This window comes from Tetrao urogallus (assembly GCF_951394365.1).
Source record: "Tetrao urogallus genome assembly, chromosome: 5".
Taxonomy (NCBI): domain Eukaryota; kingdom Metazoa; phylum Chordata; class Aves; order Galliformes; family Phasianidae; genus Tetrao; species Tetrao urogallus.
This window is the reverse complement of record NC_136818.1, coordinates 36,685,631-36,757,719: the sequence shown is the minus strand read 5'-3', so window position 1 is coordinate 36,757,719 and position 72,089 is coordinate 36,685,631. Positions and strand designations below refer to the sequence as shown.

Sequence of the window (72,089 nt, the reverse complement as noted above, 5' to 3'; positions counted from 1 at the left end):
TTTGCTTTCTTGCTTTTTACATTTGATTTCTTAATATGTGTAACTCCATTGCTATCTTATTCACTCCAGAATTTACCAAGATTATAATTTATCAATATTGATGAGCTTAGGAAAAGCAGACATGCAAAACAGAGGGAGCCAACAAACAGGAGGGGAATCAACTCTTTGAAAAGGTTGATAACTGCAGGACAAGGGGAAATGGTTTGAAGTCAAGGGAGGGGAGATTTAGGTTGGATGTCATGGAGAAGTTCTTTACTATGAGAGTGGTGAGGTGCTGGAACAGGCTGCCCAGGTTGTGGATGCCCCGTCCCTGGAGGTGTTCAAGGCCAGGTTGGATGGGGCCCTGGGCAGCCTGGTCTGGTATTAAACGTGGAGGTTGGTGGCCCTGCATGTGGCAGGGAGGTTGGAGATTCATGATCCTTGAGGTCCCCTCCAACCCTGGCCATTCTGTGATTCTGTGAGATTTCATTGAATTCCAGCCCGTTATTCTGCTACATTTGGATGGAGTTATTAGAAACAGTCTGAGTTATTTTTTCTATTTTGTCACTAACTTATGTTTTCATAGATTGGGTTAAAAGAAATCCCAAACACACTAGATAAATTTCCATAATAATGTCAGTACTGGAAAGATATTTTTGGATTCTGAGATTATTAGTCAACATTTCAGTAACAAACTGTGGTGAAAATGTTTCTCCAGCCTGATTTAGAATAATTTTTATTTATACAAAGTGATATAACTTCCATACCTATAAATCAAGCTGAAAGAATATTTTTTTACTCGTGTCAGGAGCCTCAAAATTCCTTCTGACTCAGAGGAAATGTTAGACATTTGTATTCCTTGGGGCATTCAGGCTATGTGCATACCAACTAAGCTGGAATTAAAAATAAGCTATATCAGACTTAAATGAAATATATGCTAATTTGTTTTAACAGTTAGATACCGAGGGAAACATATTTTAAAAGAAATGAAATACTGCATAGTTGGATTTTAGGCATGTACAGTATAATTTTATTTGCTACCTAGAAATGCTTTTGCATACTGTGGAAACACGGCTACTGAGGACGTGCAGAGAAAAAGGCAGTATTTTACAAAGTAGTTTTAATTAGACTGATGAAGTAGTTTAACTAGTCTGTTACATCTAAGCAGGTCTAAATCACTTAGACTAATGTGGTGTTTTGAAGCATTATGGCTGGACAGCTCTTAGAAGTAAGGGCAACAGCAGTGGCATGGTGTAAGGATTGCCCCAGAAAGGTTTTAACTCAGTTCTCACTGAACTGGTCCAGGCAAATTCTTCAACAGCACTGCCCCAGCAAAGAAATGATAACATTAAGCACATGATAAAAACATAAATATGGGAACTTTGTCTTAGGAAGTCCAAAGCAAACCTCTGAGCCAAGTACCTAAATAACAATGTGGCTGCGTGACTGATAACGGACAGTTCTTTGTTTAAATGTTATCCTGTGCATGGATTTAGAAAGCAGTAGGTAGCACTAATGTCTGAAAGCGTGTCTAATGCTCAGCACTTCATTTCAATACAGCTGGATTCTCTTTCAACCAAGTATGAAAAATACAGGATGGAAGTGCAGCTAGGCTATCACATATCTCAGCAGTGAGTTTCTGCTCATTTCTGTTTTCCTACATGTACGCAAAAGAAAAGAAGATGCAGTGATGGTGAACTGGTAAAGACCTCAGCCTGCAACCAGCAGAATTTCCTACTGAAATTATTAAATTATACATATATATACATATATAGTAATTACTAAGTTTATTTAATATGAAATTAAATATATAATTATTGAATTTATCATACAATTATTTATTATACAAAACTGTGTTTTTTGTGGACCTAATGCACAGAAATAGTAAACACACATATATGAGCACAGTCATGCAGATACTTCTGTATATGACATTTGCCCATTGTTTTCTGTCTTCATTATTTCAGAAAACAAGTTAATCAACTTTTCAAACTTGTTCTAATACATATTTCTAAGGTATTATGAAAATTGAGTTATTTATGTGGTTTACAAAAGTACAAGTTGAAAAGGCAAGAGATCCCCTCCAACCTAAGCCTCTATCACTTTATGATTTTGTTTCTATGACTCAGAGGACCCTGCCAGCCTCAGCTGTGCTGTGACTCTATGAAAACCATGTAAATGGCTTTATTTTAGCTAGGACAAATTGAGGGATAGTATTATTACTTAGTAATGAGGTAGTGTACAGCAAGTCAGCTGAAGATGAAGGAACCAGCAAGATTATGGCTGGATACTCTCAAAATACTTGCTTATTACAGGGAAAACTAGGCCTTCTACTGCTCCCTGCATTTGCCGAAACCTGAACAAACCAATGGGAACATCCATCTTTGGATAACAAGTCCCTGATCTGCAAACTGATGGAGGGTGGCACAGTAACTGTGCAAATGGCACACTAACTGTGCAAATGGCACACTCTACTCATCCAGCTCTCACACTCTTCTCCGTGTGTTCTTCACATCTATTGCCACGTCTCTGGTTTTTGGAAGTAGCAGCACAGTTCTGCACCACGTGAAGCGGATGAATGAGCTTCTAGTCCATCTCCCAGGACAATAACATCACTTTAAATCAATTTAGTATAAAATCAACTGAACAGAAAGTCCTCAAGATGAAGACACATCAAATATTAAACTGATATGGAAAGGTAGCGCACTTGATCATGGCTAGATCTTAGTCTGTAGTCTGACAGTAGGACTCTCAAGACTGTCCTTTTACTTCAGTAGTCAGAAGCTCAAGTACAAGTAATGCGTCCCCTTCTGAAGTTATTCGAAACAGCTATGAGTTTTGCATCTTAATTATGAGGCTCTAAAAGCACTGTGGCAATTTGTTAAATGTCTGAACACATGGTAGAGGTTCTCAAGTCTACCCTGAATTATCTCTAGGCTATTTTTCTTTTATATATATATAGATAGATATTAATTTAGAGTTTGCCTTCATAATAATTTTCAAATAGTATGAGTTAACAAGGTGATTCTACCACCATTTCCAGGTCAGCAGACAGTGTATGTGCTCTCCTGTGCTGCTACAAGTGTTCCTGGTCCTCTGATCTGGCAGAAAAGCGTGATGATAGGGAACAATTTGTTCCTTAATCAGTTTCACCTAGAGCTGCACCACTGAGGCTCCACAATTGTTTTCTGAGCAGGTATTTACAGTGCTGAGGATGAAGACATTATTTGCCAGGGCCTGAGAAAGGCAGTGGGAATTTAAGAATACTCTGGTCAGTCTGTGATATAATTTATCTTAATTTTGGGAAGGAAATTAAGAAGTTGAAGGAAATTTCAGTGGGAACAGTAAAGTCATTCTGTACAAAGCAGGAACAAGTCAAATCTGTGCTAATGCTGTTGATGTTTACATCATAGCTCAGAAGCTGAGAATGACTGAAAGAGGATGACTGTGCGGTTAAAGCAAGGCCGCCTGACTCAGGAAATCTGAGCTCATTTCCTGGCTTTGCTATCTCTTCAGCTTTGCGCAAGAGATTTAATCTCTCCACTTATGATTTTTTTTTCTTCCTGTACCATCGGGGAACAATTATGCTCCAAATTGTTCTAAGAATAAATCCATTAATGTGATGGGTACATTCAAGTTCAGGCAAAAAGACATACAAAAGCTTTGGCTGGTGTTTCTTATTTTTAAGAAGGCCTTTATGCTGCCTATGGGGCAGATGTACCAGAGTTCTCAGCCCATGTGTGCAAAGGTGCTGGTGGGGCTGACACTGCCAGGAAGGCTCAGCCAGGGCAGCATGCCTGACTGCTAAGGAGGAGGCTGTACCAAGTGATGCTTATCAGCAACAGGGCTTTTTTTCTTCCACAGGAGCACAGCTTGGAGTTACCGCGTGGCCCTCCTCTTCTGGGAGGGCTGCAAAGCAGGTGTACAAGGGTTAAGAAATTACGCTAAATTTCAGCCAAAACAGAGAAATGAAACTTTGAAAATCTGAAGCTCAAGCACAGAAATGCAGATGCTGAAACAAAAATCCCCAAACAGGAGAGAAGCAGAAACATGTGCCCCAAATAAAGGCATGGGTATCAACAGAGCCACTACAGTCACCGAAGCAAGCGTAAGGAGCCCCAGGGAAAGAACCGTGTAGAAGCTTTGATATTGTCTGTTGGTGGGACATCAGGCCAGGAAACGCCACCAGCAGTGCAACAAGAAGAAAGGCCTGGCCCCACCTGGCTGGCAGCACTGCTTCGGGCTCCTCATGCAGCGGGCACATCTGAGTGCTCTGTGTGCCTCCCTCAGAGCTGGGATACCTGCAGGCCTATCTGCCTACGCTGTAACACACAGCCCGTTATTCCGCCCTGCTAACGGCCACCTCAGGGCAGACGTGCAGCCCCCCCAGGAGAGAGAGCGAAGGTCAGACCGCTCACACCACCTCCTGACGGCCGCGGGGAGGGCAAGGCGCGCTCCGCCCGCCGTGACGCCGGGGTGGGGCGGGGGACGCGGAAGGGAGGCGGCAGGCATGCGCGGTGGGGCTGAGCGCTCCGCCACTGCCTCCCGGGCCAGCCGGGCGGGGCGGCGCGGGGCGGGGCGCGCGGCGGCCGCTACCTGAGCGCGCGGCGCGGGGCGGCTTGAGGAGGGGGCGGCGGCTCCGGCCTGTGCCCGGCGGTGAGTGCCGCTGCACTGCTGAGCGTCCCTCAGCCGGCGGCAGCGGGGGGTGGCGGGAGGGGGCCGCGGCATCGCCGGCCCCGCAGGCCGTGCGGCCGGAGAGAGGGGAGGGGCGCTGAGGGCTCTGCCTGCCGGCTCGGCCCCCGAGGGCACGGCCGCACCCCGGGGCACGCTGCGTGCCGGCGGGGCTCTGCTAGCCGCCAGCCCTGCCCCAGGTGTGCACGGGGCCGTGTGGGCGGCGGGCGGGCGGGCCGGCCTCGTTCGGCCCGCAGTGTCGGCTTCAGTCGGGCGTACTTGCGGGCTGCGAGGAAAGCGCTGGGATGTTATTTTCCGTGATGTCTTTCAGCTATGCTGCGGCTCAGATTTTCCTTGCACCGTCCGGAGCGCGTTAGGCGCGTCGCAGCGATTTCTGCGCTGTGACACGGCTTTGCTTTGCATCGCGCGCGGCACGGCGCCGCTGCCCGCGCTTTGACGCGCCGTGAGCCTCCGGCAGCAGCAGCACTCGGCTCGCGGCGCTCCGGCCTGCTCGGCTGCGGCTGCACCGCGCACGCTGCGCGGCAGCTCCTTGCTGTAGCGGCGCGGGGGCAGCCGGGCAGCGGTCTGAGGTGAGAACGGGAGCTGTGATACGACGGCTTGGGGAGCAATCGGTGATTACTAGGGGTGGCGATTCCCGTTCTTAGAGGGTTTGTTTCTGTTATACGTGGGCCTCTAGGCTTGGTTTAGTGCAGAACAGGAAGTTCTGCCGTTATCACGGTGTTAGAAACAGAACGAGGTGATGTCCGACGTCCCCTTTGTCGTGCTTTTGTGATGGGGAACGCTTGAGGCATTTCTTGCAAGTTGGAATATATGTTTTCTGGAGGGGTGAAGAAGTGCTTCATCATGTTAGTGTGATGCAGTGAGTATTTAATCTTGTGCAGTCGTACTGAATGGAACTGATGGCTTCTCAAGTATCTATTGGCTCACATAGCCATAAACCGTATGGGGCCATTTAGGATTCAATACTTCCAAGCTGAAGAGGTGTCACCAAGCAGATGTTATCCTAGGATCCGTGTCAACATACAGTTTGCAGCAGCTAAAATGTAAGTTTGATCTTTGCTCACAGCCAGCACCTTTCAGAATAATAGTCTCTATGTTTGGGCTCCAGAAATGGCTGAGTAGTGTCTTTAATCATAAGACTGCTTTAAAGAATAGAAATACTTGGGATTTTGGAGGTTTCTACAGTTACTTTTTGTGCATTATGACACCTCGTATTTCTGACTTTAATTATTAGTATGTATGACTATATGAAACGTGAATAATAATGACCACAACTAACAGGATGATCTCAATTAACATAGTGTTATACTAATAAGTAATCCTGTTTAATGGAACTGCTCGTGTAAAAGCTTGCTGGAGTAAAACCTACTAGTTTTGGACCTGATCATCCTTTAAGATGGATTGGTTGTTTGGAATAAACCATTTGCAAAGAAGAGTTGGCACAGGCTTTTCTCAATATAAAGCCATGGCACCTTCAGTCTTCAAATGAACTTTGCTTGTGTGCAGTTTTTGAAAGAATGCAGGTCTGTGGAAATGAAGGAGACAAAAGGGAGTGAAAGGTTACAGTTACAGATGTGGTTGTGTTGTTTTCTTTTTGCCACTATTGCAAACTGTAAACAGCAGTGCCATCCCTTAATTAGAAGCTTTCAAGAAGGATTAAATTATTTGCCAAAAGGATGCTAACAAGATGAAAATACTAATGGTGGTTGTGATAATTAGGTTTAAAATCCTGTATTGTGATTCAACTGAAGCGATACAAAGGCTTATGTAAATCTCTGTATAACTAAATGCGTGTATGTTAAAGTAAGATCGAAACAGAGTTAAACTAATCATTCCGAAGGTGAAGCTGAGCTAGTCAGTGTGGGTCTCTGTATTTCTTCCTACTTCTGGGACGCATATTGAAGCTTGCTTCTGAACTTCTATCAAGTTAGATGCAGTTTTGAGGATGTTCTGAGCATACCGTACCATTCTCAGTCTAAAGCACCTTGATTCCCAGAGCCTTAGAGATCTGGATTTAACGTTCTAGCTACTTTTCCTCTGTTCTAAAGGGGAGGACTTAGCTGGAACACTTCTGTTGGCTGTATTGTATAGTGAGACAGGACTCCTGGGACTGGGGAGTGTTTTTCTTTGATTATATGGGGAACTTGTGACACAAGGTCTCAGTGAAATGCCTTTTTCACAGTACAGTTTGTTGGGATTTTCGTGAGCTCTTAGTCTCTGTGATGATTTGAGGTAGTGATCTGCAGAGTACATTTTAATGGCTTTGATTGAAGAGGAAGTATGGTTACTGTTGGCAGTGCTTGCTCTGCTTGGAGTGCCTAGTTTTTTAGCCAGAGGAAGACAACTCTTTTACTTTTATGCGGTGGTTGAACAAGTTTGGGGTCTGGAAGAACCCTTAAATTGCAAACAATTTCTGAATTGCAAAAGAACTCCTATGTTTTAAGCTTTGTTGGCTCAGATTGCTTGTGACAGACTCAGCATAAGTTAAGTTTAACATCATGGGAGAATGTCCTGAATATCCTGGGTTCTCTTGGCTCAGAAATAACGTGTGTGGTTTGGGCTCTGTATAGATACAAAGATTCTCAATAGTCTATGAATTTGTGTGATACTTAGTTTCAATTTGTGAATCATATTAATCATAGGAACACAATAAGAAAAACTTTATATAGTAATACTATTACGTAGTTAATCAATATTTTTGATGAGTGCTTGCTCCCAGCTAATATGCATCTCACCAAGGCAAATTTGCATAGGTTTAAGCTTGGGAGGCCAAAGGTGCTGTTGTTAGTAGCAGGAGACGTGAGGAAAGGAGCAAAATCTTTCATCCTGCATAGCTTTGTCCATCAGGAAACAGATGATATTAAAAAAAAAAAAAGCACAAAACAATGCCTCAATCTCCATGTAAATCTTGCAGTTGTGAATGTGCTCTGAGATAGTTTGTATAAAAATAGCGCTGTACCACAGATGAATTGAGATGTTGAGTAAACAAAACTAATCACGTGTCCCCACGCCCTATAAATTCAAGTAAAATGTGAGTACAGGTGATCATCTCTGTGCAAATTAGTAAGCTGATATGGGAGAAATGGCTGCTTTGGTCAAGATGTCAGTATTCATGTTGAGTTACTTATGTTCTGCATGTCTGCTTCATTCAGTTTGTTAGAGAAACAGTTTTACTTTTCGGTTCTGATTGGATGAAAGTATAACAAGTATCTGCAGCTTCTTCGCATTTAAAAGCTGACCTTGATGGGTACATTCAAATCTGTGTATTGTAAAATCAGTAAGAAAATGTCCAAATACTTACAGAAGGCTGTTAGCCTGTGGTTAAAAATATGTTATTTTTTAATTCTTTAGCAGACTTGCTAAGTTGTTTGTTCTGGAATATTTTTCGGAGTTTGTTTTTGAGGTGGGGAGCTGATTTGGAGCTTCTGTCTATGATGTGATTACTACAACTGCTCAGCACTAATGAAATTCCAGCGGCGCTTTGAAAATCACTTTGGTTTAGAAATTAGCAGGTTTCAGCTGAAAGCTATGACATGCTGATGTGGCTGCAGTATTTTTGATTAAGCATGGATTTTGAAGAGAAGTCAAATAAATACGATATCAGAGAATGCAAGCAGTCTACTGTCATCTTGGAAGAACATACGAAACAAATGGATCCTCTTAACTAGTTTGTTTGGTAATAACGAGGGCAGAAGTCAGTTGCCAGGTTTTGCAATGTAGGGTTTTTTTTTTATTTATTTATTTTTACAGTAGTGTTGAACTGGAGTATGTATGAAGACTCCTGTAGTTTCAAGTAACCTGGGTAGCAGCGTAATCGTAGTCCCCTCTGCACGAGCTGTATGTTGACATATTTAAGTCTTCAGAGAAGGTATTTTGGTAGGAGAAGTGTAAAAGGATGGTTAGAGGAGGTTTGATGACCTTTCAGGACTTGCAGCCTTGGAAGAGGGACCACTTCTTGTAAAGACACAAAAATCAAGTCTCTTAAAGGAAGGACAAATATGACCCTGCCTGTTTGCAGTATCCTCCTATATGAGAAGTAAGCTCTGTCAAATTAACCTTTCTAAGAGTTAGCAGCAGTGCTCAGGAGCTCTAAAGGCAGTCATAGATGGAATAAGGTTGGAGGCTCGAGGACAGGTTGGGCAGGATTGTGGAGGAGAGATCTGCAGAGAGTTCTAAATCTAAATATATCAAATTCAACAAATCCTATGAACTGGAAATAGTTGAAGTCATATTATATGCTTGCTCTGTTCTTCTTTTTCCTGGTGCATTGTTTTGAGACTAACATGGGAGACAGTATTTTCTTATTCATGGTCTTTAAAATAAGTTTAACTGCTGGAACTGGATGGATGAGCTAGAGAATTGAAACTAGACCTCTGAATTGCTGGGATCCAAACCCAGAGAAATACAGGTGTTTGTTTACTATTTCAAGCTCTCACAGTTTGCTTTCTTTCATGAGAGGAGTTTTAAAGATTTCCTCTGTTGTTCCCATATTTAGTGGTGTTTTTTTTTTTTTGTTTTTTTTTTTAATGCAGTAGTGTCTGATTTAGGAATATGTATCTGTTTCTAAAAGTCTGTAGCCACGGTTTGATACTTTGTTTTTTTGAGGCCGTGATCTTCAGATAAAAACTAGATTAATTTAAAATAGCATTGGCAGCTAGAAGAAATGGAATTAATAGAATTTTCATCTATCTGGCTGCTGTTTTACCTTATGTAGTCTTGTTCACTTTTCATCCCTGAACCTCAGGCTTATCTCAGTCTATATATAGTGTCATTATAATGACTATAAACTGCATGTAGTCTCAAGTATCTATACATGTTACTCAGCTTAACCTCTAACAAGCGGGCTTATTTAAATACCAATAGGAGGAAGAACATGCATCAGTTGGGAGGAGGGAAAGGCTTATGTATTGATGGTAAGTAGAGCTTAGTTAGGAGGTTGAAACTGATGGGAACTGTTGACTTAAGATAGGTACATGGGCAAAGTGCTCAGGTACGGTTGATGCTGGTAGCAGTGCCTCCATCATTATTGTATAATAAATTAAAAATATATTAAGCAGTATCAGTTTGTACAATCAAATAGGGCTTTAGATTAAGACGATTCAGTGTCCTTATTTGGTGTAGTTTCATCACATAAATGAGTGAATTAGAGGAGGAGAATAGGCAAGGTGGCTGTTTCTATTTGTAATCAGTTACAGTCAAAGTTTTTACCAGCTTGTCTGTTATTAGCAGGGGGAAAGCCTTCCTCGGGTAGCATTACTAAACAAGTAGCAAAGAAGTTCAACGTGAAGCAGATTCTTCAGTTTGATACTGAGGCAATGGTGGAAAAAAATCTCTCATAGCAGAGTTGGAGGAAAGAGTGGCTGTGTTTGATTCATTGGGTGATGGGATAGTTCTGATGCAGAAGTGATGCTCCTCTTCATGAGTGTAACTTTTTGCTTAAATCAATATGCTTATTCATTAATATATGTGTTTAGGACATTAATTATTTGATGTTGGAAAAAATCACCAAGTCTTTGAGAGTAAACATTTTGCTTCTAGAACCCTTTTATTCTGGACTGTGGGCTCTGTTTGGCATTGCTCAGTCAATCTTAACTACAGAATAAAACTTGATTAGCCTTTGTGACATAATCAGTGATAATAGCTTAAATCTTTTTTGCAATTCAGTTCTTTCATTTCCACCCCCTCACCTTATAATTACCTTCCAGGGTAGAGGTCTTTCCAAATACAAAGAAGAGTTAAGACAGCATAAAAGAGTGACTTAGATGGAGGTGTGTTTTGTGGTTGCGGTGCTTGTGGGAGTGGTGCTTACATAATGGGATGGCCTAACTTTTTATAGCAGTAGGACTTTTGTCTTTAGGTTCCAGGGCATTCTATCTGTATGGCAGACAGATACAGGTGCATATCTCTTCCTAGCTTGCTTTTGTCCCTTGTGTTTATTGTCCTTGCAAATTTGGTATCAATTTGAACTGAATAATGTCATTAATGAATTGAGACAAATAAAGACCCTTTATATCTGTACATCAAAACACGTATTGTTTTCAAAATCCTTGTTGAAATGTAAGCTGCCCTGCTTAAGAAGCGTAGTCTACATGACTCACTCACCAGGGCTGAGTCTGTTGTGGAGGTTCTGTTCATGAAGTCTATTTCTCGGTATGTGACAAAGTAATCAGTGTATTTTAATTCCTTCTAGCATGAGTGTTTTTCCATTGGAGTTAGGTATATCAGTCATGAGTGACGAATGATTGAAAGAATACCTAAACTCATTGAAAACATCTGTCTGTCTAAGCCATCTGTTACATCAGTCTGTCTAAGCCATCTGTGGTTCTTACCGAAGGAGTTGCTAAGAATTTTGACAAAACAAGTTAGCTTACAATGATGTTTCACCTCTGCTGTGAGTGGGGGAGTAGAGCTTACAAAGCAGGGGAACTGATTACTCCGTGTTGACGCATCACGTAGCTGGCAGCTTCAGAGCAGTGTTGTGCCTCTGCAGCACTTGGTTCTGGTTGCTCACTGGCCCCTGCCCCTGAGAGCAGGCTGCCAGCCACCAGTGTAGAAAAAGGCTAATCTCACTGGATTTCACTTCTCAGTTATAAATGAACTGTAGTAACTTGTATTCTTCCATTCAAAAAGAACATTAAAATGGAATTGGAGTGAAATGTGTTAATTTTGGATCTGTTTCTTCTATTCTTGTTCAGACCCCAAAATGTTTTTGGGAGTAAAGCATTCTCCTTTCTCAGTTTCACCTTTAGTATTTTTGTCCTGAAGCTGCTCCTGAGCTTCTAGACCTTCTCTGCCCTTCACCTCAATAGTTATTTGTGTAAGACTGCTGAAAATCAGCACAGAATTACCTCTTTGAGAAACCCCACCAAGTTCTTCCTTTTAATTGAAACTTGATTTTTTTTTTTTCTATTTCAAGTTCTAAAGGTCATAAGACAATGCAAATCCTAGTTTGGGCTTTTTCTATTACAGTGTTTTTTTTATTTTTGAGAATGTTTAATTTCCATTTTCCTATTATGCAAAGCACAGGTGGGCAGAATAATACAAAGCAAACATTGCTGGCCAGATACCAATTAGCATCCCCTCTTCCCCTTCCCTTGAGGTGCCTGATGTTCAATGTCAATAGCATTAATAACAGAGTGAGTTGTGTGTGTGGCTCTGAGTGATGTGAATGGAGTTCTTTGATTCTGTAAGTATTCTAGTAGCTTTATCCTACAAAAGCAGAGCAGCATTTTTCTGTTTCCTTTACTCTGGTAAGATTTTATGTCGTCTAGCCATACTGAATGTTAAGAAACAGTATTCTAAGTAACAGTAACGCTTATTTCTAATGACTGCAGGAGATGCAGTCTTTAGAAATATCTTTTTGCTATATTGATTGGTGATATTGTTCAATGTTAGAAAGAAAAATAACAGTCTCTTTATGATGTCTTGTTCTCTCTTTCATCTCTGTGTTATCATCCTCTGTTTATATTCCTTGGCTTAGTGTGTTCTGACCAACTGGAGTTGAAATTCAGCTCAACAGTAGCTTGGGTTCCCAGAATGAACTTTCCATGTCATTGGAACATCAGTGTACCTCAGGATGGTGGAGGAAGAATGGAAAAGGACTTAGTTCTGAGTTCCTTAAAGTCTGGATTAAAGTCTGGAAAAGGAAATCATAGAACTTTAAGCACATAAAAAAGGCAGAAGAGCGTTAAATGTCTTGGAATTTCTTACCATGCTTTAATCGCAGTACTCTCAAGGAACCATCTGTCAGGAATGCTGATATGAATCGCCATGCAGCTTGGCGCTGTAAAGGGAGATGCTGAAAATTCATGGGTGCCCTTGTGAAGCATTGGTATTTGATTCAAGAATAGTGGTGCTTCAGGCTGAAGACAAGGGGAGGAAAGAAGGCTTGGAGGATATGCCTACAGTGCAGATAAACCTTGAAGTTTACAGAAAATGCCTTTTTCAGCAAAACTGATGGTAATCTTCAGGGTAAATAACGCTAAGGAGCATGCAATACCTTTAAATACTCAGAAGTTCAGTCTCTCTACCATCAAGACTTTTAATTGTATTCTCCTAGTTTAATCCATATGGCTTGAATGATTTTCTTAGGATTCATAGTTTTTTAATTCCTCAGACAATCCAGGCTTTATCCTGCTCAGTGCAGGTGTTTGCTGGCCAGATCTTCTGCTGGTTTCTTTCAGTCTGTTCAGCTCTCATGAGTTCCCTCAAACCTGGAAGCTGACTATTGGCTGTGCTACCCATCCTGCAGTGTTCCAAAGTAGTTCCTAAGGAAGCTTCTTTCTTTCTGTTGTGAGGGCCTCCCTGTGTTTGTTTTTTTTTTCTGACATGTCATTCAGCACCTCCCTACTTTGATAAATCAATTCATACATAGTACATATTTTTAATGTTACTTTTAAGTAAAACAGTCCTTAAGCTGACATACTTTTCACTCAGAAACTAAGGCATTGCTAAACATGTGGTCAGAAGATCTGTATTCTTTGTGTGTCCTGAATATGTATGCGTCGATATAAAGGTTGATATATTAAAACAAGTACACAGAGGTTGTTTCCATAAGCCACGCACAGTGTATGCAGTTGAAATATTCACAAAGAAAAATTCACAAACAAAACCATGTGATGTATCTAGATCCAGGAAATAATTGAAGTGCAATACAGTCTTTTTCAGATGGACAATTATTTTTTGGTTCAGAGGGCATCGTAGTTGTAATGAAAAGCCCTGAGATGTTAGGAGCAGCTATCTTGAAAGCATATCTTGAATGCATTTCACAGCATTTTGCATTTCACAGCATTTTGAAGCATTTTGGTCTTGTGTGCCTGTTTTCAACTGGACTCTGCTTTTATAAGCATGGTGCAGAAAACAGTTGTAACTGTTATTCAAGGTGGTAGATTTGGCCTGCCTCAAGATATCCATTTGTTACTTTCTATTTGCCTTTCAGTTATTAAGGGTATATTTCACTCATTTTCCATGCTGCCTGGGTGTTGGTGAACAGTTCCTCTGTTTTTTATTTTTCTTCAGCTCTGGTGTAGTGGTGTGGCTGAGGAAGCTTTTCACTAGAAGAGATAATTAGGGTTTCCGTGGATGAAATACCTTTATTTCATTTATACCTTTCTATCTGTATTGTTTTCATGGGTAGAAATCTGCTTTTATTTTCTAGGAAAAAGAATGAAGGTTCCTGGAAGTTGCCTTGCCGCGTTCTTGGTGCTTGAAATACATAGATGGATTTGGATAAACTTGTTTCAGGTCAGCTGTCACTGAGCCAAGCTAGTGAATTAAGCAGTCTCTTAATTTTTAGGCTTTCTGGAGAAGTAATAGGAGTGTAAGGTCAGGCTTGGCACATGTAATTACTAAACTTCTGACTTCTGTAACATCCAAATTATAGTGGTAGAAATGCAATTAATGCTGCTGAGCTTCGTTGTAGTTGTTCTGTCAGACTGCCCAAACCAAGTATCAAACAAAACTGACTGATCTGTACTTGGTGTTTGCCATATGTGAACACTATTGAGCATAATGTTTCTGGATGAGTAAGGAAGCTTGTGTACTGCAGCAGCTGTCAGCTTCTTGTAGGCTGCAGGAAAATGCTGCTTCTGTTATCTGAAAGTAATGAGGAGATGTTGAGGAGGGTTTCTAACACCATCCTTCCCTTTGAGCTTGTTTGTCTCTAGCATCATGAAAAACTTGTTCATGCTGGAAAGGAAGTTGCTCAAATAAAAGCATTTTAAGTTAGACACTTGATAATATCTTTATTTTTTTCTACTTAAAATTTGCAGGATTGGCAAAAGCTACATTGAAAACTGTTGGCATAGTGGTAGTTCTGTGGGATTGCTTGTCTGTCACCAATCTGCTGGCTGCATTTCATCCTGCAGCTCCTTATTTCACGCTGTTACGACAGTAAGAGGAGGTTTGGTCCCACTAGTGACTGTTTGGAACTTCAGACTGCTATTAGCTCTCTGGCATGGGCTATAGGGACAGCAGTATTCTTAAGCTGTCAAAGATGAAAATGTATATAGATTGCTCTGAAAGTAATGTCTTCCAATTATTTACGTGGAAACTACAACAGATGCAAAGAGCGCAACAGCACTATTTGATAGAGCAAATTCTCAGCTACAGAAGTCTATTTTTCTGCATGTTTACTGCCATTCACTGTGAATTTTTGCCTGTGATGAACGAGAGCCTTATAAGGATCTGCACCAACGGAGGTGACCCACTGCTGCCACTGGTGAAATGCACCATCTGCTGCCTCACTGTGCTCACATTCACTGCTTGGTCTCCATAAGTGTTCAGCCACTGTCAATGAATGTCACTGAGTGCTGTTTCTACTGCATTTTTTACTGTTCAGTGACACACCTGTGCTTCATTCTCACTTCCATGTCAGACCCTGCCATCTGTGACACAACAACATGGAGTGGAATGTTGGTGAGAAGGTTCAACCTCTACTGCCGTGCCACCAACATCCATCTCTGATGTTGTGAGCCAACATAATGAAGTAGTAGATATTACTTTCAGAGTAGCCCTTACATAAACTTTATTTGCCTCTTATGTGTAAGATTCAATCTACAATGTGTAGGGTGGAGTCTCAGATGCAAAACCAAACTTTGCAGAGACAATTATATATAGGAAACTCTTTTTGAGGCTCTTGAAGCAGAGACTATAGGTGTTATGTTAGTTGAAGCTTGTGTCAGAAGATCTTGCCTTGAGAAACATAATCCTACTTGGAAAATGCCAAGGAAAGTAAAAATGAATATCCTTTCTTATCACCAGAATCTTAAATATCCTTGAAAATAGGGATATAGCACCTTTTTCAGTTGGTTTGGAAGGTTTGTAGATCTTAATTCCTTTTCCCTGGATTATTATGTATGCCTACGCTCTTCATAATTAGTTTAACTCCTGATTAGACTTGTGGGATAAAGCATTTCCCAGGGCAAAATGTGTAAGGCTTGTTTGTTCAAATGTTAATTTAAGAAAAAATCCATAGATTGCTCAAATCTAAAAGTATGTTGAGTTTTTTAAGATATATAGGAACACAATGGAGATTGCAATGAACCTGAGTTTTGTGGAATGCAGAAAACAAACTGTAACTCGCAGGTACTGTGCTGCTTGTGAATCTTTAGTAGTAAATGTAAGTTGAAGTTGAGGAAATTTGAGAGAGAACTTGGGAAAAAAACTTCTAGATTTTGTTGCTTTCTATTTGCCTTAAAATAACATCTGCCTGAGTGTGCTGTTAAGTTTTATTTTGATGGCATTTGTACTTCAACCAAACATAAATGAGACCAATAATAGAAAATGTGACAGTAGTTATAGCTATGTAGATAATAAAACATAAGCATGTATTTGTTGTAGGCAGTATTTAATTTAATTATCTGAGGTGTTTTAAGCAATCAGTGCAGTTTTCTTGAAGATAATATTTTCTCTTTTCCCAATTAAGGGTAAATGAACAACACCCTTCTGAGAGAACTGAACAGTGTTTGAATTTAATTTGCAGCAGTTGTTGGAGGATTAAAGTAATCTCATTAACTGGCCTCATTTAAATTTTATGGTCACCTGAGAGATGGTAGACAGATGTCAAAAGGGATTTAGCCATACAGCATGAAAACAGCTTTCTAGTTTAACTTTCTTGATTTTGAAGATTTCTTTACAAGAATGGAGCTTTTTTTTTGTCACACTTGGGTACCTTTTGATGGCTCTGTGTTATGTTGCTTGCTGTGAGTCAGCGCTTCATAACATTAAGGATAATGTGCATGATGTTACTTTAAATAATTATAATGTACTTTATTGACATGTATGTGGCATTAATCTTGGAGGTTGATGTTTGATTTTGATATTTCATTTTGATAAGGTGTGCAGGGTACACTGTAGGCAGACTGCTTTTTTTGTGGGTATGGACACATGAGTGAGATGCTTTAAGTGTCTTCTCTTACCATAAAACGGTGATCATTGTGTCACCTCAGGAGTGGTGATGTCCTTTGTGAATGACTCTGTATATTTTCTTTAAATGTATAGAAAACAGATTGGCTAGGTCATACTAGGGTACAATCTGCTGACTGACTCTCAGACCAACTACCACAGTTGCACAGTACAGCAGGATTTTATCATGTGCTACGTGCTGTGCTGAGCACATCTAGAAATATATGGTGTTTTACTAGTTCATAGATTGGTTATGTGATGCTTAAATTCAGTATAAAATTAAACTGTTGCTGTGAATGAGGCTTGTATGTTTGTACAACTCAGTGTGGGTTATGTCTTCAGTGTGTGAGAATTCACTTAATGTTTGAAAACTGGGGATCTGTGTTTCTATCAGAGAATATCACAGAATGGCCTGGGTTGAAAAGGACCACAATGATCATCTGATTTCAATCCCCTGCTATGTGCAGGGTCGCCAACCAGCAGACCAGGCTGCCCAGAGCCACATCCAGCCTGGCCTTGAATGCCTCCAGGGATGGGGCACCCACAACCTCCTTGGGCAACCTGTTCCAGTGCATCACTGCCCTCTGTGTGAAAAACTTCCTCCTAATATCTAACCTAAACCTCCCCTGGCTCAGGTTAAAACCATTCCCCCCCCATCCTGTCACTGTCCACTCAAATGCATATATAGGTGTGTTCTAAATAGGTGTATGCTACCTGTTGCAGGATGTGGATCCTGACATTTTCATTGCATTAGGAGCCCTTAAGAAGCTGTGGTTTCTGAGTACGTTTCTTTAGTATCTTTTTAGTTAGACCTACTTTCAGAAGCAGAGCTCTGGGGCATCCTATTCATTTACAGAATCCTGGGGGGGGCCTGATTTAAATACCACTTTGATTTTATCTGGTGTGTTTCTTATTGAGGTCTTGCAGCTTGGGGAGTGAGTCCCTGTGAGCTAATGCTTACTGTGGTTACATAGGGTATTTCCTGTCCCTCAAGTCTAGTAATACTTGCTGTGTGTTGTTTATCGGCCTGTTTGCTGTGGTTTAAGAACTTTGGTGTTTTTCAGTCCTGCCAGTGGTTTGTGAAAAGTCAAACACAGATAATAGTTTCTGGGAATAGAGTAAGAACTAACAGAATTCTGTGGTGGTAACCTTGTCAGACCAGTGGGTGGAACTGACTGATAAATAAAATCAGGGTAGCAAAAGCAACATATTCTTTCACAGCTGTCTTCTACAACAGAAACCTCACTTTGCTAATACAGTGTTTAATGTAAGAGTAAACTTTGTGTTAATATGCAGCATTGAAACTTGGAGACTTTGCCTGTCCTTACGGTCTAAATAGGCTTCAATAATAATAATAACAGGCAAATTCTTTGTATTGTATTGCTGTGCAAAAGGTTGACACAGATATAGTTATCTGCACGAATAGTAGAATTAAAATGTGTTTAAGTGTGGAAGTATTAAAGCAAGATGGAAGCTCTCAAGCCAAGAATTGTTGAGGCAAAGATACTGGGCTTTTATTTTATGAAGCCATATTAAGTAGACAAAATGACATTGTCCTAACACATTTTTGGTGAAGATGGTAGTGGAATATTTCCAAGGGGCCAGGGAGCAAAAGTCGCACATATAAGGAAAGGAATAAATGCTGTAAATCTTCATCTCAGGACATGGGGGTAGATTTTAAGTGTTCATGCATCTCTGCACAGAAGTCAAGTTCATTCATGCCAAAAAATATTGAATTATATTTAAGAAACGTGTTAACTTGAATACTGCATACAGTTGTTAGCCTGTAATTTTGTATGGGAACAAAAAGGCAACCAAAATTGGTGACGGTTTCCATATGAAGATGAAAAATGCCTAGGGATCTTCATCCTGAATGGGAATATGGAAAAAGAAAATGCTGGGGTGAAGATGGATGATCAGTGTTGTTTTTTTGGTTTTTTTTTTATTATTATCTTGTAACATAGAAGTTGGGGAAACGAAATGAGTAACCACTTGATTATCATCAAGTGAAAGCAAAGATTTGTATCACACAGTGAATTTCTGTAACTCAGAACTCTGAGACTCTATAGTACCAGGGATACAGACGTGTCCAAAGTATTTTGACAAAATTTGTGGAGATCGAAGTTGCTGTTAAATGGAAGGCTATGAATGCAGCTTCGTGCTTGGGAAATTCTGGCATAAACAGAATTCAGGAGAATATGCTGGGGACAGGTCCATGTGGGAAGGAGGCGAAATGTACAGAGAACGTTTGCTAGAAGGCAGCTTTTGCCTCCATGTCATGCCCAGGTGACAAAGATGATTTTTTTTCTGTTTTTTTGCTGATGGTTCAGGGTGTAAATAGCTTTCTTCAGTAGAAACATTTTTCTTCAGAAGATGATCTTCAGGGCTCTGTTCTCGGGGTCAGTGCACTTGTTATTTTTACACCAGCTGCAGTTCCTACAGGCTGTGCTGGTTCTGCTGGCAGAAATCTGAATCACTTTGTTATTCTTGCTAAAAAGTTAAAACAAAAGCACCCTTAACTCTTAACTGTTTCTTTGAATCTTCTATGTGAAATGAAGAACTAGGGCAATCCCTAAAATAGCAAACAATATTTTTTCAGGTGGCTTTTAATTATATTTCTACTATTTTTGTTCATACTTGAGAATGTGTGGTGTCTGTCAGAATCTCTTTTCCTCTCGATGCTATGAGGGGTACAGTGTGAAGATTCTTGGCTAGGAAAGATAACTTTGAAAAGAATAGCTTTCGTCCAGTTTTTGGGATGTAGCTTTAGAAGTTTTAGATTGTTGACTACAGGTTTGTGCTATGTTCAATTTGTTCTTTTTTAAATATGAAGTCTTAAGTATTGAATAACTGCAGTACCGTTGGAAAAATCGTTTAGCTATTCAAATCGGTAGATTAAAAATGCACACCCTTTATAAAGCTTACCTTTAATGATATAGAGGAAGAGAAAGAATAGGCAATTTAGGCAACAAAAGCCTAGGTGGTGGGGAGTGACGACTGAATAATATATTACTGCCAAATAGCTGCTGCTCTACTATTATTTCTCTGGATATCATAAAGTGTGAGTTATTTTGTACAGTTACGATGTAGTTGAGCACATGGATATAGTAAACACAGATGCAAACGCACGTGAAATTATATTGTTTTGTGTTATTGCTGATGGTCTAATACATTCTTTCTTTTTCCTAGATTCACGCACCCTCTGAGGACCAATGTACCCAATAGCTCATGGAAGAAAAAAATCAAATCAGGACATCCTTGGTTTCCAGGCTACCAAAATATGGAACGAAAACTTTAGGAAGCGTATTACAACCGACGTCAAATGGGACAGCTGTTAATTTAGCAGGGAATAATGGTGGCAAAAATTTCAGCAAGCACAATGGCACTGTTAACATGTCTTCCTTCTCTTTCAACTGGAGAAAATCAAATAAATATCAGCTTCATGATCAAAATGAGAGAGAGACTAACTCTAAACAAAATTGTAATGACAAATTAATTGATTCTGAGAAGTATTCTCAGTCTCAAGGAGCATTGAGTAATGATATGCTCAGGGTGGGTTTGAACAATACTACTTCAGTTGGGTCAAAAACAGCAAAGCAAAACAATATGTTTGTATCTTCTACTGAGGAATCAAACCCAAAGTCTTTGCCTGGACTGTCTAGTTCAGCAAAATTCGCCAAAGGTGCCCTGTCAGGAAGGACCTCATATTCTGGACTCAGTGCTCCAAAATCACACTTAAATGGATTTTATGGTAATCGGCCAATGGTAGGTTTGCAGAGACCTAGGGCAAATTCCAATGCCTCAAGGACAAGTTCAGGAGAAAGCCTTGTACACTCTACAGACAATAGCAAGTCTTCTTCCTGTGAAAAAATGGTAAGATCACAAAGTTTTTCACATTCCATTCAGAATGCTTTCCTCCCCACTGCATCGTTAACCAGGTCACATTCCTTTAATAAAGCTGTGGATCTTACAAGGCCTTATCATAGTCAAAATCTAGCTGCTAGGACATCTCAGAGGTCAGCTCTGTGGTCAAGAAATGCAAGACAGTTGGATGTACCCAATGGAAATGAATCTGTGAAGTATGGATTTACAAGGCCATACTCTAGTATATCATCTCCTTGCACAAAGAAGTCCTCGCTGTCAAAAGGATCTGGGTCAGCACCTTCTTTTGGATACAGATTAAGTCGGCCTTCTCTGTTGAAGCCTACGGGCCAGCGGTTTGCTGGAAATATTATTGTGGATGGTGGCAAAAGTACAGCTTCTGACACGTATATAGTGGAGAACTCTGACATATCAACAAATATAAATAGAACAACTGAGAAAAATAGCATTCTAGAGAGTAATGCTCAAAGAACAGAATCTGTTGAAGGCCTTCGTGAAAGCATGGGAAAACATGGATCAAGTGTCATGTGTATGAGCGATGATGGAGACGAAATATCTATATCTTCTTTGTCGTCCTCTGAAAAAAATGACTTGAGTGAAGACTTCAGTGACGATTTCATAGATTTAGAAGATCCAAATAAAACAATACAAGTACAGCAGAAGGAGAGCTGCATTCAGGAGTTAGAGCACGGGAGCATAACATCAATAGAGCCGTTCGCTTCTCTCAAGGAAAGTGAAGGATCTTGCTGTAATGCTGATGACTGGCTTGATATAAATGTGTCTGGTAAATACTTTGTTGCATTTGATTTGAAATTTTTGGTACTAAAATGAAGATTCTGTAATTGCTATTAAGTTACTTTATATGTTTAACCATTCTGTTTTTTCATAACAGAACTGTACTCAGTGCATTTTCTGCATGATAGTTATCTTCTTCAAGCATGACTTTTTTTTTTTTTTAGGAGCTCTTTGGAATAAGAATTAATGGTAGCTCCTTTAGCTACTCTCACAGTAAGGTGGTGGAATTCCTCTTAGCCTTGTTTTGAGATACATTTATTTTGGATTAGTGGTTTCTGCATCTTTCTCCTCTCTATAGGGAGAGAACAGCTGTAACTGCTTTAAGTAATGGGAATAAGTGCAGGGTGTCTTATTTAATTAGTTAATTTTTAAAATTGGAGTGTTACTGATTTTCTTCTAGTGGCATGCTGTATTTACTCCTAAGGGCAATGAGAGAGAGAGAAGGTACTTTCAAGTCTTTTTCACATCCCTGATGGACTTTCATGATATAAATCTATGTTGAAAGACTTTACAGTTGAAAGTTTGCACTTAACTTTTGAACCCACTTTATTAAAATCTTTGTTAAAAAGATACAGAATTCTGAAAGATGAGTTTTCTTGAGGGATATATTACTGCATTGTAAAATGTTAGCAAAGATGTAGGTTGAAAGTATTCTTAGTTATAACTTCCAGTCCAGCCTGAACTTTTTACTTCCTGGGGTGAGTGGTGTTAATAATATATAATGCTTGTGTTTAGAATTTGTTAGGATATGATTTGGAAATATTAAAACATGAATAATGCATGCTTTTCTTTCTTTATTTTGGAATATTTGATTGTTTTTGATTGTTTTTTTGTTGGCTGTTTTTGTTTTCTTTAAGCAATGGATGACAACAGTGAAAGCACAAAGCACACTACCGAGAGCGTGATTTCTCCAGAGATGAATTACAGAGCTGGGTCCTCTTTTGAGCTTTCTCCTTCTGATAGCTCTGATGGCACGTATATGTGGGATGAAGAGGGACTGGAACCTATTGGAAGTGTCCATCCATGTGGAAGTTACGAGTCATCAGAAATGAACAGCATAGTATGTATTTGTGTATAGCCTGAATATTTGTAATTTTTTATTAAGTCTATTGCTGAACTATATTTTAGAAATAGAATTAATTTATTTTTACTTGGTAACTGTTTCTTCTCTCCTCTGTAGTTGACAGATTTCTGAAACTTCTTGTTAAGGAATTTCTGTTTCTAGACAGATGGCCTTGAAAGACTGTTTACATACATGTCTTCCTTATTCTCAAGTTGTAACAAAATAGATCAATCCTCATGCAATTTCATGGTAGCACTCACCATTTCATTCAGGCTTTGATTTCTTATTTTACTGGGGTTGGCTATGCTAGCCCTCAAGTCAGAACAGGAATTTCTTTATCCTTATAATGCTAAATATCTTTTACCACTCTTTAAACCTAAGAGTGAATAAGCAAGATAATAGCAAATATCTGTCTTCTGTTGCCTTGTTTCTAGTCTGTATCTGCTCATGATCCTTTTGAACACAAATTTATTTTCATTTGTCAGTTTGTTCTAACGTAGTATCTTTGAAGTAGGTACCTGGCTGTAGTTCGTCAGGTGAGCTGGACTATTTGTATGTCTGGAATACATAAGAGGAACTACTGTTCTTTTTTTTTTTTTTCGCTAAACATTACTGATCTGAATAAGACATCATTCCATCTAGAGTGGATGGAGAGTAGTAGCAGTCCTCCAGCTGACATAAATTAGCCAACCTCTGGATTTTGGCAGCCTTGATGAAAACACTGTTTGTTTTTCATCCCTTTTTCACAGAAACACTGTTCATATTTACTTATCTGAGTTGTTTAAGACTGTTCAAATTTTATTAACATTACACTAATAATTTGAAACTTCTAGCAACATCTGTGTATAATTGATTGGCTTCTCATGCTTAAGTTTTAGGAGTGTTAGGTATTATGTCACTTGTGCCAATATCAGTACTGTAGAAGCTGTGTACTGTAGAAGCTGTAGTGCTGTGGTACTAATTCAGGCTTTTATTTCTTATTTTACTGAGGTTGGCTATGCTAGCCCTCAAGCCAGAACAACATAGAACTGGCCTGTAACTAGGGCATGGCTATCTAATTATACTGTTAGGTATAACTACATACAAATTTCTGGTGTATTTTCAGTCCCCTATGGTAGAGTTTATTTTCTTGTCTTAAATTATGGTCCTGGGGTGTGGTGCCTAAAAGAAAGTTTAGAAATAGTTACTAACTTCTCATGGTAATTATGGCTGGCTTCAAAAAGCACTGAGATTTTCCCAGCATGAACTTTTTACAGGAAAAAGTTTAGTGTAAAAACAAATGCCCATTTCCCTGACACACACATGAAGGCACCAGGAAAAGTTCTTGAACTTTCTTCTTGGTGAATTTTAAATACAGATATTTGTATAAATTCCACTATGTGTATCGTAACAATTAAGTTACAATGTCCACTTGCTTTTGGACTGTGGAATTTGTTTGATACACATGATCTGCATATATTAATTCATGCAAGTGTATGAACTGATGGTCAGTCATAGATGGTCTGTCGGATTAATAGAAGCTGTTGTAAGTCTCATACAGCTGAAGTACATTAGGTTCTTCTGATATTTTTTCAATATTTTATTGAAGAATAATCTGATTTCAAATGGATTATGAAATAGTAATTGAAATCTGGCTTGAAAGAGACAGATGGATTTTAGCTGCTTTGCTTAAAATTTATTTGCTCTTGGTGTGAAATCCACTGAAATCTCAGAGTGAATCTGTTTTGTCACTTACTGATGTGACTAGAGTTTCAGCCACAGAGTCTAAGATGGTTGTTTTTCTCTTTTTTAATATCTCATATTTGTAGGTTTTTTTTTTTGTTTTGCTTTCCCTCTGTGATTGAATTTTTTGTGATAGAATGTTCCTTTCCTGGGTATCAGAACTAGTTTGAGAGTGTGCAGAATGTTTTATGGCCCTAAGGACGTGGCTAGTCTGGGAAATATGCTTTTTAAATTTGCATACATGTTACAGAAAATAAGCTTGCAGAAATAACATTGTGTAATATTCAACCTGTGGTACTCACTGTTTTCTTACAGTTATCTTAGTTGCAAGTAATTGAGCATTGCTTTATTTTTTTTAATAATTCACTTTTCTACATGACATGGATAATCTTTTAAATTGACTTTTCTTTTTCTGTTGTACTTTCTGTCCAGTGGGTTAATGCCAAATCCATAGTTCTTGTTCTGTGGGAAGGTGGACTTGTAACAAAGTAATCCAAAATTTCCAGCTTTAATAAAAATACAGCTGCAAGTAAGATTAAGATAATGTACAGCTATGGAATAAAAAGGTTTTTTGGATAAATGTAAGGATTCTTTATAAATTAGTATTTTGTCTTCAAACTTTACCATGTGAGATAAACATCACTTACCCAGTGTTTGTTTCTTTTTTTTAATTGAGCTCTATGATACTATTACAAAGTGCTAAATTTATTTTGTAAACAGTACAAATTTTCAGTGCTCATTCCAGATATGTAAAAATTGCATCTTCATACTGTGCTGGCAGCACTGTGTAACATCCATTGGAAATGTTCTCAAGATGAAGTCTTTCTGAACTAAAAGAAGTGTTTGTAGATTTGAACACAATTTAAGTAGTATAATGAAAATGAGGCATGGTTACATCAGGGAACCTTTCGTCAAAACAATTGCTGATTTAATGAGGTGTTCAGTACAGAGTATTCAGAAGGTCCCATGCTTCATTTTTCTTCTTCAAGAGGTTTTAGTGAAATGAAGTGCATGCATTTTCTCCATGTAGGCACTTTTTTTTTTTTTTTTTTTTTTTTTTTTTACCAACAACTTCTTGAAAAAGAAGAGCTGTGAAATGAGAGCCCTTTAGGTGCAAGCTAGTTATGAGAATCACACTTAAAAAGCAGGTTCTGTCTAATGAGCTAATTTAAACTGGATTTTTTTCTGCATTTCATGCTGCAAGTGAAGTGTCTAAGATTTTAAGAAGCTGAAGGTAAAATTAAAGAAATGTATATTTTAATGTAAGGTCTACATTTCCATATGAAAGAATACATGTAATTTTAGTATTGAAACAAAGACTCTTAAATGTATTTAGATTTTGAAGGTATCTTTATGTAAGCCATTACTGAAGTCCCTGGATTTCCAAACTCTGAGGCTTCTCCCCCTCCCCCCATTCCTCTGTTTGCTTCTCTCTTTGCAATTTAGTGTTAAAATGCCCCATTACTAGGGGTGTGCCAGTCAGGAGCTAACTTGCATGCCGCTTGGCTTTGGCCACTCTTCCACCCCTATGAGGGAATAGAATCAGCCAAATGCTTCTGATTGCTGATGGGTTGTGTCTACTTGCAATTAGTATATAAAATATCTCTGTCTCTACAGTGGAGAAATTCCAGCTGATCTACAGAGCTTTGTGACCTTGAGCAAGTCTCACGGAGCTCTGGGTCTCACTTGTCTATCTTTAGAATGATGGGTAAATTAAGAATGAATAATAGCACTTCATGTTGTAATCAGTATATTTAATATTACTGATAAATTTGTACCTCATGCTCAAAGTTAGGTTAATCAAAAGGAGGGATTTCTTTTGATTTATTCCCAGTGCATCACAGCTGAAGGTGAAGAGCTTATGTCCAAGTTCCACACTGACATCCCATGCTGTATTCTAGGCTCTTATAGAAATGGAACTGAGGACTCTTTTGAATAGTACTGTCTTAACTCGATATTCTAACTTCATATTTTTGATATAATTGCTTTCAGTTTTCCCATATTACAATTACATATTACAATACAGAGATCTCTGGCATGTGTTTTTCGTACCCTCATCATCAACAATTCTGACTCCCCTCTCTCTCCCCCCAAAAATGATCCCTTTCAGTTATGCTTAAAAATTATATTTGGAGAAGAATATTATTTATATTATATACTGTAATATTTCAGTAATATTAATTTTCTTACAGAACTAAGTGTATGTAGTTGTTTCAGAAGGTTCTGCTAGCAGTGCTGTTAGACCATTTATTCTTTTAGGACTCTTTGGTGGCTGTCAGTTTTCTGATCATGGCATAGATGAATGTCCTGAAAGCAGAAGCTGTGACTTTAGAGGTACTGCATCAGAGTGAAAAATAGCCATTGTCTGCCCTCCCACCACCGTGTGGCCTCCAGATTTAGAGCTTAATGATTACAGCAATGGGAGGCAGTAAGAAACTGCATTACTTAATGAGATGGCATTTCTGTCTGTGTCTTGTGTGATGTAGGTGTCCCTGCTGCCAAATATTATTAAGAGGCTATATGAATATGTCACAGCACACAAACATCTTGTGTTGCTTTGAAAGGCATAACATTTCATGAACAAGCTTTTATGGTAAATTAGTTTTTCCTTTGGGATAGGAGAGCACATGCCTTTGAGAGCTGTGTGATTCAGAACTGACATGGTAAATATTCTCACACTGTTTTGGTTGGTAAAAATGAAGGAAGGCAACCTCACTTGAGCTTCCATATTTCATTTGCAGTGGCTGCTCATTTCTGTGATGGAGAGAGTGAGCAGCAGATGTATTGAGTGCAATATGATAAATGCTGGTAGAAATTAACACTTGCTTTATTTCATGAGCTTAAAGTGAGGTTTCCAATATGACTTTATAACTGTGTGTACAATGTTGTATTTTAATGTGAGTTTAGAATGATTCCTTTCAGTGGTTTTCTTTATTCGACCAAGTAGCTCACTTTTTTTTTTTTTTTTTTTTCAGTAACAGAAGAACTTCAGATTTACTCTAGTGTGCTTCAAACTAATCGTGTTGCTGTGTTTTTTCTTAAGGAATTACAATGTTTTATTTATTCTGTAAAGGGTGTTTCTGAGTACACAGCATTTTGGTGTTGTGGTGGTTTCTGTTCACTCTGAAATACGCCAGGATAATGTAGTGAGAATGTAATTTTGCAGCAGTGCAAGTCAGAGGATGGGTTAAAATAGAATAAAAACCTCAAACAATTCCTAGCTTTTTTTGTCCTTTAATTAGAAACAGTACTATTAGTGTACCTGAATAAGAACAGAGCACATTGATACTATGTAATGTTGTAGTCAAGTAAAAAAAACAGTAAAAAAAACTAGGGAGGTTGCAATTGTAAACTTGGTTTCCAGGTAGCAGTCATAGAATCACAGGGTGGCCTGGGTTGAAAAGGACCACAGCGATCATCCAGTTCCAAGCCCCTGCAATGTGCAGGGCCACCAACCAGCAGACCAGGCTGCCCAGAGCCACATCCAGCCTGGCCTTGAATGCCTCCAGGGATGGGGCATCCACAGCCTCCTTGGGCAACCTGTTCCAGTGCCTCACCACCCTCTGTGTGGAAAAACTTCCTCCTAATATCTAACCTAAACCTCCCCTGGCTCAGGTTAAAACCATTCCCCCTTGTCCTATCACTGTCCTATCACTATGCATCCTTGAAACATTTTCCTTAAAAGTATCTGCCTATTTAAAAAAAACACAACACAGAAATAAGCACTGGAATTGCAAAATATTTTTAAGTCCTGGTGAAATTCACAGAAAGATAGTCAAAATTCCTTTTTTTTTTTTTTTTTTTTTTTTTTTTGTAGTTTGATTACTGATGGCTAGATGGCAGTAAAGGAACGTGACTGCGACTTCACTTGAGCTACGTGTTTGGAAAGTGCTATTGTTTATGAATTGATGAAGTCTCTGCAAAATGATTAATATTTCAGGTGTTCTTTCCCTTGATGCTATTGATTTTTCAGATCTTTTTTTTTTTTACATGTTCTCTCATATTATGAGATACAGAAGTAAAGCGCTATGCTTAGCTGCCTCTTGAGAGATGATAACATCTAAGAATTAGTTCTTATCTATGTTCTGTAAACCTAAATTAAGCATACTGTGTCTCTGTAAAAATGTTTTCATGGAGGAATAAATCTTTCAGTCTAATATCCAGTAGTTAAAATATCGTGGCTTTTCAGATCAAAGGCCTGTTACACTTGTTGTCATGGCAATCTTGCTTTGTGGAGTATGAACAAAATGATGAATGACTTGTTTGGATGTTGTGATTAATTATCTTTAATATAACTTGTAATATACAGCATTTAATCTAGCTCCTTTCCTATGCTTTTTTTAGTATTCTACAGAATTCTATTCTTGCTCTCCTCCCTGTGAGCCTTCCTCTGTTATTATGACTGTTTAGTTTTTCTCTTCAGTTGCTTCTTTATCCAATTGCCCACTGAAAGTGAAATAAGTTATTAACTTTGTTTTCTCCCTTCAGGTAACCATTCTGTATAGTTTTTCTTTAATGGCACCTTTTGGGAGACTTATGTTGCATTTCTATTTCTTTAATCATCTTTTCTCTGTCTCTGTGGTGTTGTTCCCAGACCCTGGAAGACTTCCTTCTCTGTACTGTTCACCTGGAGTTGTATTGAACTGACATCTGTAGTTCAGACATCTGATTTACCCCCATCTATTTATCCTTTGTTTTCAGATCTATTTCTGTTTCTTCAGGTGAATTGATATTTTGTTAATTCTTGTACTCCCTTCATATTTTTCACTGAGGGTGTTTTTTTTTTTTTTTGTGGGGGGAGAATTTTCCTTTACTTGTGCTAACCTTCTGCACGTTGAAAATTGTTCTGTGGTGTCTCTGTAATTTTTTCCCTCTTTTTTTTTTTTTTTTTTTTTTAATGGAAATAACATTCATCAATTTTCATTCATCAATTCATCCGTTATCTTAATATTTCTTTACAGAAGTTTCTTCCCTACTGACAGGATGATTCCTGCGTTTTTAAAGTAAAAAATATTTGGATGCAGTATTGCGTGTAATGAGAAGGTCATCATGCAACAGAAGAGCACTGATGTTATAGCTACAAGAAGCAATGTGCTGTCTGTTTTTATGTCTGAGGAAAGTACACTATTTGTATGAAGTGCTGTTTGTTGGACAGTCTCTGCATGAAAGGATTGTTTTGATGCTGCTTGATGCTCCACTCACTGCTAAGTGGATTAAATGAGTAACTGACCTAAGCTGTCATATCATAGAGCCTTACCCTTTAGACTGGAATTTGAGCTTCTTATATCAGTCTCAGCTCCCTGCATCGTCTCTTGTTTCAAGAGTTTTCTGTTTTTTTTAATGAGAACTTACTTTGCTTACTGTTTTCTGCTGTGTGATTTGAATCAAAATCAGTATTTGCTGAATGTGTAGTAATGTGTCTGTTGCTGTAGCATTAGCTTCATGTACAAAACTGTTCTGTGACTTGTGCTGATAGATGTACAAGCTTTTATAAATGAGGGGTCTTCAGTAGTAGGAAAAGAAAGCTGACATATGACTAGGATGTTTAACTTTTTTTGTGTGGAATGTCTCAAGAGCAGCTGTCTGCTGCTCTGTAGGGACATTAACAGCTGCTTTCCAAGTGTGGTGTAATTGTTTCCAAGCCTGTATGCTTGCCTGTCTCTTTAGTCTTTTTCCCATCTCCCTACTAAGTAGGAGCATTCACTGCTATTAGGGCTCTCAGCTCATTCAGTTATAGCAATTAGTCATGGATCATCTGTTTCTCCTCTAGAGCTTTTGTTGTTACACAGACAATGGTGCTTTCTTCACTTACTAAAGTATTCAGTTGAAAACCTGTCTAGAGGGACAGCTAGGCAACGCCATTGTAGTTGGATGAGATTTAACACTTCCAAACATGTATCTCTTTCTAAGTTGTACCATCTTGGAAAATCTAATGCTATACAAACTTGCAAAGTTGCTATAAAGTAGGATAGCTCATTTCTGTGGGACTTAAAAATATCAACTTCAGTGCTAACAGTAAGTTAAATGAATGAAAGCATTTTCCTAAGGTCTCTTGATCACTGACAGACTTGAAGCATCTATCATCTCTCTAGGAAGTATTTGTCACCCTCACAGTAAAGAAATATTTCTTGATGCCCAGTCTGCCCCAGTCTGCATCTCCCCTGGTGTAGCTCTGTGCCTTTTGTGTCCTGCCATCAGTTCCCAGGAGCAGAGCCTCTGTTTCCCCTGCTCTGGGAGCAGCTGAGAGCGATGAGGTCACCTCTCAGCCTTCTCATCTCCACTTTGGACAGCCCAGGTGTCCTCAGCCTCTCCCTGCAGGATGTCTTGCAGCTCTGCTATCAGTTCCATTGCCCTCCTCTGGGTGCTTTCAAGGACCTTACTATTCTTTTTATGCTTTGGAGGCCACAGCTGCACACAGTGCTCAAGGTGAAGCTGCACCAAAGCTAACTGTGGCAGGGGAGCTGCTTCTTGCCTGGTTGACTATCAGCTTTTAATAGGTAGTTTCTTTCAACTGCACAAATAAAATGGGATTCATCTCTTACAGTAACTCCTCATAAGTGCTAAAACATGTAATATTTGGTAGGGTTCACAGTGATGCATTTTGAAATGTTTCTTTACTTTCTGTTTTGAGATTGTTGCCCAGAGTAGCATGATGATAATAGCTGCTAAGTTCTCATATTAACAGTGTTTCCGTGGTGCAGTTAAGTTCATTATGCACCAGTAAGAATAACAACTGGAGTCTGTAAATGCAGGTTTTGATAAGTACTAATGAGCACATGAAGCCTGCAGGTTTTCTCAGCTATTTCAAGATGGCAGTGCTAACACTTCATTTACAAAGCATGTCTGCATTTATCTGCATCTAAGTAGATAGCAGTAGAAAATACTTAGAGAATTCACATGCGGTGCAGCTATTGCAAAAATTTTGTATTCAGAGCTTTGTTTTCTAGCATGGAGTTTCCTCAGTGTAGTTCAGTAATGCATAATTAGAGAAACATGATGAAATGTGCTGTTGACAGAGAAGTATTTTTGGCATCTCAAGTGCTGACCTTGTTTGACATCGTTGGACTTCTGAAACTCTGATTCAGAGAGCAAAGTGGCCTATCCAGGTTTATTAGTTAAAACTGGCATGCTTCATTTTTGTGTTGTACTTTTAAAATGCTTTTGCACAGTAATATCTATGGTTCTTTAAGTGTTTTTGGGCACTGAACTAATGTGACATCTTCACTGAGGTTCCCATAGTAGAGGAAAACAATGCTTTTCCTGCTAATTTTGATGATCCAAATGTGGTATAGAAACAATTTATCAACTAACAAACTGAACTTGCCCCTCAAACACCTATGTTTCTCTGCCTTTAAAAAACAAACAAACAAACAAAAACATGTTGGTTAAAAATCCTTGAGTTTCTGGAAAAGTGTAAGTTAGTGGATAGAAAAATAACTATGCATCTGTAGTCTGAATGCTAAAATCACATTTTCTTTAAATTACTTCCATTTCTCTGGAAGTTTTTCTGTGTACATTTATTATTCACCATGCTCTGATACTGTGTTCCTTGCCTGTGAATGCTTAAAGAACCACACGTAAACGATGTTATCTACACGGGACTTTGAAATACAGTGAACAGAAGTGGTTCTCTCTCAAGTATTCCACCTTCCTTTTATATAGCTCATGCTTTACCAAATGGATGTTAACTGCTTTCATCGTGTGTCACAAAGCCTTTCTCCTAAGTCAAGAAGTACATCCTGTTGCAGAAACAGACAATGTTTGCTGTTCTATGTCATGGAAAAAAAGTCTTAAAATATGCCTTGCTCTTTGCACATTTGTAATCAAATGGGAGTACTGTATGAATGCTGTAGAACTGCAGAACAGATGGATCAACAGTGCAGAGATGCCTATCAGTGTTCTTCCTTTCTATCAGTACATCTGAAAAATAGCCAGCAGAGGGATAGCTTTCCATGTGAACAGTGTTTTGCACTGTGTTGATGATCTGTATGCAAGTATACAGTGAAATATTTACAGAACAGCTTATTATCCAGAAAGTAATAATCAGCAATACAGTATTTAAACTTAATGGTTTTCATTATTGCTCCTATGAATTGACTTTAGATGTAGTGATAAGGCTAAGAAAAATCTGCAGTTCTGTTCTTAGAAAAGAAGTGGATGTGAAATACATGAGTATAATCCTAGACCTTAAGGCCAGGGCTTTTATTTGTGGGATACTAGAAAACAGAGATCAAGAGCTTTAGAGCTATGTGACTGTTAACAATTTCCTTAGACCTGCTTTGTGTAGTCGCTTAGTAGCAATAAGTTTCTTTGAGCAGTCGTGTTAAACAGAGGCTGTGTTCTCTGATCAAGTACTGCACTGTGGTGTTCATGTCGCTTTCCAGCCACAAGTGCTAGCAGCATCCAGCACCTGCCTGCTCAGTTAAAAGTATTCTACAGCCTCTTGATATTTTTTTTTCTACTGCTGGTATTTTTAGAGAAGGAGGGGTTAGCCTTTTTTGTTTGTTTGACAGACTTGGCTTTGCTGACATTACAGTTGTTTTTCTTTGAAATACCTGACTGGCCGCATTTCTGAATGGAGCATGATTCCATTTGGTTCTAACATTTGATGGCCTTTTTTTTTTTTTTACTACTAACATAATCTCTGCAACACAACAGTTCGTGGTGACTTCAGAAACAGCTTTATATGAAGCATAGCATTAAAGACAAAGAGCAACAGTGCTTAGTGCTGTAAACTGTTTTAAGTTTTGCTGGCTGAAAAAGGTGCTGAAACATGATGATCTCATCAGTACCTTAGAAGTGTGTTTGGTCAGTGAGGGACTGACACGTTTAGGTATTTAGGAGGTATTGCTGCTGTTCCACACCAAAGCTTCCTTAAAAGCTTCCTTTTCTTGTGGATCCAAAGATGCTTTTGGTAGCATTTAAAGGATTATAGAGGCCTCTCCATTCTTTATTTTAGGGAAATAATATTTGACTTTAGTTTAGTTTAGGTTATTATTTATGCTGAAATACGGCAGCTAAATAAATCTTAATCTGAAAATACTCTGTCTAGACATTTAGATTGAGTCAAAAGGTGTCAGAGGTATGACACCTGAAAGATGCAGTAGAAGCTAATAGGTTGATGGAGTTAATCAATTATACTTTGCAATTGCGTTTTGTCTCTTGCTGTAAGATAAGTGTGCCACTGCCTGAGAAAATCTGTGATTGCTGGAAATTGTGGAATGTTGTTATTAGATTTAATGGAGGTATTTTCTTCTAACAGTATTCAAGAAAAGACAGTGTGTATTTCTGTCAAGAATAGGTGTTCAAAACACAAGTGTCTGGTATTGGCGTTATGTTTAGCTTTGAAAATAGGAAGATTCAGTTCTGCTCCGTATTTGTTTAGAAAACATTCTTCCCCATTCTTTTTTTCTTTTCTGAATAAATTGGTCTTTTAATCCTTCAGTCAAGCCTACATTTAGAGGAGCAGAGTTCTTAACTTCCTGATGTTTAAATCAAGATACTACAGGTTCCCTACACCTTTCCTTTGTGATTAACTTTTGATCAATGTGACATGAGTGCTGGAACAAGATAGTTTAATAGTTTAACATCATCTTCCCACAAAGTTTCCTCTGAATTCCAACTGAGTAAAATCAGTTTTAAAATGCAGGCAGAATAATAATGAATAGAAAATTACTTGGAGATTTGCATAGGTCCAAGGTAGGAAATTGCTTTAATCTTTCTATCTAGTGCTGTTATCAGTATCACTGACCTAAGATGAGTATAAAGATGATTAGTTGCTGTAGTCTCAGGTAAGTCTGGTCTTGGCCTTACGGAGAAGTGGCTGCTCACTGTATCAGATGTTGTATCTAATACAAATGTAGCAAAGCTTTGAAGTAAGCCTCTATGGCAATGGAACAAAGTATATGAAAACACCTCAATTTGTGGTTTTCTTGTAGGATATCTTGAACAATCTTGATTCCTGTGATCTTGAAGATGATGATCTCATGCTTGATGTAGACCTGCCTGAAGACCCACCTCATGATAAAGGTTAGTTGAGTACCCAAGTGTTTTTACTGTCAAATTGCATTAGTTGAATTTTATTCTTCTGACTTCTTCAGTAAGATGATGCTTGCTTCAAAAAAATTTTTTTTTAATTTAGTTAGCTTTTTTCTTTGCTGAAATGCAGGATTTAATACAACAAACTTCAAATCTGAATCTACAAAACTTACTGCCTTTTATAAAACAAGAAATAAACAAAAGTAAGCCAACCAAACTTTGTTGCAGACTGCCTTTAAGCTGTTGGAGGTTTGAAGTTTATTTTGTGGTAACTTAGGCCTTCAGTCCCCTGCATCAGCTATGTTTGAAAACGTTGCTACAGATTTTACTTTTTAGCTTTGGTGAATGACAGTGTAATATATTTTTTTTTAGGTAGTTTTTTTTTTTTTTAATACAAAATAACAACTATATCCTAATATATTCCATATGACTCTGTAACAGTAGCCTTAGGTTTTAAATTGCAATATATTAAAGAATCTTCTATTCTGCTTCTGTTGTCAAGTTCTGGTAACCTTTTAATGGAGACTATAGATGCCACTAAAATAGTACAAATTCATATCAGAATGAACTGGTTCAGGTAAATAATGCCATCATTCTTTATCAAATCCTATCTGGAGAGTTGCAGGCATTTGGTTTTGGTCATTCCTGACCTGCTCTTAAGAATTGTTTCTGGCTGTTGACCAAAGGTCTGACCTACACTTCCCATTTCAGTGGAGGCCAACGTGTCTTAAACTGAACAGAAACATTGGATGTGGACCACAGTAGTGCCCTACCCTGTACAAATGACACTGAAAATTTTGGGAGCTTTCTAAACCTTTTTTAGCTACCTACTTAAATATCTTTGTGTGTTTTTCTAACTTTCTAAAGGCATGAAGATATTGGGTTTTTTTGTTTTTTTTTTTTTTCTGTGATTTTTCTTCCTTTCCCATAGCCGTGCCTTCTCCAAATGATTTTTTTAGACCTGAAATATTACGAAGGCTGACCTAATTTCTGCTGCAGATCACTTTTAATGTGTGCTTGTTACTAAACTTGTTGATACTTAGTGATGATTGTTTGGTATAATTCAGCTTTTCAGCCCAGATGCTTAAGATTTTTATTGTCATTGTCTGGAACGAATGAAAAACCAAGCATAGGGGATTGCTCACAATGCCAGTGGTTATGCACTAACTATTCTTTCAATAATGGTAATTGTTATCTTGTTGCAAAAACTCAGAAGCAATTATAAGGGGAAGATCAAGTTTTTGGTAAATTTCCTTGTTTATGAAACATGCAATGCATCTGCATCAGCAATTCCATTTAAAATTAATTTGAAAACTGTTCAAAAAACATGTATTTTGAAGATGAATGTTTGCCACAAACATTAAAAATTAATTTGCCATTCAATCTAGAGACAGGTGATATACTGTTTTTACTGCTTTCTTAATTGCATCACAATAATAAATCTGTACTCACGCTGCTATTCAAGTGTCAGTGGTGTTCATTTAGCTGGAATATATCATGTAACTACAGCAATCTGGGCTGACTGAGTCAGTGGTTCAGGTGAAGAAAGTAATGTTTGGGATCAATGTTAGTTAATTACTACTTTTTTGCTTTTTTTTTTTGAAGTGAAATTAATGTGGAATAAATTAGATATCTGCGCCATAATTGCTTCTCTGCTGAAGATTTGGTGATTTCAGAATAGCCTGAAACTGATTCATCTTATGCTTTCCCTTCAATAAATAGGACTACTGAAAAAGTGAATTTTATTCTGTTAATATTCTTGTGCTTTTATTTAACATCTCAGTTTGTTCTCCAAAGCAGAAAAATGTGTCATAACTTACTGGAGGGTTATTTTGCTTTGACCTATTTGGACTTTCCTGCAGTGCAAGCTGTAGAAGGATACCTCTGAAGGAAAACAAATATTCTGTTATTTTAAGTGTACAAGTTACTTTATTACCTAAATTTTGGTTGTTATTGATCTAGTTGATGTAAAAAACAAACAAAAAACCCCAAACAAACAAACTAACAAAAGACTGAATTGTACGATATGAGCACTTGTTTTGTTTGGCAGCGCTCCTTGCCGACCCCTTTTCCATACTTGTGTGCAGCTACAGTGACGTCAGCCTATTAGACTCCCCAGGTCAACAGAAACTCCCCTTGTTTCATTTTGGAGTCCAGGATGCTGCTCGGACACTATTTATAGCAGCCGTTCTAGTTCAACAAGTATGCAGTGTGTGAGGATGGCAGCCTTAAATCACAGGGTAAAACTGGGCTCCCTTCCCACCAAGGCGCAGGCTGGGAGCGCAGCAGGAAGGAAGGCCTGTTTATGAGCGTCTCACACGGCTATGGCTGAGTAGGCAGCCGAGCAAAACAATGTCCTGTTGTGTAGATTGATTCTTCTAGCAAAGGACTGACGATGTGAGGAGAAGCTCGTTGGGTGAGTGAGAGAGACAGTGTAATGGCAGGAGAGCGTTTCAGGACTCTGCTGTGCCTGACGGCACGGGCAGCGTTTGTTTTGGCTTTGTTTCTAGTGGCTTACGAGCTGTTGCCAAATACAGCATTTGCTCACTTCAGAAGTTTGTGGAATTTCCTTTGCTTTGCAGAAGTTAGTGCTTTAAAGAGATGATTTGGTTTGCTTGTTTTAAATTGTGCTTATTGTCCTGGTAACTAAAGTTTAAAATTCTTTCAAGTAGAAACAGAGGAGTTTCTAGAATGCGATACGTAGGCATATTAAGTAATTGTTTTGTTCTGTAACAAAGTAGTGACCTTTTTCTAAAATAACCATATTTCTGTTTGTCAGTTGTTATAACTTCTTAAAAAACTGAAGATACTGTCTATAAGAGAGGAATATGTTCCCTCAGATTATTTGGATACTTTTTCCCATTCCTGTAGCCCTATTTCCTTCAAATGATTTTCTTAGACCCGAAATACTTTAAAGGCTGACCTCGAATTCTGCCACAGGTTACTCTTTTTCTTCTTAAAAGTTTTGTATGCTAGTAAAATCCCAACCTCATTACAGAGATCTGCTTGACTGTTCTTGGGAGGGGGGGGAAGAAAAGCACTGCATCTGCTATCAGCAGGTAGTAAACATTTTATTTACATGATTCTGGAGAACAAATTCTATATATTTTTCTAATTTCTTTTCCCTGCAGATGAATGTGAAAATATGAGCCGTTATGATAGACAAGACAGAAATGCTAGGCAACATCAGGAAGGATTCTGGAAAAGAGCACCACAGCAGCGGTGGAATGCACAAGATCACTATCATCTTGGTCATACTGAGCACTATATTCATGGTAAAAATGATTTGAACAGGTAAAGGATTTTTCTTTTCTCTTCCTGTTTTGAGAAATCTCTTTTGTCACTAAAGAATGTCAAGTGATTCTGGGTAGTGTCTGTGGATAGTATGCCGAAGTGATAGCACCACTGAGGTTTGTAATGATTTCTTTGTGAAACTCAGCTAATTGAAATGAGAATGTTTTAACTTGAGCTGGAACCTACTTGGAAGTGTGGTTTGTTATTTGTCTTCACAGGGTACTGTAAATGCTTGCTTAAATTACTGTATCTGTGTGAAAATTAGTGTCATGTTAATTTCATGTTTCAAGTGTGGACAGTTTTTTACTTCATTTTTAAAATAAATTTAGTCCTATAGATCTTGTAGGCTAGCTTGCATAAATGAACTTGTAGAAATTGTGATGAGCCAAGTGGTTTTAGGGTCCTGTAGTTGTTAGCCTGTGAGAGATTTATGCGAGTGGGAAGGAAAATGAAAAAGCACTGGCATTTTCTGATTCTTTTTTTCATTTGTATACTACAGCACATAAATATAGCCCATGTTACATAAGTTTGTGTTACTAAATGCTCCCTAGCTCTAGTTTGTTAGCCTTCTGTGTGTGTGTGTGTGTGTGTGTGTGTGTGTGTGTGTGTGCATCTATATATAAATATATGTATAAATAGATATATGTTTATTTTTATCAGGGAATCAAGCTACCTAGAGTCTTCTGTTGGTCACTTTGAAAGCTATGGCACACCAAATTTTTACCAGGCTCCTAGACAGCTGGTGAGCTTACCGGAGAATACTGTGATGCTGGATGAGATGACACTTCGGCACATGGTCCAAGACTGCACAGCTGTGAAAACTCAGTTATTGAAACTGAAGAGATTACTGCACCAGGTGAGCTGCTTAAATGGAATGAAAGCCAATATGTACAGCCCAGATGGGCTGGTCAGCTGGTCCTATTAGACTGCCATTTTCTGCACACATTGATTTTTACAGTGTTTAAGAAAGCATACACTTTTCATATTTTAAAGTAGCACTTTTCTGACATTTCAGCACTTTACTGAATACAAAAATACTGGTATTCTGCTTCTCTGTGGAAATAATGGGAAATTAATCAGTAGATATGAAGACAGTCTTTTGTTTAATAAGATCCTGAAAAGCTAGGAATAAAAAAAAAAATAAATCAATCATATTGACTTGGCAAATGCAAATTTGTTCAGTGGTAGTAGCTTTTTCTTTTAATAATAATCATGAAAAAAGCTTTGTGTTCTTCACTCTTTTAATCATTGCTATTTCAGCAGGAAGCTCTGCAAGTCCTGCTAGGTCAGCTCTTTTGGAAGTACTGAAACTTAACCTTACCTATGTGTTGTCATAAATTTTTAGAGCTTTTTCATTTCACCTCTGCTTGACTGAGAATCTTTTGGACCCATTTACCTGTTAGCACTGAAGAATGTGTGATATTTTCTTTGTTTATTGCAGTTTTTCTCTTAACAGCACAATATAACAAAAAGAAACTTGTGCCTTAAAAGTAAAACACTGCAAAACAAAAAGCAACTCAGTCGTGAGGCTAATGGGAGGTTATGACTCTGCCTTTGAGAAATGTGAGCATTTCCTTCCCATGGTAACCAGGAATGCTAGAGATGTTTTTCCAGTGATGAAATCAGGGGTACAATTGTACAAAAAATAACAGCGTTAGGGAGGATGTGTTCTTAGGGCCTCGTGTCGGAGCAGCAGGCAGCATAGGCTGTGCTTTCCAACAGCCTCAAGCGTGTGATGAGTGTACGAGGTAGCAGAGGACTTCTTAGCCAGAGCTCTTAATGCCTTTAACACAAGGATAATGAAACAACTAGGCAAATGATGTGTGCTTGAAGTTCAATGTGTAAAGGTGTGCAAGTTAGAGCCAAATAGCATGGGGCCTTGCAGAGTACTGTATTTGAAGTCTTGGTCTAATTTATAATAGGCTTCTCAGTAAAGTGACAAGTCATCTTGTTTAAAAACAAAAACAAACTTAGAAATTAGTTATTCCTAACTTGTACATTCTTAATCTGCTGCTGCTTTTGCCAAAAGTTTGATTTCTACCACTGTTGCTGTAAAAGTTAGTTTTGTAATAAGAGCACTAAAAGCTTTGCATATTTTTTCCCCCTTGATTATGAATAAAGTTTGTGTAATTGTTCTCCAACTGAGCACTGATCAAGGACTAGAACTCAGTTTGGGTCATGTGGCAATCTTATGGTGTGTAGAAAAGCAAGATGAAGTCAGAGCTCCTCTCAAGTGCATGCTTTAGTAAAGGAAGCAAAAGTTCTTAAAGGTGGCATCTATGGTATGAAATGTGCAAACGTTACGTTTCTAGATTTGATTTTAGGAATGTTTCTAATTGGGGTGGGAGTAGAGCTATATTCAGATCTCAGGTGTGAGAAATTTTTTTTTCTTAAAGTTGTATTTGAAGTTGTTATACAAGTGATAAACTGTGGTATGCCGTACTACAGAGCATAGTGCATAACAAACGTATACCTAGGAGGCTCCTGGAGAGACTCGTGCTGTTCTGCATTCATTGCTGTGACTGTAGTTCATATTGCCATATTTAGAGTATCTTTAAATAACAGAGCTGCATCAACATGGTTTCATGTTGTGTTCAGCATTCTGCCTGCAAGAATAAGGAGTTAGAGCAGTTGAGCCTTGTCTGAACTCTTTGTTACCAGGATAGCAATGCCAGCAGTTCACATGCTGTCTGCTTGCTTCTCACGTGCTGCTATCATTCTATCTTAAAACACTGAAGTACCAATTGGGGGGTTTATTTTATGCAGATTTTTTGGAAATCTTTACTGTGCTAATTGTGAACTTCTGTAATTTTGCAGTTATGTTGTATGGACTTACACAGAGGGAACAATGTACCTTCTTGCACTAAATGCAGTTTAATTATTTGCAGGAAGATGTTGAGCTGCTGGCACATGTTCCTACGTAAAACTTAACTGAATCACTAACTTTCTGTTGTAAGCAGTCAGTGACTAGTAGTAAGTGGCATCTAGAATTTAAAGCCTCTTAAATAATGGCTAAGGTACTTCATTTGTGTGCCTAATAGTAAATATGCTTTACTTTGATCTTAAAGGTAGCTTGCTTCTTCCTCAATTTCTTAAACTTGCTGCTCTAGATTGAGGCTACAGAAGTAATATGCCACTGCTTCCTTAATTGTCTCACTCCAGGTGCACTGGAGCCTTTGATAGGTAAGGGCTGACCATCCTCTGTATAATTCCTCTCAGAAACAGCAGCAGTGATGCTCCCCACCTTGTCTTATCTCAAATAAGCACTTGTATTTCAAGGAGGACTAAAACATGAAGTGTGTGTAGGCTTATGAAAATGTTTCTTTTCAATGTAGCTTTCGTTAATGGAAAAGAAATTTTGTTTTTCAAATACTTGTTGTCATATGCTGTAATTGTAACAAATACTTGTTGTAATATGTCAGATATGAATGTTTCAACTGTATGAGCAAGTGTGAATGGGGAAAGGAAGTCTGGTGTAAAATTTCCAAGTGTGCCAGTATATTTTTGCTGAGGGATTAAACCCGTAAGTCACTTGAGTTCCTTTAAAGTATATAATTGTGTTCCCTTTGATTCTGGTGAGATCTGTCAGAGATATTTTCCTTTGTCACAGCAGTCCTGAAAACCAGACAGCTACAGACTTAATTGATAAAATAAATACAAAGGCTTCTCTTTGTTGTGTATAACTTGTAACTGTGGTGGTGGTTTTATTTTTTTCTTAACCATGAGATAGTTTGCCTCACTGATTAACCTCGGCTGGATTTGACAGTTGTGTATTTAAGTCAGCAACTAAGTGCACTCTTTCTGGGTGCATCTTTAATTTTTTAATTGGAAGTTTCACTTTTTAGGAATATAATGACGTCTGAACTGCATGTGTGCAGTTGCTCAGTGGTTGTTAAATTTTCAGAGAGAAAAACAGAGATGTTAAATTTTAATCATGATTTCAGTAACTTTTACTAGCATGGACACTTTTGAAAGTCAACTTTAAATGCAGTCTTACATTGTGTAATTTAAAAAGTCCATGAAATAAATCCTTCCTCTGTCAAAATACTATGTAGTAACTCACCTTATATTACACACTGGCAGTTTAAAACCATCTTCAGATGGAGTTAAGAACTGTAATGGATTTTGCTTCATCTAGAGGAGGAAACAAGTAGTTAACTAATATTTTGCTATGCTGTTTTCTGAAGTTGGCTGTTTTCTGGAGTAAATTCCTAGCTGAAAGATGCTACTGTCATAGGAACGTAGTTATTATTTCTCTGTTACTACCCAGTAGGGGAACTGCAGAATGTTCTGAAGACTGTCATTGTTTGTCTTCTGGTTTTGTGTATTTTGAAACTGTAAGCTAAGTGATAGCTGGGGAAAAAAAAAAAAAAAAAACCAAAAAACAACAAACCAACAATGTGGGACACTGGAAATATCTGCTGTGTATTGCTGTAGGGTTGTGCTGTATATTAGGAATGGGTGGTGATTAGCTGTTACGTAGTCCTGCAACTTGTTGTTACTAATATGAAGGGAACTTAATCATGCCTAGCCATTAGTAATAACAGTAGAACAGAAATGTACAATTACTTGAGAATGTCTTGTTATATATGCAGAAACCTTTCACACAAATTACTTTCAGAATGCACCATCTGTATTACATAGCAGATTTTTCCAGCTGGCAAGTGAATCTTATAGGATCTGTCCAAATGCTCATCTGCTGACTCTCCTCTAAATCATTACTTTTTGCTTCAGTGGAAAATGGAGGACTAATGGCATTAACAGAATAAGGTCTTGGTTTATACTGGGAAAAATTAGTTGGAATTTAGTGCTCTGTAGAAAAACGAGTACCGATAGGAATCTGCTATACTTTGAATACAGTACAAAATGCAGCACTACTAATTTAGTTTTCCTCGCTCTTTCTGAGACATGATGGAAGCACAGACAGAAGAAATAGTCAGGACCTTGCACTTACTCAAGCAGGAACTGAATTAAAACAAAGAAAATGAATATGGGGAGCTGAAGTTTGAGAAAGTAAGGGAAGGCGAGCTTCAGAGCCTGAATTAACTTGAAGTGTTCAATTACTCTGCAGTGTGATTAAGTGCAGTAAAAAGGTGATCAATAAGCTGACTAATACTGGATGGTTAGACTGTCAGTACTTTTAATGAAACACAGTGACTTGAGCTCAGTGATTTGAAGGAATTGAGTGACATTTAAAGAGGAGCTACCAAAAGAGAATGACAAGTCAGAAATGAAGTAAATTAGAATAAATTAGAAGCCTGGGAAAATCAGTAGCCAACGAGAGAGTGAATAAGATAGGGCAGAATGTGTGTAATTGTAAAATAAATAAAAATAATTGTTTTACTGTGCAGCCAACATGAGAAGAAAATTTTGACAGTGGAAGCAAAGTGGAAATTGTTGCACTGAGGAAGATAAAATGTGTGTCCCTACGTTGACAAGGTCTGAGCAAACTACAGAATAATGTGGCTAAGGCTTATAAATCAGCTTAAGTTCAGGGCTGTGCCTCACTCAGTGATTAGGAGTCTGTCTTGAAGTTAGTTAGTGCTGGTGCAGTTTTGGGTGTTACAGGATATTTCACATTAGCTGGATAGGGAGTTTGTTGATGTGGTTTAGATGCAGCATGCTCTTTAACTCTGCGCAACTACTGATGGGAATTCACAAGGCCAGTTCTGTAAATAGTCCTTTGTAATCTTTTTGAATTTGGCCAGTAAAACACTAGATGAAGGCAAGTGAATTATTTGCTTAGACTGCTAGAAAACTTGAGCAGCAGTGTATTTCCCTAACCACAGTTTCTAGTTGCAGATGCTCCTGCCACCATGTCCTGCCTGTATGGAATTCTCTGTGGATAAAACACAGCTTAGTGCAGGTGCTTGCTAGTCCCAGAAAGGGGATGGTGGGTGGATTTGTCTACAGCCTGCCAGTTGGCTGTTCCTGTGTGCTGTCTGAGCTAAAAGCTACCTTCCTCACTGACCCACTTTGTTAAATAACTGGTGCTAAATTATGGAATTTGAAATAAGGGTTCAGGCTACTGATGATTTGTGAAGTAGGAATGCACTCAAGAGAAAGGGGAAATGTGGTGCTATGGAGATGTGTTTGGTTAGGTGGATTTTGTTTGTTCTTCTTTAGTCCTGATTTTTTACTAAAACCCTTAAAAACAAGGAGAGCTAAAGAAATAGGCAACACAGCAAAAAAAAAAAAAGGCATGTCGTAGCTTCAGACTGTTGGTTACTATCTATTGGGCTGTTGTTTTAACAGTGTTTGGTGATAGACAATTGAAACTGTGACGTTCGTGGTAATATTTCAATGAAACCAAAGTCAAATGCACATTAAAATGTCAAGTGGTAAGCAGGCAAATAGCACCCTCTACTTGATGAACAGTTTTCTGTTGGCTTATTTACAATAATGCTGAACTAGCAAATGAAGCTACTCAAGTGATCATTTTGTAGTGCAGGAAACTTGGACTCTTTCTGTAATCTGCTTGAGAATCAACAGCCTAAAAAGCCTTGAAAACTTTGTTATTTTTCAGCTTTTTCATGAGCTGTAGTTGTTACAGTGCTCAAAAAATTCTCCACTTGAAATTATGTTCCTGGCAGTATATTTTTTTTAAAATCCTGCATGTTGAAAACACAGCTTACATTGTAAGGACCCACAAGATAATAACTGAAAATTAATTTGCTTCTAATGAATAGAGTTTACTACTTAATAGAAGAATCCAAAATATGTCAGTGTAATGAAAGCTATGGCCTTCAAGGTTTGAGCTTATTTTTCTGTGAGTCAATGTAGGAGTTGTCTTCTAGAACACAAGAGAGAAGGGTATTCTTTCAGAAGTTCTACCTGTGATCTTACATGTACATTTAGCTGAAAAAAAAACCTGCATGGAAGATAGTGCAGAGAAATACTAAAATGTTACAGATGTTGTAGGAATGCTGTAACATCTGTTGACATCAGTTTTCAAAAAAACAGGGGTAATTTTTTTTTTTTCAGGACCAACTTTGTTTTGAATGCTCAGTGATTATAGGGAGTTTGTGTGGGTGTTTTTTCCCACTCCCTCAACCTGTTTCCTTTAAGTCATTGTTAATAAGTTTGGGATGATTTTCTAAATCTTGCTGTTGTATTTTGTAAGTTTCCAGCTGCAGACTTCCAGCTCTAATTCTGTAAACCACTTTCAGACACTTCTCAAAGCTTGTGGTTACCCCCAGTTTGTTGCACAGGGACCACCCAAAACTGGGCACATGCTGCAGTGGATGCTGCTGTTGACTGAAATAGTGAGAAATTTCCAGTAAATGTGACTGAACTGAAAACCACTGCAGATTCAAATAGATTGCTGAGGAAATATCAAGCAAAAGGTGTAATCTGACACCTGCATTGATTGTCAATTGCTTGATTGCTACTTGAGAACCAGCTTGATTAAATATATAGATACATATTTCAGGTTATGAAAATGAATCTCTAGCTAAAGACTCTCCTTACATGGCTAAATGTGTCAACATGTACAGCGTTAGTCTCTTAGCCTCATGCCTACAATGGAAGTACTGTTTGATTATAACCAACAAGAAAGTTAGAATGTATTGTTTGATGTTTTAATTGATATTGCAGCCTTAAATCTGGGAAATAGTAACAAACATTGCTATTTCTTTTCTCCCCAATGCTGCTGTTTCACAAAAGCAGTTTTCTGCTAAGGAAATTAAAATGTTTTATCCTTGCTTGTTTTAAGTTACAGCTTGTTTGTCAGTATGCTTGGTAAGCATTTGATTTTGATATGCTTAATAAGCCATCTTGAGTTGCTGTTTTGCTGTTTTTTGCATTCATTGTCCATGTTTGGCACAAATGAAATTAGTTCAACTGTTCTCAATGCAAATTCATGGTATACTGAATTATGTATTCTACTATTGTAAAAACAAAACAAAACAAAAAAACCCAAAACCTGAGCACAAAATAATGCCATACAAACACAAACAAAACAAAAAGCAAAACAAAGTCAAACAAAAGCATCCAGTTGAGTTAAAAGCATCAGCTTAGAAGCTTTTATAGGTAACTGCAAGGTGTAAGGTTTTTAACTGTATCACAAACCTAGGGTTTGAAGTGATATGTTCTGTCCGAGTTTCCCAAAGTTGATGTCTTGGTGCATGATTTCTAGGCAACCAAAAATAACATGCATTAAACCAGTTACACTGTTTTGCAAATTCTTCTTTGTTCTAATTCCTGCCCTTTTTCAGGTACTTGGAAAGCCGCCTTATTCATACTGCTTTCTTTCTCCTTTCTTGTTTTTGCAACACAATTGAGGAAAAAAGCAAAACAAGGAGATCTGCACAGATTAGTCCAATATGTGTTCACAATGGGGTACACAGTGATGGTGTTAGATTTGTGTTCTTTCCCACTTGCACTGAGATTATGGTATGTAATAAAATGATTAGAACAGGGGAAAGGGGATTGGTGCAGATGGACTTGGCTCTTGCTTTGCTGGTGAGCATCAGGTGCAGTGTAGGGTGTGAGTGCTTGAACTGCTAGAGAATGTGTGACTTACGCTGTTTGCATTGGGGTCATAATCTGCTGCTGTAGAACATCCTATTTGTCCAGTTTTGTGCATTGTATTGGTATTCTACAAATACCAGCTGTAGAGCTTTAAACGCTGTGAGGCTTTGTACATTTATTTTGCTTTATATTTTCCCATTCCCATATAATGAATCCTTCACAGTTCCAACTGTGACACTGATTATATTTTTTTCTGTGTGTAGTAATTTAAGTAGTTATTTAAAGTTGACAAATTTTATCAATGTTTTTTATTGTTGCTCCCTTACTTTAGCATTTTAGAGAAGTTTGGGATGAAGTAAGGTTCTTTAAGATATTACTGTGCAAAATAATGAAAAATATTTCAAAATGCTGTAGAACTATATATTGCAAATTACTGCTCCAAATTACTTCATCAGTCTGTCTCCTGCTGGTGGTCTGCCCAGGGGCACACAGCTGCTTGTGGATTGAATTAAAGTGCATGTTGGAAGGCTGAAACATATACCTTAAAGGGCATAAATAGGACTATTTTTTTTTTTCCTCACAGTCGATCTTTAGTATTTGAGCTGCAGTTTTATTTTGGTGATTTTTGAGGGAGGACTTGCTGGCTCAGACTTGCAGTGGTTTCAGACAGGTGATCATGTATGTGTTTTGTATTTCCTGTGGATGTGCTCTTAGTGTCAGTGCTTCGCAATATATCCAAGTAAAATTATCCTTTGATATCATTGCTGGTTTTTGCATTTCTCCTTATTGTGATTAGTTTCAGAACGAGAAGAGGAAAGAGTGCTTTTTCACACTAATAGTTTTTTCTAATTGTTATTTAGTTCTTGTGACCATGAAATAATTTTGTATTTGCTTGCACAGTAGTAAATGTTACTACTTTTAATGAAGAACATTTAGCTGAAGTATCTTGGCTGCATATTTTGGTGTTACTTAGACATATTTGAAAGGATCTAAAGGAAATGAAGCTTTTAAAATGGCACAGCATCACTATTTCATCCTGATTTAAAGCATTTGAATACGATGGCCAATTTTTGCACAAAATCGATGTTTTGACATAGCTGCAGCTACTTTGTGAGGAGAGGTTGTTCATGGCTCTGGGCAGTATACATGCACTGCTGCAAAGCAGGCTTTTGTATCAGAGAAAGGAAAACAGGAGAACTAACAGGGAGGGACTTCAGGTGCTGTAACAGGCCTTTCAGAGAGATGATGTATTTATATCTTTGAAAAGGGGTTATTTAAGCAAATACTTTGACAGTTTGTTCTTGTTCTCTGTCAGAATGATGAGAATGTGTCGCTCCAGGACATCTCACATTCGATACCATCAAGTCCAGAACCACAAGAACCTGAGTCAACTTATTTTAAGGTAAATGGCACCGATTTACTCCTCAGAATAAGGGATACAAACTTGTTTGTATTTGTCTTGTAAAGTAGTGCTTCTTCTATCTATTAAAACCTACCAGATATGTGTGTATCATAGAATCATAGAATGGCTTGGGTTGAGAAGGACCAGAATGATCATCTGGTTTCAACCTCCCGCCATGTGCAGGATCACCAACCACCAGACCAGGTGCCCAGAGCCACATCCAGCCTGGCCTTGAATGCCTCCAGGGATGGGGCATCCACAACCTCCTTGGCTATATGTATAGACTATCTGAGTTTTCTTTAAGTGGAATGGTTTATTCGACCTTCTAAAATACTCGCAAATGGCAGTACAGTTAGGTAGTTAAAATAACTTTGCTTTTCTATGTTAGTAGCAGTCCTGGGAATTATCAGCTTTAGAGTAACGTCTGAAAGATTTTTCTCACTATTTGTTAACTGTTAAAGTTAGAAAAGGCCAAGTTTCCTTTGAAGCATAATAATACTATAATTATGTACTTTGATTTTCTGTTGGCTTGTATTCCATGTTCCTTAGATGGTCTAATACTACTAATGCAAGTACCACTAGAGGTAGTGTTTGATGGTTAGGGCTTTTTTCTCTGTGATCCTACCTTTTCATACAACAGATGAGTCATCATCAGAACATCAAAACTGCAGATGATTTACTTACAGGCTGCAAATTTAGTGAGTTGGCTAATTTTTATTTATTTATTTTTTTTAAAAGACTTCAAGTTTCTTTGTTCATAAGGTGTACTCCTTACCACATCTCACCATGCAAATAAGATGAAGAAAGATTGTGCTAATGTTACTGCTAGGGCTCCATGAATCTCTGCTGTATGTCCTATAGAGCTGTTGATTTAGATTGTGGCCCTTAGGGAAAAACTCATATTGCCTAATGCTTTTTGTAGACAGAAGACTTATTGAATGAGATCAGGCAGCTTAAAGATGAATTGAAGAAGAAGGATGAAACAATCAACCAATTAGAGCATCAACTGGTAAGTATAATTTTTAATGCTTAACAAAATCCTAAGGAAGCACTGCAGAGTGCAAAGTGAATAGGTATTTCTTATGAAGACTTTAAAAGGGATAACCTTGTAGTTTTTACCCTTTTCTGAGGGGGTCTTTCATTCAGGAGGCCAGTCATGATTTGTATTTTTTTTAATATTGAGCAAATAAATACAAGGTGTTGCTCTGAAACCAGGGGAAACTTACAGATCAGGTTCAGACGAGCAAACATTCTTAAGCAAAAGTATCATATAGCCATTCACTTTTTACTCCTGTTCTAGACTAATTTTGGATTTTGCCCTGTGTATTTCTGCATTGGCTTCTGTCAAACTAGTCCACTACAAAGTAGTCACATTTTCAAGCCATTTACTAAAGTTACTTAAGATAAATTACTTTTTAAGTTTACTTCAAACTGATTGTCTCAACTCAGTCTCAATCAAAAACATGGAGGAATAGCACAGAGGGAGGGAGTGTATGAACCCACTTAAGTGTGTTTTGGCTTTTCTAAGAACATGGCACATGGGAATAACTTTTTCTTCGAATTTCCTGTGCAGTCCATGCATTTTCCATGACAAATGATACTGTATTCTTATCATTGCTTTCAAATACCTACACATACTTTTTCAGTTATTGATAGTGAAACAGACTTGCATCACAGAATGTGCAAGACTGACATGGGGTATGAATTGTTCATTTTATAACAAATTTTGTAGTAGTTGCCATGTAACTTCCTTTGTTAAAGAGCAGAAACCTCTACAATGTTGTTCCAATTTCATCTCTTTGCATATGCTAATATGCAGTAAAGATTTTGTATGTGCTGTTATGTAGCCATTCATCATGATATGTGCAGTTACTGTTTTTAGGTGCATATGCATATATATGACAAATCTTCCAAGTGCTTTCCTCAGAAAGAGGAACAATCCAGGGGAGCAAATTGTTTGATAAGCAAACTAACACAGGGACCAGTACTTCATTTTTATCAGTGCATAATAGACACAGTAACCAAATACTGCCAGCAGGTATTAGGTGCTGGGTCGGAATGGTGCTTTCCAACAATCTTAATTAGCTATTTTCTAATAGTTCTCCATTTTCTTTCTTGGGGGGTGTTTAAGGCCAGTAGATGTAATTGCCAGAAGGACAGCCAAAAACCCACAGTGGCGAAGTGCGTGTATGCGGATAAATTCACACAAACTTCCTGGAGGAGGAGTTCTGTGAGTAGAATTTGTGACTTTTTGAGTTTCATTCCTCAATTTTATAGTTAGTGCATATGCACGAGTTTGCCATACTTAAGAGATTATGTATGCTGTTTATTAGTTTTTTTTAATCTGTATGTTCTTACTGCTGTGCTTAGCTTAAACATTCTTTTGCAGACCTAATCATGTTTGAAAAAAATAATTACAAACATTTATTTTAATATATGTAATTAAACTTCAGAATTCTCTCCTTAATCATCTTTTGAACATTTGTGTCATATTCAACCCAAGCTGTATATCTAACCATACATTAAGGCATTTTCTTATCTTCATTTTGAAGTTGGTTTTGTTTGAAGTTTAATTATTTCTGTGTGTGCATCTGAGGAAAAGTAACAGCATATTCTAACCTTAAGTCCCTAGATGTAAGCAACGAAAGTTACTTAATTTCTTCACAATCACATATTTGGAGAAATGGTCAAATTAAAAAAAAATGTTGGATGAATGTCAGCTTGACAGAGGACATCTTTGTTCTCATACGTTGTTGCATAGAAATACTGCTGCCACATACAAAGTTATTGCATTCTCAGTATAACTGTAAGGGAATACTTCAGACGGAATGTTGGTGGGGGGAGACAACATTTTTATTTTATGGGAACAGTTTTTTTCTGAATGATGAACAAGGCTTTTATCAATCGCCAGCAAGTAGTCTACAGATTGGTCTTCAGGTACTACTTTAGATAGAGAATCCTGAAAAATCATCTTTACAAGATTAAAAATGGGTTAGACTCTTCAGCTTCCTTTTACCCTGCCATAAGTTTTTTGATACCAAATTGTAATTAAGATGAATCAACCTTGCCGCCCGTCTAAAACTATTCTAAATATCTAGTGCTAGGGTAGAAATGCCACCTTATGGCATGCTCGCCACTTCCTAGTGAATCTTCTTTTCCATTGAGACCATGCTTTCCAACCTTCTGTTGTGTGATTAGAACCCAGGGTAAACGAAGCATAACCTTAAGTGGCTCTCTTTTTTTTTTTTCTTTTTGTGGCACCTCTGTTTTTCCACTAAGCACATGGAATGTCCTTGATGCTCATCCCATTCATTTCTGTTCTCCTGTACCTTTGGAGCTCTTGAGCTCATGTTTTTTTCCCAAGATTTAGTTTCATGTATGGTGACATGCATGTGATGTTTTTCCATACTGATACTGTTGCTGAGTTAGTGGCTATTGTTGTTTCCTTGGTCTTTTTTTCCTTATCTAATTTTCTGTATAAATTCAGAATCAGATTAGTAACTATTAGAAGTTAATTGCTAGGTGCAAAAGCTTTAATTTGAGCAATCTGTAGCGTTAATTGTTGAGACCAAGATATCGGGAGATGAAGGATGGAAGAGGCAGGTTAGTATTTCAGCTAAGAGCATTCAGTAGGCCCAATTATCTCTTTGGTCAGATAGAAGTATGTGTCTTCTTCAAAGTTCAGTACTTTTGTTCAGAAAGACACTTCATTGCCATACAGAAATCGTCAGGTTGTAAGGGAGAATGTCTATAGATTAAAAGAAAAATAACATAACCCATGCTATGTTCATGGCTGAGGGCGTGTGTGTATGTACGTACACATGTATGCACAAACTTACGCAATATAAGCTGCTTTTCAGGAACTGTTACTTGTAAATCATACAGCTCAAAGTTTGGGGCACAGTGTTTGCTTTATCTTCTGGCTAAATATACAGTATAAATATAGCAAGCCTTGGCACGAAGTCATTGTTGATCTGGAACTCAATGACATTGTCACTTGCAGTAGAAAGAAGAAACAAAAGACTGCATTTTCTTGAGGGATGAATACAGTAAAAGCAAATAGCAGGAGACAGGTGACAAAAATGTATTCTCACTAGAAGAAAGAGTCTTAAATTTTTTTTTGCTCTATTAACATTTTGTTCATTTTAAAATAATAGGCTTGAACTGAGGGTGCAGGCTGGTTAAAAAAAACAAAAAACAAAAAAAAAAAACAACAAAAAAAAACACAGCCAGGTGGTAAAAAAAAAAAAAAAAAAAACAACAACAACACAACAAAACAGGTTCATTGCATCTAAACATGATTTAAATCACAAATGGATATTGTTTATGGAAACTATGAAGGTTTTGTATAGGCTATGGTTTTAAAAATGAAATTATAATTGAATTTTTTGTAGTAGATGTAGAAATCAGAGGCATAAGCTTTTTGTATCTTTAAGTGTATTAATAATTAGCGAAGTTGATATTCAAAACAAAACTGTTTTGTTTCTTTCTAAGCTCTGACCTGCCAGTTACTTTATATGATGTCAAATATCAGAAGTTACTTCAGTTACATTGGTGTAACTTTATTCAGAAATTCTAGCAAAACTGATACTATAATTCAATTCATGAGACACAAGTCCTTGTACATACTATAATTTGCTGTGTCAGAAAGTACTTCGTATTTGTACTTAATGTAGTATTTCATAAAGAATGGACACCAGAATGAACTAGACAATACTGAGAGTGGAAATTAGCTATTAAGAGATCTCAGGAATGTAAAAACTATATGCAAGTTATTCCAAGTTTAGTCTCTGTTTAAAATAGCTAATAATCTTGCTAGCATTATGGTTTCCCTAATTAATAGACTTGTAAGTATCATTAATCGTATTCTTTCACAGATGTTTTTGTTTCTTTCTACGTTTCTTGAAAATGGCCCATCCTGATGTAGTAATGAATTTATCTGCGACCACAGTTTTGTGAAAGTAGCTTTCGGGTTTTTTCTACCTATTCAAAGATAAACATGTATGTAAATGTAAGCTATATAAATTTAGGTTTACTCTTCAAACTCATTTTGAAAGCTGAGCGATTGAGATTTGATAGTTAGCTATCTGTTGCCCAGCCACCCTCTGTTACATAGATGTTTTCCATGTAGTGTCCTGCTCAAAACTACATTCTGTAGTTTTATTGTCTGTACAGTCAGTGATAAATTAGGGGGAGCCATTATTTTTGGTTAGCTATCCTCAAGAGTAAAGTCTTCTGCAATTATTGACTGACAGAGCTGGATCGTGACGTTTCTGGAAGGACTTTATATGGATCTCATTTAATTAATTCACTTCTAGTCAATATGTGCCTCTTCTTTAGTTGTGATGAAAAATAGAAGTAAATAAAGCCTTGAAGAACATACTGAATATAAATTTGCCTGAACAATTCAGTGTTGGTGAAGAAAGCTTACAGCGTGGCATCTGTTGCTGCAACTGTCTGGCAGGTTTGCAGCGCTGTTTCAGTAATAATAAATACTTCTCCAAAATCAGGTTTATGTGTCAAGCTTTTGCTTTATATTGACAAATTATTTGGCTTCTAGGACTGGAAAGGTTGTTTGCAGATGCTGAAAATCTGAGCAAATAATGATAAAACCTTGAATTTAGATGAAGATGCCTGTAAAGGATTCTTACCCCTGAGATCAGTTCCTTAGCATCTTCTTAATTTGAATGTTCCCCCATGCCCTGGAACAGTAAAAATATAGTGTGGTAAGAGTTGATTTCTTCCTTTGTCTCAGAGAAGTAATGATAAGATCAAGTTTTGCTTCCTATATAAGCTCATTCACGTCTCTTTTAAAACACTGTGTGGGAGCATGTGTATTCTTGCTATATTTCTTCTTCTGCACTTTGTCTTTCGTTAGAATATTGTTCCAGCGCACTTTTGCGAAGCCTCTCACACAGTTTTAGTAAACCTTCATAATCATTTGGCTGCCTCTGTGTTCTGTTGTCATCTTTGAGTTTCTTCTTTCACCTTGGCCTTAGATTTTCGTGTATGCTTTGACTCTGCAACTGTTAATTCAAACCCTAGATGCTGAAGCCTAATCAGTGCGTGTTTATCTTCACATTTAGGACAGGTTTCTGCCGTTGTCAAGCACTTCTCTATTGTTCACTTGCTCTTCTGTTATACAAAGGTTGCTCTGAAAGTAATGCTTCCTATTTATTTTCATGGAAACTACAACAGCTACAAAGGGCACAATAACACTTTTTGATAGAGCAAGTTCTCGGCTACAAAACACCTTTTTTTTTCTTTTCAACATAGTTACTGCTACTAGCTGTACATTTTTGCCAACAACAAACAAAATCCTGCATGCCATGATCATAAAAATCTGCACCAATGTAAGTGGTGCACTGTCTCACAGCTGCTGTGATAGCTTTGTTGCTAAGAAAATATTGCCCACACAGTCTGTCATTCATTAGTCTGACCAGATAAAAGTCAGGAGGCCCCAAATACAGACTGATATGTTGGATGTGGTGGGACAGCCCAGCCAAGAATTGCAATGTTCTCCATGGTCTTCAAGCTGGTATGGGACCTGACTTTATCATGTTGCAAGAGAAAGGTTGCCACCTTCTCTGCCCTGACTCTGGAAATTTGAGCATTCAGCTTATTGTCACAATGTAGTAGTCAGAATTTATGGTTTGTCTCTGTTTCAGGAAAATCCAAAAGGATTGCCCCTTTCCTATTGCAAAAAATAGTGCACATCCCTTTACTTGCTGAGGGCTGAGCCTGGAACATTTTCTTTGATGGAGTTTACATGTCGTCACTCCATCAACTGCTGTTTTGACTCCAGCTTGTAGTGGCACCACATCTTGTCACCAGTAATCGCGATCCAGGAAACTCACCTTTAGCCTCATATTTGTTGAGTAGGTTCTGACAAACTTGCATATGCTGTTCTTTTTGTTCCTGCTGAAATGTTACCACCTAACCCCTCATTGTGCTCACATCCACTTCTCATCTCCATCAGTATTAAATAAGCATCAGTGAATGTGTGCCACTTGTTCCACATGAAGGAACTGAGTTCCATACCTGTGCTTCATCAGCACTTCCATGTCAGACACCATTCTGTCAGACTGCCCTTCTGCTGCCATCAGCTGCAAAACAGCAATATGTAACAGAATATTATCAGGAAGGTTCAACCTCTACTGCCTGTGATTTCATGGGCCACCATAATGAAATAGGAGATAATACTTTCAGAGCAGCCCTGGCAGTATTACTAATACACTTTGTTGGTAGCACAAAAGTAAGTGGACTATGTAGTTACGTTGTACATCTGCTTCTTGTTTTGTTAAAGTAACACTGTTACACTGTGTAACACGCAGGCACTTGCCCAGAAGTGAGCTGTTAAAGCTCTCATGGATGATTTTAGTTTAGTGAAAAACTACCATGTGGAACTTAATGTATACTTTCAAAATTATCATTGCATGCCAGGGTTAATTATTTGCATCTTCCTGCTGCTGGGCTAGCAAAAGGCAACTGATGCAAAAGCATTTGGTTTACACTGATGCTTAAAGTATGTTGTGTGTTTCTTTATGATGTGTTCTTGTAACAACTGGGGCAACTGGTAATGCTAGGTGAGACAGCAAAGATCATCTTATTAACGCTCAAAACCTCCAGACGTGGATCTTTCCTGCATTTTTTCTGTGCAGTAGGAAAAATTTCTCTTAATAGTAGTAGCTTTGAATATTGGTGTACCCATGGAAAAAGAGTTGCACTATTTGGCTGATAGCCTAAGAGTACTAACACAGGAGTAGCTTAGAAATTTTTCTCTTCTCCTGCTGTGGCAGAAGCATGTTATAGAATCATGAAGCTTGGAAAAGACCATTAAGGTCATCTTGCCCAACCATTAACCCATGTCCACTAGCCGTATCTCTCAGTGCCATATCTACCTTTTTCTTGAAGACCTCCAGGGGTGGTGACTCCATCACCTCCCTGGGCAGCCTGTGCCAATGCATCACCGTTTTTTTTCTGAGAATAGAATGTTCTTAATATCCAATTTGAACCTCCCCTTGTTGCAACATAAGGCCATTACCTCTCATCCTATTGTTAGTTACCTGGAAAAGGATGCTGACCCCCTTTTGTACTTGTCTAGAGTGATGATATCTTCCCTGAGCCTCCTTGTCTCCAGACTAAAACAGTCCCAGTTTCCTCAGTCGCTCCCCATAATGCCTGTGCTCCAGACCCTTCTCTGGACACAATCCAGGGCCCAGTGTCTTTCTTGTAGTGAGGGGCCCAAAACTGAACATCAGTACTCAAGGTATGGCCTTGCCAAAGCTGAGTACAGGGTGACAATCCCTGCTTGTGCTGGCTGCACTGTTTCTGATACAGGCCGTGATGCTGTCGGCCTTTGTGGCCACCTGGGCACACGGCTGGCTTATGTTCAGTTGGCTGTCAGCTAACACCCCCAGATCCTTGTCCTCTCTGCGATTTGTCAGTCACTCTGAACTCACGCCTGGTAGCAGTGTATGAGGTTGTTGTGAGCAAAGTGCAGGACCCAGCACTTGATCCTGTTAATGCTCACACAGTTGCTTCTGCCCAGCTATCCAGCTTGTCCAGATGACTCTGTTGGGCCTTCCTACCCCCAGGCAGATCAATATTTCCTCCTAACTTGGTGTTATCTGCAAGCTTCCTGAGGGCTTCCTGAGGGTGTGCTCAGTGCCCTCATCCAAGTCATCAATAAAGATACTGGCCAGACCCCAGTACTGACCCCTGGGGGCACCACTCATAACCAGTCACTGGCTGCATTTAACTCGATCCATCACCACTCTTTGGGCCCAGCCCTCCAACCAGCTCTTTACTCAGCAAGGAGTGTATCTGTCTAAGCTATGGTCTGCTAGGTTCCCCAGGAGAATACTGTGGGAGACAGTGCCAGAGGCTTTGCTGAAGTCTAGTTATACTACATGAACAGCCTTTCTCTCATCCACCAGGCAGGCTACCTGGTCACAGGAGATGAGGCTGGTCAAGCAGGATCTGCTTTCATGAACCTGTGCTGCCTAGACTTGATTTCCTGGTTATGCTGCATTTCCTTTTATTCATGTGATGGGTTATTCCAAGGTTCAAGTCTCTTTATAGCACTGGAAAAGTCTAGTGGTGATATTTTTATATTTTTATAAGGGTTTTTTTTTTTTTTTTTTTTTTTTTTAGTATTTTTTACTAAAATTTAAGAACAACAACAACAAACAGGTTTCCCAGTGTAGTTTGGTTTAAAACTTCACAAAGCTTTTAGCAACAATGGTACAATTTGTCAGGATCTGTGGAAGCCGTTCATCTTGTTCTGGTTTGTGTGGACTTTGTTTTGGTGGATAGTTAACACTCTGAGTCACTTTTCTACTTTTCTCATAGGATTCTTTTACTGTATTTTTTTTTTGTTTGTTTGTTTGTGGGTTTTTGTTTTTCTGCTGTTTCACTGTTTCAGTATTTGGGGAATAAGAGGAATGGGATGTTCAGTGCCTTGATGCACATAATAGCTGAGGGGGGAGGATCTGTTGAGGCTTCTGCCTAGCATTGAGGTGCAGGTGGGAAGACTTGTATCACAGCTGCAGAACCTTGAAAAATCCAAACATCTTTAAGTTTAATTTTTAAAATAAAAACGTAGGTAAGTAATATTCTCATCTTTTAATTCCGCTATTGCTTGTTTATTGGTTTTAGAGACTTTCTGATAACTAAGCTATTTATTAAGAAACTGCAGTTTTCTGCGTACTTTAAATATGTTCTATAATCTGAAGAGACATACTTATTAGTGTGTATATGCTTATTTTTCTTGGGCATCCAAGAAAAATCCATTGTGTATTTGGCTAATAGAGGGAGATGAGTATGAGGCTTTTTTTTTTTAAAAAAAAAAAAAGCTTTGTAAATTTCTTTGCTGGAGTCTTGTACACTATTAAAAGAAAAGCCATCTTTTCCTAAGTCAGACTTAATGTCAGATAACTATCTATTAATGTAATTTATGTAGAGGATCAGTATAATATTTATCACTTGTAAAATCAACGCAAGTTATAATACATTAATAAATCTCCAGCACTGTATTTCCTGTTCCTTATTTGATTCCATTGATGTTGATTTTTAATTACTTTCTTTTGATGTACAATTAGGCAATGCTTTTGATTTTTACGAAGGAGAAATTCAGCTTTTGTTTGAGACTTGTCCATATGGAGCAATGTGAACTTTGAAGTCTGCTGCCAGAGTAATAACTAGGTCTGCTTCTCAACTTATAAGATGTTCCTTGGCATTTCTGAGAGGGGAACTGAGCCATGCCTGGAGAGCAGTTCAGTCTAGCAGGCAAGACGCTGAAACGAGTTAATTGCCCATTCTCCACTTACTTCAGTCAACCAATAATGATTAAATACCACGAATAGTTACTGAGCAGACTGTATTTAGGGCTGTTCTTTGAAGTGTTAATATGGATGCCTAAAAGGTACTGAAATGTATCAAGACATCTAAATATTTCTTCACTTTTACAATAGTATCATAGCTATTAAGTAGCTCAGCTTGCTTGCTCTTAATCTCAATTTTAGAGAGAGGAAGGAAGAGGGTATAAAACTTTAGCCACTCTTCCTAATTTAATACATTAAAATATCAAAGTAGTCTGGGGAGGGAAAAAAAATACAACAAAACAAAAACTAAACAATCAAAAAACAAACAAACCAACAGCAACAAAAAACCACATTATCAACCTGAACAGTTCTCTACAAGATGAAACCGGTGAAACCGGCCTTTTTACTGTCTGGAGCCTGGATTATATTTAGAGAATGGAAGTCATTTTCTATTGTTCCTCCATGCTGACATAATGTAGGATGCAATGTGAGCAAACTGTATACAGATGGCCTGAAAAATGTGGTGTTTTGTACAGTGCTGCAGATATCCAAAGCTTTTCTTCATGTCTCATCAGTCAGGGATCAATTTGTCTTGTGCCTAGGAATATTTGTTTTTTAATACTAGTCTTGGTGCATTATCTTATGTTGTTTTGTCATACTGCTAAAGCTAGGAGCGTTCTTTCATGCAGTAGTCTAAAAATTGTGTGAACCCTAATGGCTACTGAGAGCAGACTGTGAGGACATGTGAAGTAATCAGTATCTCCATCTAGACTTTATCAGATGACAATGAACTTTTTCCTGGTGATTTCTCTTAAGTAATTGGTACAACTCTTCTTCTGAAGAAGAATGAAGGAGTCTTCTCTACTCTGTCTTTGTTTTCTGTTCTAGTTCAAGAGTATTCTACCTGGCAAGTTCCATGACTTGATTTAGAAGGATATGTTAAGTTACATCTTAACAGTAACGAAACTTGGAATAATGATGTATGAAGTCTAACTAGATGTAGAAAAGTGGTGGGTCAGGGAAATGTTTAAACTTGCACTAGGATTTAAAAAAAAAAAAAAAAAAAAAAAAAAAAAAGCAGACTGTTTATTTGTAGAAATCATATAGTACTTAATAAACTTTGAAAAGAATCATGGAAATAAAATACTATTTTTCAACCATGGCAGTGAGATGTGCAACAGGCTAGCAGAGAAACTAGAGGGGAGGGGCAAACCATTTTTCTGGTTCTTTTGATAGAGATGTTTGTTTAGGTATGAAATTCCCGCTGTCTGAAGAAATAGCTGCAAATGGTTGCTGTTGCTGTCTGCTGGTTACTGATAGCTGGAAGCAAGGAAAGGCCTTACTCTTGGAAGCAGTGTTCCAGAACCCTTGGTAACAGATTTTCCACTGGTAAACAGTGAAGGGGCTGTAAAGACTTAAAGCTGACTTGCTGGAATGGAATGTCAAGAGTATCCAATTTGAGAGGGTAACTTGGATAGGCATCTTTTAAAGGCATGGGTAGAGAGAAAAATATACACATAAAGTTACTTTTTCCTCTTGTCAATTTTGTGATGATCTGAAACATCTGATAGGCAAACCTGCAAGTAATCAACATACACAGTCACAGTGTTCTGATCCTGTAGTAGGGGGCTCAGGCTCCTAAAGCAAAGTGCAAGGCAAGCAGGTCAGTGTCATGCCTCCTCTTTCTCAATCAGTAAAGCTATCAAAAGATGGGCTCAAAAGCATTGGGATTTATTGGGCTTTTTTTTCTGATAAAGTCTTTTTAATTATAAACTGTTTGGTTTTCTAGAGGATCAGTGTTGTTAGCTAGCGTACTAATTGGTAAGGGATTTAAGAAACATATTGAAACCTGTAAAAATAAAAATTTTAGCATGCATTTTCAACGTGAAAAGTTCAGCTACTGTATTTCTTCCTGGAAAAAAAAACCAACCAACTTTAACAGATTTGTGTGCATACGTAATGAATAAAAATGGAGGTGTATTGTAAGAGTTCTGGCTAGGTTAGGGTGTCACAATGCCATCATGTCCTGTGGACTTCAGTAGAATCTCACGTTTACCTCAACAAAGTAGAAAAATTCGTAAATATATTGATGCCTTTCTGGGGGAAAACGGAAAAGAATGGTGTGGCTTTTTGGTGTCTTGTTTTTCCCTGTTCTCTTTTTTTATTATACTTCTCCCCCTCTCTCTTTCTGCACAGGGTGGGTATTCTGCTCCCTCCTTCTCTCCCTGGCAGGGCTCATTCCAGGGCATCCCTCGGACTGTTCCACCGCACCGCAGACAGAGTGAGTCTGTACTTCTCACTCATCTCCCTCACCGTGTTCCAGTAGAAGCTTCCCTTTGCACGCACTGTTCATCTTGTAGCATCCTCCTTTCTCAGGCAGATTTACAGGCATACACAACAGTCTGTGGCTAACCAAAATGCTTCCTTCAGCCAGCGTATCAGCAGCTACAACTTAGAGCTTTGTAACGGTTACTGAATGCTGATCCACTTCAGCAGATCTTCAGGCAAACCGGAGTAGTCCCATGTTTCCAGTCTTGTCTTAACATAAATCTTGCTTGCTGCATTTTCCCTTTGTTTTTCATGGCCGTAATATACTATCCCATTTGCATTTGTTCTGTTTGCTCATAAGTCTGCATGTATGCGTATGTGGATGTATTTACATGAATATGTTGTGGATGTACATAAAAAGATATTGGTGACAGTGTAGTTGTCATTGCCTCTCACAATAATCTTTCTTAACTTTTCAGAATGGCTTTCCCGAAACTAGTATTTTTTTTTCTCCTGGTGTTTCTTGTAAAAATACTTCTAATACATTGAAGTGGCTGTTGCAAGACTTGCATGATTTGCTAACGTTGCTTTTGTGCTAGCTAAAGTGTGGGCTGATATAAGATGCTTTTGTTCTCTTGGCTTGGATCTGCAAAACAAAGACAATTGCTGATTTTAAAAATATGCACTTACGTAGATGTAGAGAAATGGTAAGTCTTATTTTGTGCTTTGGATTGCATTGTATACAGATAATTGTTCAAAGAAATATAACTAGTTAATAAAGCAAAGTTATATTTTTTAAATTCACTGTAATTTGAAAATTACAGTGTTTGTTTAGCAATGTCCAAGAGTGTATTTGGATGGGAAATGCAGTATAATTTTGGAAAAAGTAAGATTTCCAGGGCTGGTGGAGATCTGAAGAGTAAGCTTGCATTTATTTCAGTTTGAAATAATCCTGGCAATTATTTCAACTGTAAGAAAAGAAAATCTTGTAAGATATCTCAAATTGTATTTCAAATACTCTCTTGACGTTTGTGACAATATTCATTTAATCAATTCACCGGGAATGCACTTCCTGTTCCATAGGCTATTCTCTTTGCAATAGAAGGTTATGCTTTGTTTGTGTGTTTGCCTGTGTGTAAATGTAGTGAATGTAGAGCTCCCAACGCTGATCATCACGTGTTTGTTTCTGGCTAGAGGGCAACAGTAGCACATCATGGCTTGTGTGCTGCCATATCAGCAGGGAATTGAAGTTTGAAAAGATTGGTCTTAAATCTGAGGAGCATATACATACCACAGTTCTGGAACTTAGTAATCATAGAGTCAGAATTGACGGCAGTATATGAGCTCCCAGATACGCACCTCTGTGTCATGTCATTTTTCTACTTTCTTAGTGGTTCTGAGCTCCTGCTTTTTTTCCACCCACTGCAGCAGCCTCTTATTCAAGGATTCCACAGTGAACTTCCATTACTAAAGTTGGTTGGATTTTAAGTATACATCCTACACATTAGATTCTATAAATGGTTACTGGAGTTATCACTAGCATCTTTTCTAGTGATGGATCCTCCATACTAGGTTTCCTTTTGGTTCAGACAGATTTTAGGTCTTCTGTCTTTTAGTAAGGAATGCCAAAGGGAGGGAATTGAGGCAAGAGATGAGCTGGGTATTGCCACTGAGAAGAAAAAAAAAAGCAATTCTTTTGCAATAATATTGAGATGGCGATGGGAACACAAAGGAGTGTTTTGGCAGTGTTTTTCATCCAGAGATAATTGGAATTTAGCCTTTTGCATAGATTATGCACAAACTTGAACACTGGAATGTGGGAGGTTCTGTCCAAACATCAGGAAGCACTTCCTTATTGTACTGGTAGTGGAGCACTGGCACAGGCTTCTCCTTGGTGGTCTTCAGAAGCCTCCTGGATGTATCCCTGGGCACCCTGCTCTGGAGGTCCCTGCTGGAGCCAGAGTTGGGCCAGCATCCAGAGGGCCCTGCCAATCTCAACCACTGTGAGATTCAGGATCCCAAACCTAAGACAGCGTCTGCACTTGTGAATGATGCAAGTATTTGCAGTGTTACAGATAGATGATAGCTACTTAGAAACACTGTAGATCAAGAATGTAAGTCTGTAAACCAGTCATATATAGCTGTTTGATATAATTTTACTTAATTTTATGGCTGCTGGACTGCTAATTATAGAATCATAGAATGGCCTGGGTTGAAAAGGACCACAACGATCATCTGGTTTGTGCAGGGTCGTCAGCCACCAGACCAGGCTTCCCAGAGCCACATCCAGCCTAGCCTTGAATGGGGCATCTACAACCTCCTTGGGCAAGCTGTTCCAATGCGTCCCCACCCTCTATGTGGAAAAACTTCCTCCTAATATCTAACCTAAACCTCCCCTGTGTCAGTTTAAAACTATTCCCCCTGGTGCTATCACTATCCATCCTCATAAACAGCTGTTTCCCCTTCTGTTTATACGCTCCCTTCAAGTACTGGAAGGCCATAATGAGGTCTTCCCAGAGCCTTCTCTTCTCCAAGCTAAACAGGCCTTTTCTCATAGGAGAGCTGCTCCAGCCCTCTGTTCATCTCAGTGCCCTCCTCTGGCTCTGCTCCAAGAGCTCCATGTCCTTCCTGTACTGGGGGCCTCAGGCCTGGACACAGCACTACAGATGGGACCTCACAAGAGCTGAGTAGAGGGGGACGATCACCTCCCTCTCCCTGCTGGCCACCCCTTTTTAATGCAGCCTAGAACACAGTTGGCCTTCCAGGCTGAAGGTGCACACTGCTGGCTTGTGTCCAGCTTCTCATCCACCAGGACTCCAAGTCCTTCTCTGCAGGGCTGCTCTCAAGGAGATCTTCCCCTCATTGTATAAATACCTGGGATTGCCCTGACTCAAGTGCAGCACCCTGCTCTTGGCTTTCTTGAACCTCATTAGGTTTTCATAAGCCCACTTCTCCAGCCTGTCCAGGTTCCTCTGGCTTCCCTTCCTTTCTTCTAATGTATCGGCTGCACCGCTCAGCTCGGTGTCATCTGCAAACTTGCTGAGGGTGCACTCGATGCCATTGTCTGTGTCATTGATGAAGGTGTTGAAGAACACCAGTCCCAAGGCTGACCCCTGTGGGACACCGCTTGTGAGCAGTCTCTGCTGATCACATGTGCCCCTGCTGTCAAATATTATAATTACTTTTGTGCATATGCTTCTTCTGTAAGCACTGATTTCAAGGTTGGTGTGCTTGCAGCCCTATTTGCCCTAAGATCCATCCATTCGAGGGTTTGTTATTTATTTATTTTTTTTCCATGCTTTGGAATTAGTGCATGTTTTGTTCTTCAAAGGAGAAGAGTTTTTGTAATATTTTGTTGCTTCAGCAGCCTTGGAGACGATTCAGCATTCCATATTTCATAAATACTTTCCCAGTAGTGTGTGGATTTCTTTTTAAGAATGAAACTGGTTTTGTTATTCCAGTAACTCAGGTGTGCTGAACTTGATTCGTGTATTATGTATATAGGATATAATTTGATGACATAGCAAACTTTCTCCAATGCCATTCAAAACTTTCCTGTTTGTATCCTGGAGTTTTAACAATGCATCTCTAGAAATACTACATTTTCAATAAGCCAACTATAAATTGTTACAATATAAGAATATAATACCAGTGTATCTCAGCACCTACCTACATTTTCCTTTCAGAATAGAGATGAAAGCTGTTCTTTTGCTCACCTGAAGCTCTGCAGTTGTCTACATTTGTTTACTAAGCACTTCATGGGAAAAGTATTTAGAGCTTTTGTATATAAGAATTACAAATAAAGGTAACAAAAGTAGTTCTAGCAGAATTTCCGCGATAAATACATGAATTTCCTGACCAGTTTAGGTTCTTGCGATGTCTTCATATTAACAGAACAAATTTGCTTCAGAAAATTAACTTGGAAGTTCTAAGAGTGATAAATTATTACAAATGTCCTGGAAAGACATTATTGTCCTTTATGCTCTCACAACACAACTAAATACATACAGTGTGCAGTTACATGGCCATACTTTTCTGGTAGTTGCCCATGTATCTGAATTTGTGGACAAAAAGCCTGCCTTGATGTACTATATTATTTTCAGCAATTCTTTTTTTAGAAAGTTCTGTTTATACATGCACTATGCAGAAGAGTCCATGCTATGCCATATTATTATTTTATTCCCTCACACAGTGGTGAATGATGGTCTGAAGAAAGGGGAGAGATTCCGTCTGTTATGTCTCACAGTCTGATGTCATACTCCATCCTACCAAATGCTATTTTATGATGCTGGAACACAGGTTTAATACAGCTAACTAGAAGAAAAAGAAGGGAAAAAAATCAAAATATTAACAAATGCTACAGATTTAAGGTGTGAAATCTTGATCGTAGAAAGTGACAGCTTTTCCATGTAGCCTTCCAGCAAGGCTGCATTTTCAAATGGAGGTGTGTGAAATGACAGCTTATCCTGTGCAATGGCAAAGAGATGTGATGTCAGAAAATGAAGCATATACATGGTGGAGTTTGTGTTCCTCCCTGCTCCTTTTCCAAAAAGAAGACACGTTAGTTTGGAGTCTCTTCAGACTCATGAGTGAGTTGCAAGGAAGATGGATGCAGTCAACAAGGTTGCAATATGTAATGCAGTTTAACTTATGATGTTGTTTATTGTTAGGTATCTAGCATATATGTGTTCGGATGCAGGTATTTTTGATGTATGTGCTTATAATCATACGCAAATACTGGTTAATATTCTGAAGGGTATTTGAGGTGTAAGAGATTAAATGTGCTAAAGACTTGAAGTTAAAAGAGCAGAGGTATTCCATGTGGATTTTGCTGTAAACATGGTTTGTGCTGCATTACTTAAACACTATTGCTGTCTTTATTTCTGGAAGATGGGTGAAAAACAAATTGGTATGTGCTAATTGCAATTTAAATGATGAAAAGTTGCAGTTCTGTCATGGCAATTGCTCAGTGTTTTGTCTTGGTCCTCTGACATCATTGTCCTTGTCTTTTTCTTGTCTCTGCTTTCCCATTATGCCATTGGCAAGGAGTTGAGAAGTTAGTCCATTACTTCTGTGATAAAGCGTGGTACAGTACAACTTCAGATTTCTTCCCATCTCCTCCTCACGCATTTTATTGTTGTTCTTTTGCCCTATGCATGATGCATGTCTATTGGAGATGTGCATGTGGTTTTTATTTCTCATTCCTTCATTTCCTTTGTTTCTCAAATTACTGCAGGGAGAAAATGTCTATATTTAGTTCTGCAGAGATACTGTATGGGTAGTTGAGATGGGTATTCAGATTGGAGAAACAGTAACCAAAGCAAAAATGAAGGGAATTTTAAAGTAGAGATAGTGCATTGCCTGTAACTGTTATGACTGCATTGACATAACTGCTTATCAGTATAACATGCTTATTTACATCTTCATTAGTTTTGCATCGGAAAACTATCGCAGTGGTTCAATACCTTTATACTAATGATAAACCTCTTCATGGATGTTGTTGGCATTTTTTCAATAGATGATCTGAGAAACAAGGAAAAATCCCCGAGGCTGATGTGATAGGAACTCCAATTGAATGATCTTGATTGGTGCATCAATGTATCCAAGCAGTTGAAGCTTTTGCCACTACAGAAAATTCCGTTTTTTCGTCTTGCAGTGTGTTCACAAAGCATTTTGTCTGCTCTACTTTCTGAGGAGAACTAACTGTCCTCAGTTACGTGGTACTAGAAATAAGTTTGAGCATCAAACTTCACATTCCAGGAACATCAGAAAGGAATGTAGGTGGTTTTGTCTCCCTGTATATTTTTTTCTTTGGACAAAAGAAGAAATCTTAGCATGACAGTCTCCACCAAGTCGTGGTCCATCTCCTTGAAATACTGTCTCGTGCATTTAAAGCAAGATAGGTGACAAATTTTTAGGAGTTCTATGAACTGAAGTATTTTTCATAGGAGGGAAAATGCTTTGTTATCTTTTCATTCTTCCTTCTTGTGGCAGATTTCACCAAGCAGCGTTCTACTGGCTTTTAGACTAATAGCTTAGTCATAATTTGTTAAAACCTCATGAACAGGAACTTGCATGTTTTGGAAGTGGTTTTCTACTTTCATTGTCATCTTAGATGTGTAGCAACTTGAGATAATCTGCATTTCTGGTAACTGACCAGACTTTGAGTAAGAGGAAATACCAAGTTAGGAAACAGTGCAGTATTTTAAAAAAACTTCGCAAAAATGATATAATATCTTTAGTGCCATCTTTATAATTTTGGGCACGTACCTGTCTTCTGTTTGAATTATGAACCTCACGGATCTTATGTTGCTTATACCCTTTCAGATTATGAAAGGTAACCAGGGAAGTATGTATTTGGCTATTTTTCTACATAAAGCATTAATGCAAAATAGTCCAAATTAAAAACTCTAAATAATACCTATTCTACTGTCAAAAACCTTGAAATAACAGCATTATCAAAAGCTTGTTTCTCTGTTGTTTCTATTAACTTTCTTTTTCAGCAAGTTAATTTTATTCTGATTAGTATAACTAGCATAATTAGTTTCTAAGTTAGGATTTGTAGTGTCAGGAAAAATTTGCATTTTTTTAAGAGTGGCATTTAGAAGCCCTTTCCAGGAAAAAGGAGAGGTTTTGGTGTTGTGTACATATTTGAATTCGACATAATATTACTTGCTATAAACATAATTTTTTTTCTTCATTAGATGAGAAAATCAGTTATTTAAGTATTTGTACAGTAATAATATGTGCTTTGCTTTGATTTCTGTGCACGTTTTTAGCAGTTTTGTTTTTGTAGGTGTGCTCTCAAAACAATAAGCCAGTTTGGCTAACATCTCATAAGCTGGAAGGATAATAATTTCTGTAACCCATTACAGAAACTCTGAAAAACAGTATTAATATCTGTAGGATTTCTTAAACAAAGCTGTAACTTTTAAAATTTAAAATTACTTCTTGTTTTAGTACTTCCTGTAAGATTGCTTGCTTAAGAAGGATGGTTTTGCATTTGACAGCACTCAGAAGAAATAAGTTGTTATGGAAAAGTACATTCATTCTAGACTGTTCAACATGTTTCTCACTTCATGTATTGATGTCACTGGTCCAACTTAGATGTTGCCTTTTCTTACAAGGACTGGTGTATTTTAAGTGGAAAAAGGTGGCTAGCAAATTGGAATTTGATCAAAGCACCTCAGTATTTCTCTCATTACCATTAATTTTTCTCATTATGATGACTGAGGATTCTGTTTGCAGTAGAAATATTACAAGATGAAAGATGAAAATCTGAAGAATCCTGGAATGTGCTCTTGTTTTAGAAACATTATAGAATTTAGCGTGCATTGATATCATTATAGTCTCTGCTAAACCTGAAAAGAACAAAAAGACTGAATGAATAATGTTTCACATCTTGAAGCTGAGAATAATAATTCAAGAGAGTGCCTGAAGTGGTAGTTGTACTCACATCCCTTAGGACAAATGCTGCTTCTTTTATGCTGACTGTATTTTACTTGTAAGCAAATGCATTAAACGTGTTGACTATGCTCATACACACTATAATTTAGTCAGGATTCAAGTAGTTTCAGCAAATTTCATGGATAGGACTAGCTTGTTGCAGTTGAGTTCCTTTATAAAGAAGATGAGAAAATCATCCAAACTTGAAGCTTGTTAAAAAGTATAGTTTAAGTTCTAATTGGTTTTGGGGTTTGCCATGCATTGCAGGCTTCAATAATTCTTCCAAGACCTGTGTGCAGGTTTAAGGTTTAGTTTGTGTTTGTACACACGTTAAGGTCTTTTTACAGGAAGGAACAAAGAAAACATACAAATGATAGAATTGTAGAATCACGGAGCAGCTCAGGTTGGAAGGGATCTCAGAGATCATGTAGTTTCAACACACTGCCATGGACAGAGTTGCCAGGTTTGAATGTGCTGCAGAATTTCTCAGTGGTTCAGACAGTCAGACATGGAATAGCTATAATTTTTCTTTTTTTCCCCTTTTTTTTCTGATTTCTGTGTTTCTGTCTCCTAACCGCTACCAGTGCAGCAATCGCAGTAGCCACAATGCAGTTCATAGCCAAAGGTGGAAGAAGTATGAGAGAAGTGTGTTGGATTCGCACTGGACAGGGAGACACAGCAGAGTTCATGCAGTGTGTGGAGGCTGCAGCAGACTGTAGCTAAAGCCAATTGATACACAAGGGAAAAGGCCCTGCCAGCCACCTGAGCGAGCTTCTCTCATTCACAGGCACTGCTGGTGAATATTAGCATGGTTATTTATTATGGATGAAAAGTATCAGGAGGGATACTGACTGAATTGTAGATCCGCAGAGCTTACCCTGTGCATAACATTTTCTCTACATAGTCAGATGGGAATCTGAGGTAGACAGAGGAAGAAGGATATGCAGCAAAACTGTAAAGTAATAGGAGAGCTGTGGTGTATCTATTTGGTGGAGACAAAACCTGCTTATTCATACGTTTCAGAGCCTGATGAAGAAACTCCGAATTCTCACAGTAATTTGCCCTCCACAGGTATTTTCTTGACAGTTGGTAGTTGGAAGCAAGCTTAAACTTTACACCTTACACCTTAATTTAAATTGAAGCACTGCTGTTATCCATAAAAATGACCTGTCCTTTTTGGACTTCACTTTCTGATCCAGAAGAAGTACTGGCAATTTTCTTGTCCAGTACTAAAATGTCTCTTCTGGCAAAATACAACGTCTTTGTTGTGTTATTTTTGTCTCTTTGGTTATTAGCATAGCAGTATGTGATCTCTAGCTTAACATGTACTTTGTTATACTATTTTGTTGAAGATCGTTTCTATACCAGCCCATCTGAATTCACTTCAAGATCAAGCAGTTTGCTGCATCTATTCTGTAACCTAATTATAGCATACCTGTATCCAATTTTCTGGCATCAGTTATGCAAAGAAAATGTGCTGTAAATTCATTTACTTCCCCTCCTTTGTGCTTGCTTAGTCCCCAGCAGTGGTATTTTGTGAACTTCTGCTGCCCTTGGGCCGTCCTCTCCCTGTCCCGGATTTTACCCAGCAAAGGGGCTTATCTCTATTCATGAGGAAAGAAAGATGCAGTGTCAGAAAACTGGGTGAGAACTGTAAAGGGACACCTTCTTCATGTTTATAGCTATGTAGTATAACTCTCTGGACTTCACTGGGTTTGTTGTTTCTGCTTACTGTTCTGCACGTGAAAGAAATCAGAAGTAAACTACTGTCCAGTACAGGGAAGCCTTAATGCAAATGAATATATTTTATATAAGCTCCGTTCCTGTGTGTACAGTATGTAGCAATGATGGAAGCTTTGGGGTAGCTAATTTGAGTACACAGTGTATAGAAGCTAGAAGATGGATAGTCTGATAGCTGTTGCATTTGTTTAAGGATTTCAAATTAGAATTTAAACAGTATTTTTGTGTTGTTGTTAGGATGTCCTGCAGACTTAAGGTAAAACCATCAACCAAATCTTTTTATGTCTCTTACTTTACACTTTTTTTTTTTTTTTTTTTGTCTTTATTGTTGTGTATTCTAGTACTGGTTTAACTTTTTCCGCCTAAGTTACAAATCACATTTGTTCATGTCCCATAAACCATCCTATTTTACCAAAGTAAAATGTTTTACTTTTATAAAAGATATACAGCTGTTACCAAGCATCCGGTTAGCATACTTGGGGTTCAGAGCGTTATCTGGTGCTTTCTTTGCCTAACATATTACTGCATTCTTTTCTTTTTACAGCCTCAAGTACTACAGCCTTCCAGCAGCCTTCCCAGTTCCACAGACCTCGTCCAGGGAAAACTAATAAAAATGCCACATATCGAGGCCCCCAGTGAATATTCTAAACATGGTGTGCATGAAAATGGCAATCATCAGAATCAAAATGCTGCAAATATATCTCTGAGAAATAGCCTGAATAGTGTAAACACTTCAGTGAACACACAATTAAGCATAAAAGATGAGAATACATTGCATTTGGAAAATGTGAAAAATAAATATACTGAAGATCCTGGGGAGGTGGCTAGTGATAAAAAAGGTATGTTACCATCATGTTCTCGTCTTCAGACCTCTACACGAATTGATGCTAGAGAGGTGCGGACTGAGGTAGCTGTGAAAGGTCAATCCTCGTTCATGTACCCGGCTTCTCGGCCAAAGACTTCAAGAATTGCAAAGCCCCCAACTGCTTTAGTGCCTCCTACAATGGCCATACTCGCAAGGTCTGCAAATCATTCCTCTGCTTCCAAGGAACCTGAGCTTCTACCATCAAGTAGTTCGACTCAACTACAGCCAACGTCTGGTCCAGAGGACCTGAAGGGTAAACAGAGTCAGAAAGCATCCAAACTTCGCCCACCAACTATATCCTTTGTTAAATCTAAGCAAGTGAGCAGTCAGAAATCCACATTGGTGTCTCAAGAGCCTCAAAGCACCGGTCTGAAAACTAACATCCCAAAGCCACAAGTGCAGAGAAAGGAAAATGTGCAAACACAGAACACCGCTTTGCATTCTGGGGACAGTTTGCCCTCTAGTCGGCATTCCCGCCTCCCTAAGCCAAAGACACATTGAGGACATACCTGCGTCTCATTGGGTGATGTCATATGTTAAATTGCTTCCTCTGTATTGACGGCCATTGAGGCTGTTTCATCTACAGCCTGAGTGAATAGCAAAAAGAGCGTTTTCCTTTAGGGTTTGCATATTCTGTTTTTTTGTTCTGAAGCTCACGTTATGAGCTGTGCAGCAGTTTTTGAGAGTGTTAAATTATATTGTAATTCTGTATTAATTGTATTGCACAGTGATCTCAGTACTGAAGCCTGGTGGCCATGAATACCAGAATGCTGCACTATGTATTCCAGGAGGGCAGAAATGATATCTTACCTCTGTTAACTTGAGTAATTAGACAGTGAAATTACTATTCAGTTAAACTTCTTGGTTCTTATTCAGTTTAACTACTTGGTTCTGAGGACTCGTTAGGTTAGAGTGGTAGAAAGTTAGAATTATTAGCAGATGTTTTATTGGCCATAATTCTGACTCTGTATTTCAGAGGCCTATGCAAAAATCCTCGTATTTATCATTATCTGAAGACTGACATATTTAATGTTATTTAATCGGATGGGTTGAGTGGTTTGTGTTGTTTTTGCTGTAATCTGAAGTTGCTCTGTTCTTTATTTATCTAGTTTTCACTCTTCACAGACAACAGGTTTCACATGGTGAAATGGATCTTCTCTCTTAAACAGCATCATTTGTTAAGATATTGTGGTATGTTTTTATTGTGTAATAGACACATTACTGGGTAGATTCTCAAAATGTAGTGCTAAGGATATTTGTGCAAAACCTTGCAACGCAGGCTCTTATGAATTGGTAAGTAAGGAGCCCAGGGGAATTAGGGGTCCATAACACCTATGTTGAGGTTGCACAACATGCATTTTAATGGATATATTTTAACTTTTATTGTACTGTTTGTATTTATTGATTTCTGCTTAATATTGAAAGACTCTGAAGTACCTGACTTGAAACGTTTGCACAAATTTTGCCATATGTGTAAGGATTTGAAACTATTTTACGTAATAAAACTTGTATTAAAAAAGCAACTATTTTTAAATAATAATAAATTAACCCAATTTATTTGTCCTTATCGAGAGCTGGTACTCTAAGAGTTTTTCAGAGATGTGCATTTTGTTTTGGGAGTTTTTCTGTAAAATTTTTTTTTCTGTAATTATTCAAGAAGTGCATGATAACTGGCAAGGAGCATTTGGGGGGAAATAAAACAGAAAAATCAACATTCTTCGGCTTTATAGGGTAAGTTTTTTTTTTTGTTATTTTTTTTAAAGTGATGTGGAAATGTGCCCATCATGGTGCAACTATGGGACCATAACACATGAGCTGTGAGTTGAATATATGCATATCCAGTCACATGTTCTGGAAACTTAATGTGATGTCCCATCTGCTATTCTCCTCTTTCCCTTCGCTGAATAGAAGATGTTAATGTTTTGGGGTTGGTTTTTTTTTTTTTCTTTTTTTTTTTTTTTTCCTATTCTTGAGTTGTTTTTAAGATAAGCAGCAGAAGGCTGTTACAGTTCACTTAAAATCTGTTTGTGTACAGCATATGATGACAGAAAAATGAAATACAGTAAAAGTTTGTTCTAGGCTTTGGCCTTAGGACATTGGCATATTGCAGTATTTTCTTTGAGAAAATGAAGTGAATGGGCATAGACATTTCATAAATATTTTCCACAATTACGTTGTGTTATATCAGCCCTTCAACTCAGG

General features: G+C 38.2%; 1 protein-coding gene across 3 annotated transcripts; it reads left to right on the top strand.

Annotated features, from left to right (window-relative positions):
* Positions 1-19,803: 19,803 nt before the first annotated feature.
* On the top strand, positions 19,804-70,388 carry CCSER2 (coiled-coil serine rich protein 2; the record flags this gene model as incomplete). Of its 3 annotated transcripts, XM_079536110.1 has the most annotated exons (11): positions 19,804-21,241; positions 22,110-22,312; positions 33,976-34,066; positions 37,207-37,369; positions 38,030-38,225; positions 47,157-47,243; positions 48,166-48,252; positions 49,375-49,473; positions 59,765-59,849; positions 64,883-64,922; positions 69,567-69,630. In XM_079536110.1, the coding sequence occupies 11 exons, from the start codon at positions 19,804-19,806 to the stop codon at positions 69,628-69,630; spliced, it is 2,553 nt and encodes an 850-aa protein (XP_079392236.1). The 3 variants fall into 3 exon arrangements, with proteins under 3 accessions (XP_079392236.1, XP_079392237.1, XP_079392235.1); XM_079536111.1 differs by lacking the exon at positions 64,883-64,922 and having other exon boundaries at positions 69,567-69,661; XM_079536109.1 differs by lacking the exons at positions 59,765-59,849; positions 64,883-64,922 and having other exon boundaries at positions 69,567-70,388.
* Between the last annotated feature and the right edge of the window lie 1,701 nt (positions 70,389-72,089).